The sequence below is a fragment of the Monodelphis domestica genome, chromosome 8 (genome assembly GCF_027887165.1).
Source record: "Monodelphis domestica isolate mMonDom1 chromosome 8, mMonDom1.pri, whole genome shotgun sequence".
In the NCBI taxonomy this organism is placed as follows: Eukaryota; Metazoa; Chordata; class Mammalia; order Didelphimorphia; family Didelphidae; genus Monodelphis; species Monodelphis domestica.
In genome coordinates, this window is record NC_077234.1 from 216325613 (window position 1) to 216384852 (window position 59240).

The 59240-nt window shown below is 34.5% G+C and overlaps 1 protein-coding gene across 1 annotated transcript; it reads left to right on the forward strand.

Moving 5' to 3' along the window:
- Nucleotides 1–368: 368 nt before the first annotated feature.
- LOC100010038 (arylsulfatase H) lies at nt 369–58957 on the forward strand. Its single transcript, XM_056808521.1, has 11 exons — nt 369–522; nt 905–945; nt 15434–15603; nt 25757–25878; nt 29495–29620; nt 31430–31853; nt 33771–33907; nt 51362–51496; nt 53877–54039; nt 55339–55460; nt 58402–58957. Exons 1-11 carry the CDS (start codon nt 369–371, stop codon nt 58767–58769), a joined length of 1962 nt encoding a protein of 653 aa, XP_056664499.1. The 3' UTR covers nt 58770–58957.
- The last annotated feature ends 283 nt before the right edge of the window (nt 58958–59240 follow it).

Here is a 59240-nt window from a genome sequence, read left to right on the forward strand (position 1 = left end):
TCAAGCTGACTTTGTTGATCCTGTGTGGTAACTCTTAGGCAGTGACACTGAAAATAGCTATCAGCAATGAGGAGTTCCAACTGTCAGTTTGTGACAGTTGGTCACTAACAGTTTTTCTATAATGGGGATCCTTATGAAACTCTGGGGTGCCAAGATGTAATAGAGGGTTAGTCTGATGGTAAAGAGAGAGGGAGAAAGAGTAGAGACCTCCCCTCTCAAAGCAGGGTTCAGGAGAAACAGCTGCTGTTTAACTTGGCCAAGGTAAAGGAGAGGGGGAGTGAGTAGTTCCCCCCTTCAGACTCCCCTCCCTTCTCAAGTTGGGGAACCCAGGCCTTGGCAGCCTTGGGCCCTGAGAGATTCAGGCTTGGATGGCCCTGGTCTTGATTCCCCCTAGGCACCGTCCAGATCCAGAGCACCAGGAGCTCTCAGGTGATCTTGTCAGCTGCTTGATGTCTTCTCAAACTGGCCACTTCAGTTGGGAATTGGTGGGGGAGAAGGGTGTCCAATCACCAGGAGAAAGATGTAAGTCTTTCCTCAGGAGTAAAGTCTTGACCAGGCCTTTCCTTAGGCTGTCTCAGGATTAAGAGAGAGCTAACTGCCATTCTGACAGAAAACTCTTGCTCTCCCACTCCCAAGATTCCAGAACATCTCCTGGAGCCCCCACCTCCCAACCGTGGCTGAGACTCCAGCAATTTCCCAGACTGTGACTCCAGTTCTAGAGTTTGAAGCCTCTATCACAATGGAAAAAGAATTTTACATTTCTATTTGCCCCAGAGAAAGCATGCCAGGGAACAATGGAAGACAGCTTTAGTCTTGATGTAAAGAATTTTCCATCACTTATCAAAATTAGAATAGTCTACCATCCTCAGAAAGTAGTATGTTTCCACTCATTGAATGTTTCTAGGTAAATCACTTCTTGAAGATGCAAATGGAGTTCTTGCTCAGGTATAGATAATACTAGAGAGAATAGATGATAGTCAGATTTGACTAAAATAAAGAATTCATGAAGGGAAATAGAATGGGATAGGACTTGAAAGTTAGTCAAAGTAAACTGTGGAGGGCTTTGAATTACAGAGCAAATAACTAGGCTGGTGATTTTGGAACCACAAAACCAGTCAGTTGATATTAGTTTAGCAAAACACATGTCTAAATAATTTTGTCATTTTATACTAATCATATCTCAAACCTTATATGGAGTTATTCATTATGGAGCCATTATATTCAATTAAAGAAATAATAACAATGATAATGATCAATATTTACATAGTGCTTGTGATATATCAGGTACTGTGTTAAGCAATTCACAATCATATCACTTCACATGATACTCATAACAGCTCTGGGAGGTGGGTGCTAATCCTATCATCTCTATAAATTAGGAGACCAAAGCAATCAGAGGTAAAGTTAATTATTTAAGATCACACAGCATTTTCTCACATTTCCCAGAGGCTTTTCAGTTTCAACCCTGGGGAAAAAGAGAGGGAAAGACTCCTAGCAATGGCCTGTCATTCTCATCCTTTTACTTTTCAGTTCAAGAGGTTTCAAAAGATTGGGATATGTCATTAGAATGGTTTTTTAGGGGCAAAATGCTATATTTTAAAATCATATGCCAGACTATCTAAGGAGTAATATTTATTCAAATTCATTCAAAAATATTTATTACAAAATTGTAAATGACCCCAATTAACTGCAATACCTTTACCTTTTTTGTTTTCTAAGAACTTACAAATATCTAATTTCTTTCTAATATTTTTTGTTAACTTCTTTTGAATTACCTAAACAATTAATTTCATCATATGACACTTTAAAAATTCAACTTAAGGCTTCCCAAAATATACCCATAATTCCTGATCACCTCTTCTCCTCTAGTCATTACAAATATATCCCCATTACCCAGAACAGGATCTGGGTCCAGGAGATGGCAGGGGTGGTATTGGTGGTTCCACTTGGCTGAGGATGAAGGTTTAACATCTCTCTTTCTTAAAAAAATCTCCCTTTCTATACCACAATTAAATTTAACTGATTTTTAAGTTGCTCTTTGATTTAAACAAGTTTTTGTCTTTAGATGGTCAAGAAGAGGTTAATAAGAGGCAGTTCTTAAGCAGCAGATGAATTTTAGCTGCAAACCACCATGGTTTTTTTCCCCTACTGAAACGGGAGAAATGCTTAAACTTAATCTACCCACCTTGGATATCTATTAATATTTGCTAGTAGTTACCATGATTTGGAAATCTACAGTAAAGCTATTATATTTCAGCTACAAATTCAGTTTCTAATTAATTTATTTTTCTGAAAACTTATACTGTTAACTTGCAAAAAAAAACACAACTATTAAAGAGTCAGAAAAACCAAGTCTTTAATCAGGAAAGGTTTAGTGCTCTATATTTAGGTCTCCACACAGAGTCACATGCCCCAAACCACACAGAACCAAAAGCCCTGGCACTCTGGTGTGATGTGGGGAAGGAGAATGGTGGAAGAAAAATTGAATAAACAAGGGTCTTTATTAAAAAAAAAAAATTATCTTCACTCTGGCAAGCTCCTCTATTTTTCTCCTCTCCACTCTCCAGGACGGGCTTCAAATCCATAGACCAATCCTACGCCAGAAAGAGGGGGGGGGGGGTAGAATCCCTCCCCAGCATGGGATTGGTAATCCCATCCCAGGAAGTAAGGGGGCGGGAACCCTGTGGCATCCTGGGGGATGTAGTTCTAGCATACAGTCTTTTTCTTTCAAAACCCACATTGACTACAGTATTCCTGGGAGTTATGGATCTCTCCCAGGAATATTGTAGCCAGAGTGCCAGGGCCCTCGGCTCTATGTGGTTGGGCGTAGGCCTAAATATTGTACCGTATCCCTCTCCTGATTAAAGACTTGATTTTTCTGACTATTTAATAGTTCTGTCTTTTTCCCCCAGTTTAACACTACAAAGCTGGAAAAATGTTTTCCTTTCTTTTATTATGTATCTATTTCTGTAAGCTCAACCTAACCATGGTTGAAATGATAGAGGGTATCTGGCACGAATTTTTTTTTTCGTCCTTTTAACCTTATCTCCTGCTAATCCAATCTAATCTAATCTAATTGCCTCTCTAAAGAGGAAATAGTTTTATTTACACAGACAAGGAGTTTAGCATCATATAACAGAAAGCTGGAAGACCTGCTTAAGTATGAAACTTTATTAATCTTCCCTAACATACTAAACTCTTTGGCTACAGCTTTTTAGCAGTTTTTCTGGATGGCTGCATTTACCCCTTAGAAATGTTTCAAGGTAGTAGAATCTACAAACAGCACCAGATGTAAGGAGACAAAAATTTTTCTGAGCATTTTACAAAGGAACAGAAACACATACCAAAAAAAGAGAAACACACTTTGATAGCTTCCTTATCTCTTAATCCTATCTTCAGGCTAAATTTGGGATCCAATTGTAATTTTCATATATTTTAGCATAATTTGAGAACCCTTTCAGTCATCCCAGCCACCTTTATATGTTAGGATACATCTTACCTTGACTCAGAAAAGTTAAAATGAGAGAGAATCCAATCTCTGGGGCAGTCTTCCTTTGAAGAAGTTTTTCCATTAAAAAAAAAAATCTGCCTAAGGGCTCATAGAGTTTTTCTACAAGGTTTGTACTGGGATCTGAAGTCCTATCTCAATCTGACTGGCTATCAATGAGATATAAACAGGATATAAATCATATAACCTGATTTCTAATTAGAAGAAAGATTAGGGACTTTCATAGTTGGCAGCTTAGTTAGCTTCAGGAGCTAGGAGGGGAAAAAGAAAACAAGTAGATTTTCCCAGATATGAAACAGGATCTCACTCAATTTCCATAATTAACAAATAGGTGGATTTTATGAGCAAGTGAAACTTAAATCATAACATGGAGTCAGTTTTATAAAACGGAGTCTGTTTGGTTCATGCAATTCCAATAATTCTCACAAAGGGATAATCAGACAGAAAGTTTATTGTCCAGATAATAATATGCAGTTAGATGGACAACGCACAGAGCTCATCTTTTAGTGTATATATCTTTATTGCAATTGTAGATGGATGATAAGCTGGTCTCAGAAATGAATAGGAGAGGGTGCTAGATTAGCTTTTGAAAATTATCTTGTGCATCAAGGACAAACCAATTGGAGGAGAATTCCAGGGAGAAGGGAAGTCACCTGAACCTTTGATCAGGTTATAAAAAAGTATAAAAGAGGCTCAAGATTATTGAACAATAATGGTTGAGGACCTGAAAACTTTTTGCAAAGTGTCTTTTGCTCATTAGAGGCACTATTATTATAACATTGGCACTGACTTGCTATTGTTGATTTCAATAGCAGTTCATTCTTGTTTTCTGGAAGCCACTAAGGTAAACAATGTAACTTTTTTTTTTTAAATTTCCTATCCTGGGAGAGGGAAATAAAACAGATAAACTTGAATTCTTTAGCACCTGAATTCCTTTTGGAATTCAGAGTATCTTAAAGAACAAAGGAAAGAGGAAAGTTGAACAAAGTAAAAGAACATAGGGTGTTGATTAGGAAAATAGACCACTGCTAGAGAGTGCTGGCCTAATTAGGTATATGGTTTCAAGATTTGCTTCAATATTCTAATACACAAGGTGGCCAGAAATTATTAGTATGGTTTTAAGTTTTAATTTAAGCTTTAAATTATTGTCTTAAAACTACACTAAGACATCTGGAACATCCTGCATATGACCTTAAGTTTAGGACTTCCTAGTACTTAGTACTTTCATCAAATAAATGAGGTTCATAATTCTTAGCCACTTCAGAGCTATGTGGTGAGGCTAAATTGTGTAATATTTATAAGATGTTGAGATCAAAAGATGCTATAAAATACAAAGTATTATTAGACATGCTTTTCTACTGTTCTCTTCCTGAGTATAGTGATGAGATTTTTAAAAAAATCTATTGCATTGATTTCTGTTAATTATAGTTCTGTTTTAGATAGTGATGGGGATAGTATTGATGAGTAGTCATTCATTTCCTAAATAGCTCAGTAACTACCTTTAAAGCCTATTTTTAATAATAAAAGTAATTAATAGGCAGCCTAATACCATGTTCTGCAAGGTAGTCTGGTGTTCTGTTAAGATTTAATAAATGTTAACTAAAAATAATAACTATCTAAGTATGATCATCAGAGTTGCAAGAACATTGGGAGTGCTTGCTACTTTCACAAATGTAGGAGTCAGAGACACTAACTGCTGCAGGTAAGTCAGAGGTGTTGTATCTAACTTTTAAAACAAAATATGATGTATTTCTGTTACATTATGAAGGGATTAGTGCTATTCATGACTGACCTAGGAAGTGAGTCCAGGATCTCTAAATTTCTAAATTCATTATGTAATAATTGATATGATGGATCTTTTGTGACATATCTGAAAAGTGGTTATTTTAAATAAATCTGATATATAGGTAATAATATTACAGGGTGTCACTGGGTTATTCTTAATAATATTAATTCATATCAATGCATTTCATTGCTTGGTGATCTGGAATAATAGAATCTAAGGCAAATATCTCTGTCAGGAGTAAAAAGATAAAAATATGAAAGTTCCCTTGAATAGATATATAAAAGATGCTTAAGAAGGGGGGAAGGAAATGAAGGTGGCAGGTGACTGATAGAATTAAAAAGCATATATGTACAAAATTGATCACTTCTAAGAGAGAGTGGTTATCTATTTTGCTTATGTTTTGAAGACTTAGGCAATAAAATAAAATTGAGTAAAAATTTGAAATATGTAGAATTAAAAGACAATTTTGTTGCTATGAGGGCTAGTTTTCCTACCTGTTTTAGTAGATGTTTCAGAAGGTTCTGACTATAACAGCAAATGAGGATGGAAAATCAATGGACTTTATTTTGGAGTCTTTCAGCAAAAGAAAAGAAGGAACATCTTACTTGTAACTGTCTTTTATTTTAGGGATCCAAAAGATTATTGTATTTCAACCTGGTCTTCTTGAGTTTTCATTGTATAGATAAACAAGATAATAAATATCAATTGATTTCTCTAGATATGGGTAAAGTTTGAGATAAGACATGATCTTGGAAATTAAGTAGATTTTTCTAGGAAAATTGTAACCTAAGATCATCCAGGAAAAATCTAAGCAGTCACCATAAATTCCCTTAAGACTGGTATCAGAGCTCTCAATAAAATCCTGAAAAATCAAATGGAGTTCTAATTTAATCAGAAATTCATCTAAGTAATTTATAAATACAGTATGAATCTAGATGTTTTTCCATGAGATTTTTCAAGTTTGTGGTCAGAATCTTGACTTTTTATTATTCACCAGACATCCAAGATAACTTAGAATTTATAAATGCCGTTTACCTATTATCTTCAATGATTCTATAAGCTTTCTCTTATGGGTTGTTATAGCATCCTCATGATCAAAGTATTCTGTCTACATTTTGCATAAGACCAGAATAGAGGCATGACAAATATTTCTTATCAAAATGACACAAGCAAATTACTATCTAAGGTGTCCAAAATTATTTCCAATATTTATTTGATATCATGTATCTCATGACTTAAACTAGTTTTGTTTCTGAAAAGTGACTAAGAAGGCAAGAAAGCTAGCTACCCCTCCTAATTGAGCTGCTGGATTCTCCCAAGTATATATCATGTTTGATCGTGAATGCAAACACACACACACACACACACACACACACACACACACACACACACACACACACACACAAACCAAACAAAAAAGGATTAAAACCAAAAGGAGACTCACAGTCTTGAAACCTATATTCTGGAAGTTTGGCTTCTCCCTATTTTGAGCAAATAATAAGCTTTCTGAACTTGAAGAAGATAGGAGAACATTTACCATTAATAAATCACAGTCTTTTCAAAATAGCTTATTTTTAATTACTGGGTGGAGTGTACCTGAATATGTTAGGTAACCTTGAACAAGTCATCTAACTTCTGTTACTCATTTTTTCCTATAAAAAAGTGGAAATAATAACATTGTCAAATACTTCCTCATTCAGATGCAATAAGGTTTAATGAGATAGTAATGTACCACTTTAATGAAAGGCCTTCAAAAATAAATTCATATTATTCTTCATGGGTTAAGAAATGCATTCTCTTCCTATTATGGTTTCAGCAGTACTGGGGCATTGGCCTAAAGTTTTGTTAAGATCATTATCATGTGTTGCTTCTTTTAGGTAAGCTTCCCTTTTAAGATTATAAAGAAATACAAATGCAATGGAGGGAGGGGAATTATGTTGAAGAATAATAACCTTTAGAAAGGGATAAGAAAAAGGGGTTTGGATCTGGGATTTTATCAGTGCAGGCAACTACCCACCACTTCCCACTAAGATTAATACCTTCCCTGTAACTTATACTCGAGAATTACCTGGAGAAATGAGAGAGTGAGGGACTTGGCAAGGGTTATATAATCAATATATGTAGTAGGCAGGACCTATATGATCAAATGAGTAAATAGGGCATTCTGAAATATTTAGTGCCAATATTCCAAAAGACTCCAGGCAGCTTTAAGCTTTAATAACTTAGCATTACATTCTTTTAAAATAATTAATCAATAAGGACTTATTATGTGCTACTCTATGATAGCCACTCTAAGTGATAGGGGGAAAAATACATTACTTGCTTTCAAGGAGCTTACATAATCAAGGTGAAAAGATGATGATGTATATATATAAAATTATATATTTTTTACTTATATATTTGAAATATTTTAAAATATTCAAATAACATTAATTATATAATTATGTATAAATATAAAAGATCATATATATGCATGTATTCATTTAAATGTTTACCTACTTTTATATGTACACAATATGACTCTACATTAGAGGGAATCTACTGTGTCTCAAGGAGTTCATTTAACATTTGAATAGCTTTAGTTGTTAGAAAGCTTTTTTTCTTATAACAAATCTAAAGAGACAGACACTATGTATAGTACCTTACAAAGCACATGAGATTTGATGTAAGATGAAATTAGTTCCAGTTCAGAGCCTGTCACATACCATGTGTAATCCTGGACAAGTCAGTTTTCAGGACCCTAGTGTTTACATCTACAAATTGAGGAAGTTGGATTTTAGTTTATCTGCCCAATACGTATTATTTTAAAGAATATATTTCTTAGCTAATATTTTGTCAGCCTACTATATATGTTCTTATTTGATCTCAACCTGGTAAACAATAGAATTAATCTGCAATCATGCTAGGTGGTGAGACAGGTATGTAGGTGATGTCTATTCTAGTACCATGCTAACAGATCCATATGAAGACATTGGCCTCAATAACCTCAGTCAGATGAATAATTACGGCAACATACTTTACAGATGAACTTATTTGATCTTGTTTCCCTAGGTAAACTAACAGGAAGTCATGCACCTCCCATCCAGTGACTGGTAAGTAGGGGAATTCATGCTTCCATGTTTGTTTATGCACCCAATAATAGATGTAGAATAGGGGAGAGAGGGCTGGAATAGAGTTCATCTTTGATCTTCCTACTTATTACCTATAATTTTGAACAATTCACACAGCTACTATGATTTTCAGTTTCTTTGTCTATAAGTAGAGATAATAATATGGTGTATCATAGAGTTTTTTGAGGATCAAGTGAGATAAAATATGGAATGATTAGTGAACCTTTAAACACTATATAAATGCCTATTACTACTACCACCATCATTGTTAACCTCATTTTATTTTTCTAGATAATTTATATAGAAGTTTTCTCAGGATAAATTGATATTAGGAATAGGGGCTGCTAGGTGGCTCAATGGATAGAGTGATGGGTCTCAAGTCAAGAAGACATCTTCCTGAGTTCAAATTGGATCTCAGAAATTTAATATCTTGGTGACCCTGGGCAAGTCATTTAAACCCTATTTGCCTCAGTTCCTCATCTGCAAAATGAGCTGGAGAAGGAAATGATAAATCAGTCCAGTATCTTTCCCAAGAAAACTCAAAAGGAGTCATGAAAAGCCAAGTATGACTGAAATGATTGAACAACTTAAAAATTAGGGATAATTATTGCAACTAATATAGGGAATTTCCAGATGAGGATACTGCCTCTAACAATATAAATGGGCAACTTTTCTACAGTTATAATCTTAGAGCTCTGCCAAGAATGGTGAAATATAAAGGTACTTTCCTAGGTTTATATAGTCAGTATATGTTGCTGGCTTCATCTTCAGTTCTCTTTTCATTACACCATAGTATAGCTCTGTCCTATTATTATTATTTTTATCTGATGTTGCTATCTATCTTTTTTTTCTTTTGGTTTTCATGAAGTGTAATGTCTCATGACTCAGGTTTAGTTTTGTCTTCTTTTAACTTATGGGGCAACAAAAATGTCTTCAGGTCAAACTAAAAAAAGTCTAAGGAACAAGATTAGATTTTAAAAAGACATTTTTGGTTTCATGTATAGGTTTGGAGAAATTTAAATAACAAAATCGTTAAGTTAGAATAATTTATCCAGTTGAACCTCCCACCAAACAGAATTTATTTTACTGTATCCCTGAAAAATTGCCATTTAGCCTCAGTTTGAATACTTGTAAAATTTGGGAACATCATGAAACAGTTATTTCTACTATTTCTTAGATATAATTGGCAAAGTTTTCTTTGTATTGAGTCAAAGTTACTTTGCCCTCTAGTTATATTCATCACTTATAGTTACACAGAAAAAGCATTTCTTTTTTCTCACATGCCAGATCTTAAAATATTTGAAGAAATTGATCATTCATCTCTTCTAAAACTTTTCTTCTCCAGAGTTGTGTTCCTAGTTCCTATAACGAATCCCTTCTTCATTTAAAATGTCTTCCATGCTTTCAACATGTCTCCCTCCTCGAAATACATTTGAGTATACTTATGTCCTTCTGAAAATGCATCAAAATTTCCAGACTATTCTGACTGTTTTAGAGTAAGATGATATTATTATATTCCCCCATCATAAATGCTTTGCCAAATAACAAAATAAAGACTTTTGCATGGATATTCTATTTTCTTTTAAAATATGTTTTTATTTTTGTCTTTTTTTATGCCACCACTATTTTTCCCAGAGTTCCTTCTCCTTTTTTTCCCCCTTCCTACTCTCAGAGAGCAGGGCTACAGGACAAATAGTATTTCAAAGACAAAAAATGTGAAAGAGAATGAAAATCAGCTTAACTGATCAATATATTTAAAAGTTTAAAAATAAATGCAATGTACAATTTATAGTCTGAGTTCAGGAAGTGCTCTTCTTCCTTCATTTCTGCATCCTCATTTCTTTTAATATTCTAGATCTTTAATTTTTGAATAGTATTGTTGTAATTTTTGTCAATTTCTGTAAAGTTTCTCCAATAATTTGATTGAAGTAAAATTAAAAATTTAAGTTAACTTTGATAGTATAACATAGAGGAAAATCACATTAAAAATTTTTTTTATATCTAAGAATAAATAAATACTGGTCTCAGTTTGAATTCTAACATTGGTTACATTGAATTGTAATTGGTTGTGGTTTAAGTCAATTAGTAGTTTTTCTCATTTTTTTTACACATGAATATATTTTCTTTGTAATTTATTTATCCTGGTACAGTACATAGACTACCTTGACACCAGCTTTAACTGAAAATCAATTTCTAATTCAGTGTTGGCATTATATCTGAGAAACTGATAAATATTACAAATCAGGAGTTGATTTATTATTTTATTAATTCGTTAAACCAGAAAGTGTTAATGAAGTTTAAAATTAAAGGTGCATCATGCATTTAGGGGAAAAATGGGTTGTTAAACATTTAACAGCACACTGGGTAGTAGAATAGGGGGCTGTTAGGCCAACCACCACCTGGTCTGGGTACCCAGAGGGTAGCTTAATTTTCTTTAGGTATATAAGGGTAATTTTGAGGGGCAGAGATATTCTTTAGTATTATCACATAAAAGCCCCTGTTGAGTGTGTTTTCCTGGATGTCAGTCTTTAGTTAACAACTCCCTAATATCCACCAACCAATTAGATTTTACAAAGTAATATTTACTGAGAAAGGAAAGGACAGCATTACCAAAAAACAAACAAACAGAAAAATAAACAAACAAAACAAAACCATAAAACCCCCAAACCACAATATTCTCCTACCCTCTAACAAGGTACCCTGTTACTCTATCTATCATGTCAGTAGAGAGTGAATCTAAATTTGATGTGGTGATTCTCATACATTCAATTCCATAAAATTTAATTTCTAGATTTAGCATCCTATTGATTGAGTTGCTTCTTTGCTTGCTAGACTTCATATCATGGCTTCTGGGTTAAGTCATTGTGGGGCTGGATCAAATGGTTTACTTCTCAAATCTGCTTCCTTATCAGTATTAACTTTTGCAGCTATAGGCAGATTCTGCTATGGACTCCACTTTTAGCTCTTTTGACATTTTACCATTAAGATGATCTGAACAGAATGTATTCTGTTTCTAATACTTAGTCCCTCAAGATCATTAAAGAATCAATCAATCAATAAAATGTCATTAAGTGCCTGCTATGCACTAGCAACTGTTAAATGCTAGGGAAGCAAAAAGAAAGACAAAAGGAGTCTCTTCAAGTTACTTACAGTCTAATGAGTGAGACAATATGCAAATAAATATATACAAAGCAATCTTCGTGCAGAATAAAGAGAAGATAATTAACAGAAATATGACACGAGATTTAAGAAGGTTTAGAAAAAAATAATAATCCCTTGGATTCATGGCCATAAGGCGACTGAAATGGGAGAAGACACCCCACCCTTCATTGAGAAATTCACACCATATCTAATCTTACCTCCTAGGAAAAGAGAAATTCAGTTTCCAATTAAAGGCTTTTTTTGTTCTTATATAGTAACCCAACAAGAGACATAAAAGATATCTTTACATATTCTGAATCAGGGAAGAAAAATGACCCCTTCATCAGGAATTTCTGGAAGCAGGTTTATTTAAGACTTCATGCTAGTTGTTGAAGTTGCCTTTTTACATGAACACTTAGTCTTTTTATTTTACTTTGAATGTGTTGATGTAAGCTGAGGAAGTCATTTCTAGAATTTTTCTCTTTCGACTCTGGTAGTTTTCCTTTTCCCCATGCTTCCATCATTTTGTATACAGTGAGTGGGAAAAAACCAAAACTGGTAAAACCAGATCTGAACCACATCAGGTATGGAAGGGTAGCCCTGGAGTTATGAATAGATGTGAAAGATAACACTATGAGTTAAGTTTGTTTTTTTTTTTAACATTTCATCTCAAATCCACTAAATATTTTTAGGCTGAATTTTGCAAATAAAAGTTGTTGTTTTTTTTTTTAACAGCTCTCTGTCATTTTACCCCAAGTGCTATTTGCTATTCTGTGACTTATCACATCCCCATCTGTCCCTTTCCCTCCATTCACATAGCCACCACCCTTTTTATTATTCTCTTTGATTATTGTAATCACCTCTAATTTTTCTGCTTCCCTATCAAATCTACTTTCAACATGCTGCCAGAATAATTTCCCTAAGACACAGTTATGAACATTTAACTCCTCTGAGCAAAAACATTGTTATTTTTTTGCCTTGAGCATGAAATACAAACTCTTTAGTCTAATACTTAAGATCCTCCAAAACCTGGTTCTTATCTTCCTTTCCAACCTGATCAATATTGGTTCATGCACGCTGCATTTTATCTAAGAAACAGTTAATTTGTCACTTGAATTTGTGTGAATCATTATAACCTAATTTTTTATGTTGCCAGAAATTTTTTATGTTTCTCTTCTTATGACCACCTTGAATATTCCTTTCAATGTGTCATACTCTCTGTTCCCATATCTAATCCATTGCCAGGGCCTGTCAGTTTCACTTTTGCAAGGTCTTATATAAATGTCTCCTTTTTTTCTTCTAATACTTCTATCTCTCTGGTGCAGGCCCTCATCATTTCATAATTGGTCTTATTACAATAGCCTAATGTTTGATTTTCCTGAGTCAAGTTTTGTTTCCCACTCCAAGTGACACTGCCCTCCTTGTAGTTCCCCAAATAAGACCCTCCGTTTCTGGGGTCCAGAGATTTTTTCCAGTGGTCTGTAATGTCTAGAATGCTCTCCCTCCACATTTATATCTATTTTTTTTTAAAGTTCAAAATAAATTTCCTTAAGGAAGACTTTTCCAATCCCTCTTGATTCTAGTGCCTTTACTCTTTAATTATTTCCAACTTACCCTCTATAAGTTATGTAAATAATTGTTGTACAAAATTGTCTTTATACAAAATTGTCCACAAGATTTTGTATATAATTGTTTGCTTATTATCTCTTCATTAGACTGGGTGGTCTTTGAAGTCAGGGACTCATTTTCTGGCCTTTTTGTAACCAGAACATTCAGCAGAGTGTCAATACATATTAGGTGCTTAATAAATATTTAATGACTGCCCTAAAATAGAGGAATTTTCCACTTAAATGCTGTCAGTAATTTTAATGAATTTCCTTCCTTGTTTTAATTTTGATATCTATTCTAGATCCATGAAAAAATAAGTGGTGTTAAAACACTAAAAACATGCAGAAACATTTCCCTTGTGGCAAAATAACCTTTGCCACAGATGATATCTGGAATGCTTCCTTCAGATAATATAATTAGTATTAGGATATAATATTATTAATATGAGGATATCTTACTTCAAGGTGATCATATAATATTGTAATGAACATTATATTCTATTATACACAGGCTTTTGTTATAAACTATCCACTATCGTCACACAGGTATAATCTCTTTATCATTTGGAAATCATCAGAATACTACACAACCTCTTTAAAAATTCTCTGAAAATTAAATTCCTTATAAGGTAATCAACTTATAGTAAAATTAATCATTTAATATTCCTGTTCTGTGAAAAGCAAGACTAAATTACCCCAATTTAGAACTTAGCCAGAATCAGCACAGTGAAGCAGGGCTTTATGGAAGATACTTATTGTGGAAGGAAAGAGAAAGCCTCAACATTCCACTGCATTTTCAGGAGACTATGGCATCAAATAGTAAGCAGTTAGGACAATCAGTCTGGAATGTCTGATAGTCAGTAAATAGATACTCAGATACCCAGATATTGTTTGGAGGCAGAGTTTCAGTCTCAAAAATGACTGGCACTAGGACAGACATTTAATGAGAGGGATCCAGCTAATAACACTTATAACAAAAATAGTAATTAGAATTAATATATTACTTTAAAGTTTCCAAAGTGCTTTCCATGTCTGATCTCAGTTGATCCTCAGAATAACCTCCTAGGTAAGGAGTATTCTTTTTCCTTGTTTTTTTTTAACCCTTACTTTCTGTCTTAGAAATAATACTAAGTGTCTGAGTTTGTTTAGGACTAGGCAATTGGGGTTAAGTAATTTTCCTAGATCACACATTCTGAAGATTCTGAAGAATCAGAGACCAGATTTGAACCCTAATCCTCCTTGTCTCCAGGCCTGGCTTTCTATCCACTGAGGCACCTTACCTCCCCTTCAAGCACTATTGTTATCTCCATTTTACAGATGAGGAAACTGAACCTGGGAATGGGGAAGTGATTTACCTAGGGTCACACACCTAGTCAAGTGTCTAAGGTAGGATTTGAACTCTGGGCTTCCTAATATTAAGACTAGTGCTGTATCCACTATGATAGCTATTATAAATGAGTTACAAAGTGGAGGGAGTGAAGGAAGTTTTCCAAAGTTGAAAAGGCAAAACCTCAGCTTTTAGGACTGTGGTTGGAGACATCAGAATAAGCCAGAAGAGCACCTGGATGGTGCTCTTCAGTAGAAGAAATACCTTCTACTGGTCATTAGATGTCGCATGCCTGGAGGGCAATGGCCCTAGCACCTGCACAGGGCACAGTCAAGAAGAATTCAAGGAAACCCATTTAAGACAGAGATAAACTAGTTATCATGGGGCTACTATTTGGAAACAAGCATTTCAAAATATTTCTTTGTGTCTTGTGTTTCCTCATTTATAAAAATGAGAGTTATATCCTTAATGCTAGGGTTGCTTATTTATAGTTAGCTCTCTTAGATTCATCATATAACATTTTCTATTCTATATTGTTTGATATGAAGGCAGGAGGCTTTACAACTACTTCATGAATAAAACTGAAGAACTGGTTGCCAGAGGCAAATTATTCATTCCAAGTTAGCCAGTTTTCTAGTGATGAATTTCTCCAAACTTAGTTCAGAAATCAAGTGTGGTCCTTTTCCAGAAGGCCTTAACCTTGCCTATCTTGGTAGAAACAGCAAGAACTATTCTCTAATGGAATAGTCAAGAGTCCAAGGTTACTTCAAGATCACAAGCTTTAATGTTAGGACATCTTTCATTGCATACAGTGCGGTTTATTTTAGCTTTACATTTTTAAAAATTGCAAACAATGAAATGAAGACAAAGGACAATATAATTGACTTTTAAAAATTCTTTTTAAAGTTGTCTGAAACTAATGCAGAAGGAAAAACTCAGTTCATAATCTAACAGTTTTTGTTTGTTTATTTCAGGAGCTATTCGTCTTTAATATCATTTTGTTGCTTGTTTTGGAGAGTGAGTGGATCAAACCCATCACTGAATTCTAGGCCTAATATTGTACTCTTCATGGCAGATGACCTTGGTATTGGAGATTTAGGTTGCTATGGTAATAATACAATGAGGTAAAGATTAAGCCCTGTTTTCTTTTTTTTTATAACACAACAAATAATTCAAGTGATGAGTATCTTGGGGGGTTGGTAATCCCTGTAAATCAACATTGATAAATAATGCAGTCAGGTTAGCCCTAGGTAAACTTGAATAGTAATACAATTTTCTCAGTGACTTCTACTTTTTTTAACCTACCCTATCCTCACCTCAAAATTTCTTCTCATTTTCTCCAAGACACTTCCTTCTACTTTCCCATCTCTCTCTTAGGAAAGGATTTATCAGTATTTGCACTTTGCTGTGAATTTAATTGTGTTACTATTATAAGGAATATTTACATTTAAAAACCTTTCTCATTGTGGAAAGAAGAGCTTTGTCCTGGGTTAATGTAGTGTCAAGCAAACTTAAGCATGAGGTTTTTTTTTTTTTGGTTGTTGTTTGTTTTTTTAAGGAATTTTCTCCCTACTGCTAGAATCCCAACATTTAGGCAGTCACACACTTTGCCCTCATTAAACACCACTTTTGTGCAATACACAGAATCCTGATAATGCAGTCACTGGGGATAGATGGGGGTGGGTGGAAAGAACAGAGTTAGTAATAAGGACACCTGTGTTCTCACAATTTCTTGTTGAGCAAGGCTATAATTAGGGCAGATAATGAATCATGTAAACTTTTGCATGTATTCAAAGATATCTGATTTATGGCTATAATTATGTAAAATATGGGAAATGGTTCCAGCCCAATGGAAAGATGCAGTGGAAATTTTAAAATAAATCTTCAAAAGATTTATTATTCACATCAATTGGTATCTAGCTGCATAGTAGAATAGTTGAACTCATGAGATATTATATAACTTTTCCTTGGGAATTACTTTGTATCCTTGATATTTTCTAGTTATCTAAAAGATTGGAAAAATGGAGGTAGTTTATTCCAGCAACATTTTGGATTAACTAGTTGGAAATATAAAGGTAACTTATTGCTGGGGTATTCAAGACGTCTTGAATTCCCATTTCTCTTAGAGTTAGAAGGAATCTCAGCAATCGAATATTCACATATATACACCCAAATAATACCAATCTAAAAATCTTGACCATCTACTCTAATGGAAGACCTCTAATACAACTAAACTTCCTACCATCCAACATGGTCCATTAGACATATAGATAACTACAGTAATTTTCCTGACACTAAATTCAAACATATATCTTCAAAACTTGTACTCATTACTTCTGGTTCTAATCCTTATGGCCAAGCAAAACAAGTTCAATCCCTTTTGAAAACTGCAATCATGTCTCCCATAAGTCTTCTAATCTAGTTCCTTCAACTGAATCTTTCACAATATGCACTCAAGGCTCTTTATATTCCTGATTTGTTCTCCTCTGGTCATTGAAAGGAAAATTATTTTATATTGCTTTTATATTATTAATTAAAAGCCCAGTAATTACATATAATCCTTTAGATAAATAAATTCAACTATGATTTTTTAGAAAAACAGTTATACCCAGTTAGTAAACTGAATATAATGCCAATTATAATAATAGAATATTAACTATAGTATTAAAAAGGATATAGTTTGGTATATTAGAATATTATAGCAATTAACTATATTAAGAGCTTCTGTTGGAGGAATAAAAATTTAGATCTCTGTAGTTATCTAGGGAAGCTGAAAACCATGCAGAAAGAACTGGGTTTATTGGTAATATTAAGTGTTCAGCTAGTCCGATGAGAATACGTGAAAACAACCGTGGCTTGTTCAGGTGTTGTTTGATTCTTTGAAGACTTTTGCCAACTATAGACTCCCCAAAGTATTATGGACAAGAAAGGTTATGTTGATCAAAGTAGAATTGATTAATTAAAATTTATCCATATGATTTTATATCAAAAGTTCCAAACCCTTGTTACCAAACACCATTGCACATTTCTTCACATTCCATGTACCTTCTCTTGTGTTAATGACTTATGTTAATTAGTTGTCTATAAAACACACTGATGAACTTCTAAATAGGGTTCTTGACACAGGCTGGGCATGGTGAGACCTCCAGCTTTAATTTACCACATTTAAAGTTTAGATCTTCAGCTATAAATGAAGGGCCAGAGATTCTTTATTCCTAATAGTGTTCCTCATCTTATATCAATAAACTTCTTAATATGTGGTGCTGAGATCTAAGTAAAATACTTCCAATGTATTATTCCATAGATTAACATCATAGTTTAAATTTTTTATGTATTATTTATTTATTTATTTATTATTTATTATTGATCCCTATATCATTTTAAAACAAATTACTAGCTAATGATGTCCCCCATCCTGTTTTTGAATTAAATTTCTTCCGTCCATGGAAGACACTGCATTTATTTCCATTAAAATTCATTTTCTTAGTCTTTTTTTTCCAATACTGACTCCATCATTGAATGTATTCTCTATCTTTCCCTTGTCTTTGATAGGAAGATCAAATTGTACTTTGGAGCATAAAAGGGGAAAAATGTGGCAGGCACTCTGCTTACAAATATTATCTCATTTAATTCTCATAACTCTGTGAGAAAGGTGTTATTTTTTTGTCTCCATTTTATAATTGAAGAAACATAGACAGAAGGAGGTTAAGAGATTTGTTCAGAGTAACATTTCTAGTAAATGTCTGCGGTCAAATTTGAATTTAGGTTTCCTTAACTCCAGGACTAGAGTCCTATATATTCCATCTCGCTGCCTTCTTGGTTTTATCAGGACTAAGGACAGATATCTGAAGTATATTACTTCTTTTTAAGTTAATATCAAAACATTTAAGTATTTCCAAATGCTATAAAACTATTGCTTAACCCAAATCTATTCACCTCACCTCCACACAAATAGCATGAGATACCCTTTCCAACACTGTTAAAATCTAGTTAAACTATTTACAACATTCTCGTGATTTTTTTTTCTTAATAAGTTTAGGAACTTTCTCTCGAAATAAAATAAGTTTATCCTGGCATGATCTATTCTTGATGAAACTATGCAATCTTGTTGTGTCCATGACTTCCTTTTCTATATGTTCAGAAGTATCTCTTTACTAATTCTAGAATTTTCCAGGAATGAAAGTAAACTGACCTATCATTTACAGATGCTCTCTCTCTCAACCATCTCTCTCTCTCTTTCTCTCTCTCTCTCCCTCTCTCTCTGTTTGCGTGTATCTGTTTCTTTCTGTCTCTGTCTTTGTCTCGCTACAACCCTCCTCTCTTTCTCTCTACGTCATTCTGCAAATGAAAACATTTTCATTACTCCCATTCAGTTATAACTCTCCAGTTCTCCATGGTCTATCAAATATTACTGACAATGGGTAAGAAATCACATTCTATAGTTCTTCATGGGGGTAGTTGTTCTGTGTATATGACTTACATTCATAATGGACATCTAGGAGCTCTCTTAATATCTGTCAATTATTTCAATCTATCGGTTGCTGTTATATCCTTTCTTTTTCCCCCTAAATTTTTCAAGCATGTATGTATTTTTTTCTTCCCACCTTCTCTCTATTTCCCCTTTCCAATAAAAAAAAAATGAAACCCTTAAAACTTAGTCAAGTAAAACAAATGTCTACATTGGCCAAGTTCAAAAATATGTCTCATTTTATGTTAATCCTCAATTTTATTGTAAGAAAATGGAAGACATCATCTGCCCTCTGCAATCAAGATTGCTGATTGCACTGTTAAATGTTAAGTCTTTCAGAATTATTATTTTTGATATTAACATCATAATATAATTGTTATTTTTGTTCTATTCACTTCATCTTATAGCAATTCTCATCAATTTTCCCAGGTTCCTTTGAATAATCTTTCTTCATTTCTTCAACACCATTACTGACCTTATATGACATTATATGTCATAATTTTTCAGTTATTTACCAATTGCCACTACTAAAAGATCTGTTATATTTTTGAATAGATATGATATTTTCATCTTCCTTTCCTCTTTTTGGATTTTAGATATAGTAGTGATATCTTTGGGTCAGAGGGAATGTGTAGGTTAGGAACTTTTTGCACAAAATTTCAAATTGCTTTCCAGAATGACTAAAACCAATTGATAACTCCACTAAGAGTTAATCAATGTGTTTCTTTTCTGGAAGTTCTTCTATTTACATTGAGATCTCAATGTTTTAAGATTTGTCTTAAGATTTGAGTTTTCATATGTTTTGGCCACTTATCAATTGGGGAATGTTTCTTATTCTTATAAATTTGAATCTGCTCTTCATACATCTTGAAATCAGGATCGCTATCAGATAAACTTGTTGTTTCCCCTTTAATCTTATCTGACCCAATTTGATAATGCAAAAACTTTTAAATAATTAAGTAATCAAAGTAGCTGAAGAATCAGATAGCTTTGTCTTCTCTACATTTCAAGTTATCATCACTAAGCAGTGGTAACATATTTTTTTGATCCCTTCCAGAAATGATTTTGAAAAAAGAAAACATTTTCCTTCAGTCTTTCTTATCAGATTTGTCTCATTCTGAGCTTGTGTATTACTTAAACTATTGTGATTCATTTGCTGTCAGTATTAATTACCAGTTACTTGCCTTTTATATTATCATTTTACATATTTTTAAAAAAATCTAAGTTGATCAATGTATTTACATTTGTCTTTCCAAATAATTCCTGTTTCTACTTCTCCTTGGAATTACAATATTTTATTTTGAGTTTTCATAATATCATATCAGAATTTCTCATTATCTCATTCTGGCTTCCTCTGTAGAATTTTAGTCCATCATATCCTACAAGGCCTTTCTCTGACTTCTTTGAAGTCTGCCTAATCCAAACTAAAATGCACATCAGTCTTTGAGTGGTTTTCCTTTCCTCTTTAATCCCATACTCTGGAAGGGAGTACTCACCACCATTCCCTACCTTTTCCTCCTACCAAGATTCTCATATTTCCACCACAATTAAGTCTTTTCTTATTATCAAAGATGAGATCCAAAAGAGAATCTCCCTTTTTGTTTCCTTCATCTTTTAAAGAATGATGTTATGATTAATTCTAATAAAGAAGTTAATTGCTTTTCTTTTCTTTTTGTTTTCAGAAATAGAACTCCAGCAGTTATCTCTAAAATTCTTATCTCCTCACTATGGCTATATCATGCTTCTGTGCCAGACTTTTGATCTCTTTCTTGAGCTTATTTATTTCCTCTTTCTAGCCAAGTTTATTGTAGTATATACTATAATTACTGCAAAGGTTAGTTTTCCTTCATGAAGCATGGGTCACCCACTCTCTCTGAGCTGATTAACTTGCCACAACTTGTCTTCATATAGGTAAATCTGAGTTCCCAGAGAAAGACCATCATCACAAAGCTACAATTCAAATTTTATCAGGGCTCTGTCAATGACTCTTTGTAGAGGATTCTGCTTTCCCAATTTGTCACCCAAGCTCAGGACCCCTAATCAGTATGCTTTCCATTTCTTCAAAATCAAACAATCTTAATGATTGTTTATTAACTATTAAACATGAAACATTTACCTATAAACATAAAATATTAACCTATAAAAGCCAATAATAATTAAAAAATCACAGTACTCATATAGGGGAAATGCAGAAATAATTAATATATCATTTGCCACAAAAAATATTTAAGACCTACCCTCTCTCTAATGCACATAGCATCAGCAGGGGAGAATAGGAATATATGTACAGAAACCTAACAAAAGAGAAGGAGGTAGCTTAGATGGCTCCACAGATAGAGCAATAGCCCTGCAGTTACAAAGACTTAGTTCAAATCTGACCTTAGACACTTATTAGCTGTGTGAGTGTGAGTAAATCACTCCATCATCTTTGCCAAGAAAACTCCATGAACAGCATGGTCATGAGGATTCAGAAATCACTGAACAGCAAGCATAGAGACACATTTGTAGAATGATCCATTTACTTGGGGGCAACTCAAAATTGTGAACTACAGATTGGAAGTTCTTGGTCCCTTTAAGAAAAACCCATACCACACAAAATTACCTCTCTACTATAGTTTCGTTTCAAATCTCCGTTGCTCTTTTGCTGAGCAAATTTGCTCCTCTTCTAGAGTTGAAATGACACAACAATAATGAAATCTTTTAGTTCATTATTACCATGAAAAAGCACAGAATAGTATGCTACTGTGATGCTAAACGGTTTCATTAAATCAACAAATTGCAAAGCTCCTTGGTTGGTTCTCTAGGCAATGAAGACAAGTTGAAAGAGCTAGTTACTCAATAGCATGCTGATTCATCTAATGAGTTTCATCTCATACAGTATAGCAGTTGCAGAGGTCATCTTCTTCCTCCTCTACCCCAATTCTTTTTCCTCTAAAACTCTAAAGGAAACCAGAGAGAAACAAGCTATTTCTGAGTGGTTTTGCCTCTTTACCTTTTAGTTTATCCTTTAGATAGCTCTGAATGGTGATAACTCTCCTGCAGGCAATAAGGCTCAGACTTCTTTTCTTTTTCAGGCCACTAATGGCTTAATTTCCATCAGCAGCATCCCAAATATACCTTCTGTCACCTTTTGTTTGACTGACTAATTCTGCTATCATTCTCTCACTTCCTGCTGCCTTCTTAACTCCCCTGTCCTGGCTCCTGCTGTATTCATCAACATTCTTAATGGTTTAGAACAGAGCATCTTGGTACTTAGTGCTTCATCTTTCCTTTGTAAACCTTAAAATTTCTCAGGCTTATGAATGTTAGGGGTTTCCCCCATTGGGGAATCTTCTACTTAAAAAAATTCCCTAGCAGATGTTGAGAACTCTACTTGAGTGTGGGGGCTCCTAGCTATGGGAGTGTCCCTGCTCCACCGTACTTAAGACTGCTTTAGGACAGAAAACTGTTTGCTAAATAATGAAAGTACTTTGATCCATGCTTATGGAAGGGACAGGAAGTCTTTTGAGTCATGACTGTTTTAGAACTGATACAATGGGATACTAAGTACCTATAAAGGTGGGGCAACTTGTAAACTACTTAAACCTAAAAGGGTGATAACTTATTCAGAGGTTTTTTCTAATGAAATTTGTCGACACAGCAGCATTTTTTCCTGACTTACTAAAGAGATTAAAACTACTCAGCTGTGAATTCAAAATGGGCGGTCCTTTAGAAACATCTACAGTGATTGGTAGATGTAAGGACTTAGGGGAGGTGACAGAGGAGATTTTGCCCTTAAAAATAAGAGCTCAGAGAAGAGCAAGAGGATCACAATTTCTGATTCTCATTCTGGAGGATCTCATTCTGAAGGAGAGCTCCTTGAGGAGCTCCTCTGAGGGGCTCTGTCCCTCTGGGGTAGGAGTTCTGGAGGCTCTTGAGAGAGGCCCCTTGAAACAATCTCTGGCTGGAAGACTCTTTGAGGAAGGACGCTGGCCTGGTGTCACTAGTATCCTTGTTTAGTCAGACCTTGTGGTGAGTGCTAAAAAACTGACTGATTTCTCTTTTAAGACTCAGGTCTAGGCCATATTGGCTTGAGGCCTTTCATACTTATTCCTTTCTTACTCTCTCTTTCTTCTATTACTCATTATATTGTTAATTAAAATCTCTATAAAACCCAATTGATTTGGGTATTTGAATAATTGGGAATATTTCCCTGGCGACCACCTTATATTTGATTTTAAAACCCAAGACACTGTAGTGAAACATATTTCTGCAGTAAAATTTACTCACTCTCTCTTATATCTATCACAATTTATATCTTCCACTATTTTAATCACTACAATTTAAGACCTCAACCATTTTAAATCTCACACCTTTATGAGTTAAATTAAAAAAATCAGCACCACCATAAGTTATTCAACCAATAGTTCTCATTTCATCATTCTAAATATAGTCTCTGCAAAGTTATTTATTATTATGTGAGACATAAAATGTAAAAAACAGTTACATGCAAATGAAGTGAGGGAACACAATGACCTACAACCTCAATCGTTTAATTTTTTTCATAAAGTTCCTCCTCTCAGATCTCTACTTGGTCCTCCTACCAGTACATGCTTCATATTTTAACAGAAAAACTATTTCTTTGTGCTTCTTTACTATGACAGATCTCATGATAGTGGCAGGTTATGAAATTGAACAGACAGCTTCCAAATGAGTCTCTTTTTCTTCAACCCTCCAAGCACTAAGACTTCCAGTGAGGAAATGGGAATTAGATTCTGTGACCTCTAATGCAAGGAGGCTCCTCAAGTGGATAAGCTGGCATCTGGGGTCTTCCTTGCCTTTCTTATTTTGTGTTGTTCCTTCCCTTTCCTTCTTTCTTAGATAAAAAAGTGCCTTTCCCTAGATGGATTTGGTGGAGTTGACCTTGTGAATTCAAGATGTCCAAAAATTCTAGTCATATGGGAGATCAGGGTGGAGAAGAAGAAGCATTTATTCATTTGTCAAATGTCTACTACTGTGCCAGGGGTTGTGCCAATTGCTTTCACAAAGGAAGGAGTCCCCAGCAATTACTCTAGGGTCTTTGGAGAAAGTGACCAATAGCAAGAAGATAGGACCAAATCTGATCTGTTTTACCAGAAGACATGAACTGGGACTTGAATTTGGACAATGAGATGAATTGTAAACTATCTTATCAGCAGTACCACAAACTTCTTTACATTTAGACTGATTTATGTATCAAATGACTGAGTATAATTGTAATTAGTCCAGTCTTTTATTAATTTATATGATAAATGTGTATTGTCTATGTGTATTTGTAATAGTCTTTTGTGTTTTAGTATTTCCTTTATTTATATGAAACAAATAAATACCCATTCCATGTGTGTAAAAACAAAAACAAAAAAGAATTTTTACATGAGTTTCAATAGTTTTCATGCACAAAATTTCTAGTCCCTTGTTTCAACCAAGCTCTTAACATATAAAAAGACAGAAACATATATTTAACAAGTTAATTATTGTTTACATAAAATTTCACTTTTTGCTCCCAAAGTACATTTTTCTTCCCTTTTCTTAAAAACAAAACAAAAACAAAAACAAAACAAAGCCCAAAACTATTAGCTTCCATCTTGGAATCAATACCATGTATTGGTTCTGAGTGGTAATATTTAGGCAATGAGGGTTAAATGACTTGCTCGGGGTCATAATAGGAAGTATCTGAGACCAGATATGAATGCAGGATCCCCCATCTTCAAGCATGGGTCTCAATCTACTGGGTACCTTACTTAACAAGGACCAGTACCTTATAGTCTTTTGATAAAATTGCTTGTATTTCTTCTTCTAATCACATTCATGCAAATGCTTGTCACCTACCTGTATAAACCTGAATGCATTATATAATATCGACATTTCTTAAACTACTTTTCAACTCTTATCTACAACACCCTATAATTTCTATCCTGACAAATGAATATTTTGTAGTTAGGAAAAATATAAACATAAGGAAAAGAAGTAGAAATGGATGACAGCATTAAAATAGAGTATTTCAAATGTTTTTTTTAAAAAAACAAAATTTAGTTACAGATAAGTCTAATATGTTCTATAGAAAGTCTTTAAAATTTCTATCTAAGCAGCCCACACACCATCACTTCAGGTTCTAATTAATATAATCAATATTATTTAAATTTTTAACTGTTTTGTCAATAGAAATATAACTCCTCTAATTATGGATAGAATTTCATAGTTATATAGTTGTTTGATAATTGTTATTTAAATAAATATTTGTCAATATTTCATCAATTATCTATGCTGTTGGTAGTGAATACTGAAATTTTCACTTTAGAACTCAACCCAGCTACCCTGTGGTAAATGGTTTTCATATTCATCACTTTCTGGCCAATGTAAACCTCATCCTTCCCTGCTTCCAGTAAGAATGATCCTTGAACAACACACTTGTTGTATATTATTTGACCCATACTTGGAACTGAATTAAGTTCAGTAGGAATTTCAATAAATTGTAGTTAATTGACAAAAGATGAGCTTAAAGGCTATCTTTGCTTTGAACTACCCATTGAACCTTGGTCGAATCACCTAATCTCTCTTAGCTGCAGTTTCGTTATCTATAAAATGAAAGGGATGGATTAGATGACCCTGAAGTTCCTTCTAGCTATAAAACTATAACACTAAGATTCTTACTACAAATATATGATAATATATTCAGAAGATTTGTTAGAACTGGACCAAAATTTTTTTTTCTGAGCTGGTATTCATTTAATACTAGTCCATTTTATTGGAATTAAAATCTCAATGTCTTGTAATCTTTCTTTGGATTTTAGCACTCCTAATATTGACAGCCTTGCGAGAGAAGGTGTACAACTCACTCAGCATCTAGCAGCAGCTTCAATGTGCAGTCCAAGCAGGGCTGCTTTCCTGACTGGCAGATACCCCATCAGATCAGGTTTGAAAAATTTTAAATATTGAAATATTTTCTGATAGCAAAGCACTATCTGTGTAAATAATTTGTAAGTCTACAAAATGTCTGAAAGAAAGTTTTGCAAGACACTAAGCATTTATGTTTCATTTAAAATTATTCATAATAGATATAAAATAGATATATAAAAATAGATATAAAAATAAAATAGATATTTAAAAAAGAATTTAATAGGAGAGTTGTAGGAACTAGACCTAAAATATCATTAATATAATGAATTTCCAGGTAAGGAAAGTCCTTCTACTTAGGTAGGTTGAAACTTTTTCTGCAACTTATTGATTTACATAGTTACGTAGAGGACTGAAAGGTTGAATGATTTGTCTAAGATGGCACTGTCACAGGTGTCACTGTGTCACTGGTAGGACTTGAACTCAGGTTTCCTGACTCCAAAATCAAATCTCTATTTCTTACAACCCATTCTAATACTAAGAAAAGCTTTTAAAAAATTGATATAGCTACATGGCTCAGGGAATAGAGAGCCAGGTCTGGAGATGGCCTCAAATACTTCCTGGCTGGGCAAGTCATTTGACCTTATTTTCCTAGCCCTAAATACTCTTCTACCTTGAAACCAATACTCCATGTTAATACTAATACAGAAGGTAAGAGTTTAAAAATACTGAAAATGCGGCAAGACTTATTAAAAGAACCAAAGAAACATATACCATTTCCTTCTCCACTTTTATATAGGCTGGGGTTACATGACTTTCCCAAAGTCACACAGTGTCTGAAGTCTGATTTGAAGTGTTGTCTTTCTGACTCCAGTCCTAGTGCTCTACCCCATGGTTGCTTTTATTGTTCATTTGTTTTTCTTCACTCTTTCATCTACTTTTTGAGTTTTTTCTGTTTCCTTTCTTGACCAGCTATCACTTTCTACAGCTGTCTGTGAACTTCTGGCAGCAACTCCACCTTTGCTACTTCTGATCTGCACCTCAAAATCTGTTTGGATGTGACTCATGTCATTGGTGGACACTGATTATGAATTCCTTCATGCCTGTCTAAGGGGCAGAATTGATAAGTTTGAGAGAAGAGAGATCCTCATCTTCCTGTTTCCAGATTTGGTAGTAGACACTCTCCTCAGGCCTCTGAAGGTCAAGAGAGGCTCTGGGAACAAGCTGACATGTTGAGGAGCTGATACCTTAATCAGGTCCCTGTCCTTAGCTTACTGGTTATTGAGACTTTTCCCTATTCCCATCTGTATACTTTCTCTGATTTTTGTTTCTTCTTTATTTGGATAAATGAGTTGACTTGCTATTCTTATTCTCTATGTGTATTTACCAAAGAACTAGCATTTAGTTGGAAGAGATTCAGGACTTGTATATGTAGCTTGATGCATTCCTTTTCTTGTTAAGGCATAGCAATCAGTGTCCCACTTAAACCTAAAAATTATTTGTCTTAAATTAACAATGTTTCAGGGGAAGATAGAGTTCTGATTCAGTATCTTTCTCTTTCTGATGAGAGAAGAGCATCCAGACTCTAAGCTTAACCTCCTGCCTTCCCCTCTGGACAGAAATCAAAGGGACCCTTGCAGAAGTGTAGGAGAAAGAAGATATTCACTGAGAATTCACTAAGCACTACACACCTGTCCACCGTAAAATCAAATGCTAATTTAGCCAGTCTCCAGTTTATAGATGGAAGATATTACAAAAGTTCAATTGCAAATCAGGTCTTTCAAGTATAACACATTTTCCCAAAGAAATGAATATAAATGATATTTATGTTCCCAGGCTAGGAAAAAAATGTCTGCTTGATTCACACTATAGCTATACCATATGGTATTAAAGAGTCTTGACCATTTTTATAGCATTGTCAATATGGTTCCAACTTGAGATGCAAGGAATATATCTCCTTCTATCCCATTAAACTGGGAGGTTCTTGAGATCAGCCATTGTTTTTTGCCATCATTTATGACCTGAGCGTTTGACACAAGTCCTGGAAGATAGACACTTAAATTCTTTTTGATCAACTGACTCACCTTGACACAGGTGTCAATCCTTGTTGTGACAAGGCATTTTACAATTTCTTTATGGTTAAATGAGAATCTGATGAAATAAGGAACTCCGTAGTATTTAAGAAGTAGAAGCTTACCCTTTTATGTTGCCCATGAGCTTTGATTAAAATCAAGTATAGCAAGTGGGGAGGAACATTGTACTTTGAGTCAGATCTGGATTTGAACCTTAGTTTTGATATTACATTGCAGACCTTGAACAACCTTCACAATCTCTTTGAGTCTTGGGTTCTTGATTTGTGACATGACAAGTTGGGATTAGATGATATCTAAACTTTCTTCCAACTTGCATTCTATGATGTTCTTCTTCCAGGAATATATTCTTATCCAGAGATATATTCTTTTTTTCTTTTGTCACTGGGAAAAATGTAAAGGCTGTCACCGAGTTGAATAATGTTATTTTTTTAATGCCTTAAAAGGAAATTTATTTTCACACTATGTAGGATTTTTAAAAGCATTTCATCTGCTTATCAAATTTTTTTGGGGGAGGGAATCTGTTGCTTGCTATAGAAAGCATCATTGCATAGTACATAAGCAGCTGGCTTGAGTGTCAGTAAGAACTGAGTTCAAATTCCATTTCTGGTACATGCTGACACTGGACAAACTTCTTAATCTCAGAATGCCTCAGACACCTAAATATCTAAGACTTTAAGTTCAGGAAAAGTGTTGATCTGTATTTTAGGGGGGGGGGGGAGTTCCTTATACTAATGAAACTACAGTCACTGTACATTGCTTTTTTTACAAATATGATGTGTGATGATCAAGACAGGGGTTTCATGCCTTTCATGTATGTGTAACCAGATCCTTAAAGCATGTTCCATATACTTTCCAAAGCCACAAAATGGTAGGTCTGGGATTCATAGAAATGGCACAGGAATATCTAGAACATGGTAAGCTAAAATAGATATAGCACTGAGTTTATTGAATCTTTTCTGTCATTTTCTGGATCAACATATAAATTATAAACCCCAGAGATGTAGCAAGAAATTCTTTGTTCTAACTATAAATATACTTTATAGACAGATGTAATCTCCCCAGCATCATGTCATGGGAAAAAAGTCATTCTCCAACCATTTAGGACTTATTTCCACACTATGGAATGAATTGCAGAAACAATATATGTAAGGACTAGAGTTCTGGGTATAGACTTAGAAAGATATACTTTTCCATCTGATATTTTTCATTCATGTAAATGCCTCAAGAATCCCCCTGTAATTTATTTCCCAATATATAGATAGGTTTTGATTTATGGTTGTGATATTTCCAGACCAAGCATTCTCCTATACTGATGCAATCATGAATTCCCTCAAATTTATATCCACACAATATTAATTTCAAGTATTTATTATATATTCAGACATTAATTTGGGTTATATAACAAAAATCCCTCACTTAAAAATGAAGCCAAAAATCTGACATTTTGTAAAAAAAATAAAACAAAAATAGTTAAAATGAATTCCCAGTGACTGGCCTTTAGTTTGTGGCAAAAAGCCAGTTTTAACTAGAACTTTTATGATTTTCATGGGAAATCTGGGCCAGTTAAGAAATACAACATGCTTTCTTTACAATATATTTCAGGTATGAGTTCCTCTTTTAATATGAATCGTGACCTTCTTTGGCTTGGTGGCTCAGGAGGCCTTCCAACTAATGAAACCACATTTGCCAAGCTACTTCAGCAACGCGGTTATAAGACTGGATTAATAGGTAATAGCACACATTTTCCAAAGCAATTCAGCATTTCCATAGTACATCTCAGAATTGTGCCATGAAAACAAAATAGAAGTAGGGCAGTTTAAGTAATGATAAAGGTGATATTTAATAGTAAAACAGAATATGATGGTAGGTAAAAATATACTTATTTGTGACACCATCCATATTGTAAAAACCAAAAAGTGTGTTTGACAAAACCTCTTGCAACTTATGAATTCAATACATGGCAAAATGATGTAATTGGTGCAGATGTAAGCTATGTGAAAGAATAACAAAAAGGTAATCACATGGGTAAAATGGGTATGATGGTAAATGTTTAATAACTAACTTTCTGAAAAAATGTAGGAATGACAGACACAAGTTATAATCATTAAGATGTTTTCTCCATGACTTTATTAAATCTAGATCATCAAAAAATAATAACTCCAACTTTGATTTTTAGCATTTGCCAATTTCTAAGGTGTGAACAACCTCACTGAAAATTTAACAATTTTTCTTAATGGTATAAACTGAGTAGTGATAAAGTTTGTATTATTAAAAATTATTTGGGAGAGGAAAATTCTTTGGAGATTAACCACAAGAATTCAGCTTCCAGGGGGGCATAGAAATGACTCAGTACATTGAGAACAAGGTCTAGAGATGGAAAGTCCTGGGTTCAGATATGGCCTCTGATGCTTTCTAGCTGTGTGTCTTCCTGGGCAAGTCACTTAACCCACATTGCCCAGCCTTTACTGCTCTTTTGCTTTGGAAGTAATACATGATATTGATTCTAAGAGAGAAGATAAGGGTATTTAAAAAAATTCTATTTCTATAAATCAGTTTGATTTCTGTTTATTTTGACTTTTAAAAGTCCAGAAAATGGCTAGGAAGCAAAGGACTCTTCAAATCCAATAGTTACTAAGTCATACTCATTGATGGCAACCCCAAAGTATCTAACTTGGCAATTGAAATGTTAGTACTTCATATATTGTATCATAATTGATAGAGAGCTAGCCTTATAGTTGGAAGAACCTGATTTTACCTTTGATACGTAGAAGCTAAAAAATTATTTGGGTAAATCATATAACCTCTCAATTGAATGCCTTAGGAACCTCTATAAGATGATAAATTATAGAGACATTGCTGGTGTGTATTATAGAGAGATTCAACACTTGTTATTAACCAAAGCAATTAAGTAAAAAAAAATCTAGACTCCAATCTCTAGAGAATATCTTTCCAGCTTTTTGAATTTATGATTGTCAATCTTCTCTTACATATATGAGGAAATGTCTGAGTCCATATTTGAATTCAGGAACATGAGTATTTCTGACTCTAGACTTGGCATGCTATCTACTATACCACCTAGCTGCTCTTATACTCCATTTTCTTAGCCATGACCTCAATCCAAAGTACTTGATGATATCAAAGAGAAGAAATATCAATGAAAGTGATAGTTTAAATTTTGATTTTGACCATTTCTGGCTATGTGACCGTGGGCTACTCACTTCTTCTTATATCATAGAAACCACTGCCCTTAAAGTCAGGAGATCTGATCTTACATTCAATAGCTGACATTTATTGACTTTATGATTTTATCTAACTTCTCTGAAATTCAGATGTGTTAGTTTTATTTTAGAAATTAGGTACCATTAGGAATACTTTCACTTAAAGTTGAATGACATGGTTTTTATGAATAAAATGTTTTGTAAAATATAAACTATGATTTTATTGTAAATTGCTATTACAAATAATAATTTATATTTGACCAAAGAAGCATAATAATTTCCTATTATAACTATTTATTCCTATGTGTTTTTTTTCCAGGAAAATGGCATCAAGGTTTAAGCTGTGCCTCTAGAAATGACCACTGTTATCATCCATTAAATCATGGGTTTGATTATTTTTTTGGGATGCCTTTTTCTCTCTTAAATGAATGCCAAGCAACAAAAACTCCAGAGATGCACAGAGCCTTGAGAATTAAACTCTGGATTTCCAGTGTAGCTCTTGGCATTGTCCCTATCTTACTCCTCATTCCTATATTTGCTGGATGGTTCAAAATCCCATGGACTGTTGTTATCATCACTGCTCTTGTGGCCATCTTGTTTTTTGCCTCCTGGTATTCTAGTTATGGATTCATTCGTCACTGGAATTGTATTCTTATGAGAAACCATGAGATTATTCAACAACCCATGAAGGAAGAAAAAGTGAATTCTCTGATTTTGAAAGAGGCACTTTCATTTGTTGAAAAGTAAAGAATATTTTCATCTTCTAATTCCTCATAGTTTGAAAATTAATATCAATTTCAGAGTATGCCAATCTCCTTGGTCAATCTTTTCTGACATATTTGAGTCACATTTGACATTAAAGTCAAAATAAAATAATATTTCATAGAAGGCAGCATAATATAGTAGAAAAGGATCACTGTTTGTGGAATTAGAGGACTTGGGTTCAAATGTCCACATCTGACACAACCTGGCTTTAAAATATGATTTAATATCCCTGATTATGAGGATGTGGCCTTGATGACATTTAAGGAACTTTCCAGAGCTATGATCCAAGGCAAAAAATATATTGCCCATGTTTGAAATGTGTGTTTCGTTATGTGCCTGTTGTCCATTACCATTTCAACATGATTTTCTCTGAAGCAATAACTGGTGATTGCATCAAAGTCATGGAGTCTTTCAAGCTGGTTTTCTTTATATCATTGTACTTATCATGTAAATTGTCCTCTTTTGCATGTTTATATTGCTCTAAATCATTTCATGTACGTCTCCCCAAGTTACTCTTATATCTTTATATTTTTTTTTTACTTCATGTTATTCCATTGTTTAATACTTAACTTTAATGATATTGATGCACCACATTTCTTTCAGCCATTCTATCAAAGGAATTCACCTCCAGTTTTTCATTATTGCAAAATGTGCTTATATATGTATATATGGGTGACCTTTGCCTGAGTATTTAATTGCTCTAGGATATATAACTGACAAATGATATGGCTTGGTCAAGGAATACTTCCTTTTTAAATGTAATTTTGAAATGTCTATTCAGATTAGGATACACCTCATGTGTATCAAGTCTAATTAAGTCTAACCTTAAGAATTGTCATTTTAAAAAAAATAATTGAATTACTTTCCCCAGATGTCATAATTAGAACCAGTGGATGAAAGTCACAAGGAGTCATATTTTTGCTCATTGTAAGAAAGAATGTCCTAAGACCTAGTTTTTAAAAATATAAGCTTTAATTATCTATTTCCCCATAATTTCAAGTTTTAAGTGGCAGCTGGATTGTGATTTTTTTAATGGATACTATATAGATAATTAATGTTTCATATAGTAATTTGGACATTATTACTTTAAAGTTCTTTTCTCAATTTAGGATATCATGATTTAGGATAGTGTCAACATTTTTCAGTTTTAAAAGAGACTATAAACTAATATAAAAAGAATAGTTGACACTTATGTAGTACTTTAAATACCTAGTCTCATTTTAGTTGTTCAACAACAATGCTGTGAGGTGGGTACTATTGATGAGGCAGTGAACAATAAATTTGGGGATCAGGCCTTTTTCTAGTATCAAATCTTTATATAATATATATATATATATATATGCACACACATATACATATATATACGCATAGCAGTATATCGTTTTTTGGCTTGTTATTGTCCTGAAAATATGGTGCTAGAATTGAACAATCTTTTAGTTGAGAAATAGTGTGTTTTTTCAATCAAGCATTCCATTTGGAGTCAGCAAGATCTGGCTTTAACACTCAATAGTCATGTGACAATAGGAAAGTAATTTAACAAGTCTTATTTACTTTATCTGCAAAGTGTGGATTTAAAAAAAAAAAACACTTATAGTACCCACCTCATAAAATTGTTTTTGGAGGACAAAAATGTTTAAAGCTTGTTTAAAGCACTATTCAAGTCTGGCTATTATTATAATACTAGTCTATGATTCTTTTGAAAACTCCATATGTTTATGTGTATCTTTCAGAATAATATTCTTTCCATGTTTATTTGAAAATGTATCCATTGCTTCAGTCAACCTTCACTAAAACTTTCAGTGAACATTCTATGATTTTCCATTTCACTTCAGCCTTTTTAGATGCCAAATATGCTTTTCCAGGGAGTGAAGTGAAATAATTTTTTTCTTTATTAGGTACAAACGTGGGCCCTTTCTTCTCTTTATGTCCTTTCTTCATGTGCACACTCCACTTGTCACTAAAGAGAAGTTTGTTGGACGTAGTAAATATGGATTATATGGGGACAATGTAGAAGAAATGGATTGGATGGTAGGTAAGTACCATTTTCTAAAGTAGTATGTTAATTGTAGATATTATTTGACTACTCACTGAAATGGGTACTCCATCTAGACAGGCAAATCACATCCATTCTTTGCCTCTTCATGCTAACTGACTTTGCCATAAGGTCCTCCCCTAAATCACAAAATGTTTCTCTTGGAATATTCTGGGAATATTCATTAAGTTCTTCTAATGTGGTAGAGATACCAGGGGAACATATTATCCTGTTAACAAACAAACTTTAGGAAAGAATAATTTGGTTTAACAAATATTGATAATGAATCTACATGTATGAAATGATGCATTTTATATGTAAGACAGTTAGGCTCCCCACTGTCTCAAAAATACTATTTATACTCAGGCAAATTTCTTAAACTCTTAAGGGCTATCCAGACAATTGAAAAATTTTTACTGTGAGCATTTATACCTCAGAAACTAACAAATACTAAAATATAGACCTTTATTTATTATTTTATTGACTTTCTTAGCTTTAAAAAGTGATGAAAAAATGTTAATATTGTATATTAGAGGAATAAAATGTGTATAGTCCATGTGTATTTATATATATATATATAACACAGTTTATTGTTAAATATTTACTAGTACACCACTATGTATATACATATGTGTATATGCAGTATATATATATATGTATACACAAAGCTATTTATATATTCATATACTTATATACATAAGTGTATGTTAATATATGGACAGAGACAGAGGCAGAGATGAAATGATTCTTAAGAAAACACAATAAGCATCTGAGATAGAGAGAACTCAATGTCTTTTTGGACAACTTTCTTTTTTTTTTTAGTTTTTAAAACATTATTTTATTTGGTCATTTTCATACATTGTTCATTGGAAACAGATAATTTTCGTTTCCTCTCCCCCACTCCCCCGTGTGACAAGGAAATCACTTTAAAAGACTGATATATATTAATTTAAGGTCGCCAAGGAATTCAGCTATGTAATTCCTAAATGAAAACTCAAGTCAGCAGTCAACTTTTTATGGAGTTTAATTACAAACAGGAGGAAGAAAGGTATTAGAGAGAGAGAGAGAGAGAGAGAGAGAGAGAGAGAGAGAGAGACAGAGAGAGAGAGAGAGAGAGAAAGGGGAGAGAAGGGAATAGGGCTTAAATACCCCTTCTGTTTAGGCTAGGCCAAAGGGCCCAAGTCCTTAGATAGCTGAGGCAAAGAAAAGAGATCAGTCCCTATCACTCACGTGACCAAAATGGAGAAACAGTCTCAGGGGCCTCCACCTCCAGCTTCCTTCAGAGCAAGCTTCTCAGAGCACCACCTCTCAGAGCAAAACCTCTCCAACCAACCACCCTCAGTCCTCAGACCCCCCCTATCTTTAAGGAAACCATCCAAGTTCCCTCCCCTCAGTTCTCACATCTACCAATCACTGTCCATGTCTTCCCTGTGCCAATGGTGGCTCTACCTTAACCCAGGACCACCCAGAGATCTGTGGCTTTGCACATGTCTGTTGAAGGTCATATTCTCAAATAATTAAATCTTGATCCTTTGCTGCAGCCCTTCCTAAATCCTGTTACCCTGAGCAGGGTGGAGATTGGAAGTTCCAAGACCTGGTTCTGTCATTCCAAGTATCTCTATTGTATCAATTCTAAAATCAATCATGACTCAAAGAACTTCCTTTACTATGCTTAAGCATAGGTCAAAGGCCTTTCCACTGTTCAGCAAAAAGGTTTCTGTCCTAAAGTAATCTTAAGAAGGGAGGAGGAGGAACCTCCCATGCCAATGGGGTTCACATTCCAATAGACTATCAGTAAGAAATTTTCCAAATATGAAATTTCCCAATGGTGAAATTTCCAACATTTATAAGTCTAAGAAATTTTAAGGTTTACACCCGCCACCCCTTCTGTAGCCAATGGGCGATTTGTCTGGGTATCACATGTGTCCTTCCTCTGAACCCATTTCCTTGTTGTTGGTATTTGCATTAGGGTGCTCATTTAGTGTCTCTCTTCGATCATGTCCCCTCAACCTCTGGAGTCAAGCAATTTTTTTTCCTCCGTGTTTAATCCCTCAGTTTGTCCTCTGCTTGAGGATATTTTTTTTTTTCTTGTAGATCGCTGCAGGTTGTTCAGGGACATTGTAAAGCTATTACTGGAGAAGTCCATTACTTTCTCTTGTACCACAATGTGTCAGTCTCTGTGTACAATGTTCTCCTGGTTCTGCTTCTCTCACTCTGCATCACTTCCTGGAGGTTGTTCCAGTCTCCATGGAATTCTTCCACATTGTTATTCCTTTTAGCACAATAGTATTCCATCACCAACATATACCACAATTTGTTCAGCCATTCTCCAATTGAAGGGCATCCCCTCATTTTCTAATTTTTTGCCACCACAAAGAGCACAGCTATGAATATTTTTGTACAAGTCTTTTTGTCCATTATCTCTTTGGGGTACAGACCCAGCAGTGCTATGGCTGGATCAAAGGGTAGATATTCTTTTGTCGCCCTTTGGGCATAGTTCCAAATTGCCCTCCAGAATGGTTGAATCAATTCACAACTCCACCAGCAATGCATTAATGTCCCTACTTTGCCACACCCCCTTCAGCATTCATTACTTTCCTTTGCTGTCATGTTGAACAATCTGCTAGGTGTGAGGTGATACCTCAGAGTCGTTTTGATTTGCATCTCTCTGATTATAAGAGATCTAGAACACTTTTCCATGTGCTTATTAATAGTCTTGATTTCTTAAACTGAAAATTGCCTATTCATGTCCCTTGCCCATTTTTCAATTGGAGAATGGCTTGATTTTTTTGTACAACTGGTTTAACTCTTTATAGATTTGAGTAATTAGACCTTTGTCAGAGGTTTTTGTTATGAAGATTGTTTCCCAATTTGTTGCTTGCATTCTAATTTTAGTTACATTGGTTTTGTTTGCACAAAAACTTTTAAATTTGATGTAGTCAAAATTATTTATTTTGCATTTTGTGACTCTTTCTAAGTCTTGCTTGATTTTAAAATCTTTCCCTTCCCAAAGTTCTGACATGTATACTATTCTATGTTCACCTAATTTACTTATAGTTTCCTTCTTTATGTTCAAGTCCTTCACCCATTCTGAATTTATCTTGGTGTAGGGTGTGAGGTGTTGATCCAAACCTAATCTCTCCCACACTGTCTTCCAATTTTCCCAGCAGTTTTTATCAAATACTGGATTTTTGTCCCAAAAATCTGGGTCTTTGGGTTTGTCAAAGACTGGGGTCTTTGGGTTTGTCAAAGACTGTCTTGCTGAGGTCTTTTACCCCAAGTCTATTCCACTGATCCTCCTTTCTGTCTCTTAGCCAGTACCAAATTGTTTTGATGACCACTGTTTTGTAATATAGTTCGAGATCTGGGACTGCAAGGCCCCTTTCCTTTGTATTTTTTTTCCATTATTTCCCTGGATATCCTTGATCCTTTATTCTTCCAAATGAACTTTGTTATCATTTTCTCTAATTCAGTAAAATAGTTTTTTGGTAGTTCAATGGGTATGGCACTAAATAGATATATAAGTTTGGGTAGGATGGTCATTTTTATTATGTTAGCTCGTCCCACCCATGAGCAATCAATGTTTTTCCAATTGTTTAGATCTAGTTTTAATTGTGTGGAGAGTGTTTTGTAGTTGTGTTCATATAGTTCCTGTGTTTGTTTTGGGAGGTAGATTCCTAGGTATTTTATTTTGTCTAAGGTGATTTTGAATGGGATTTCTCTTTCTAGTTCTTGCTGCTGAGCTGTGTTGGAGATATATAGAAAAGTTGATGATTTATGTGGGTTTATTTTGTATCCTGCAACTTTGCTAAAGTTGTTGATTATTTCAATTAGTTTTTTGGTTGATTCCATAGGATTCTTTAAGTAAATCATCAAAGTAAATCTGCAAAGAGTGACAGCTTGGTCTCCTCATTGTCAATTTTAATACCTTCAATTTCTTTTTCTTCTTTAATTGCTACTACTAGTGTTTATAGTACAATATTAAATAATAAAGGTAATAATGGGCATCCTTGTTTGACTCCTGATCTTATTGGGAAGGCTTTGAGTTTTTCCCTATTGCAGATGAAGTTTGCTGATGGTTTTAGGTATATGCTGTTTATTATTTTTAGGAAAGGCCCTTCTATTCCTATACTTTCTAGTGTTTTCAATAGGAATGGGTGTTGTATTTTGTCAAAGGCTTTTTCTGCATCTATTGAGATAATCATGTGGTTCTTGTTGGTTTGCTTGTTGATATGGCCAATTATGTGGATGCTTTTCCTAATATTGAACCATTCTTGCATTCCTGGTATGAATCCTACTTGATCGTAGTGGATAACCCTTGTGATGACTTGCTGGAGTATTTTTGCTAGTATCTTATTTAATATTTTTTCATCTATATTCATTAGAGATATTGGCCTATAGTTTTCTTTCTCTGTTTTTAACCTGCCTGGCTTTGGGATCAGTACCATGTTTGTGTTGTAAAAAAGAATTTGGTAGAACCCCTTCTTGGCTTATTCTGTCAAATAGTTTGTATAGTATTGGGGTTAGCTGTTCTTTGAATGTTTGATAGAATTCATTTGTGAAACCATCTGGACATGGGGATTTTTTTCTTACGGAGTTCTTTGATGGCTTGTTCAATTTCTTTTTCTGATATGGGGTTGTTTAGGTAATTTATTTCTTCTTCTTTTAGTCTAGGAAATTTATATTTTTGTAAGTATTCATCCATATCACATAGATTGCCATATTTTTTGCCATATAATTGGGCATAGTAGTTTTTAATGATTGCCTTGATTTCCTCTTCATTAGAAGTGAGGTCTCCCTTTTCATCTTGGATACTGTCAATTTGGTTTTTTTCTTTCCTTTTTTTAATTAGACTGACTAGTTCTTTGTCAATTTTATTTGTTTTTTTTCAAAGTACCAGCTTCTAGTCTTATTTATTAAATCAATAGTTCTTTGACTTTCAATTTTATTAATTTCTCCTTTGATTTTTAGGATCTCTAATTTAGTCTTCATCTGAGGGTTTTTAATTTGTTCACCTTCTAGTTTTTTAATTTGCATGCCCAATTCATTGACCTTTGCCCTTCTTAATTTGTTTATATATGAACTCAAGGATATAAATTTCCCCCTGAGTACTGCTTTGGCTGCATCCCATAAGTTTTGAAAGGATGTCTCACCATTGTAATTTTCTTCAATGAAGTTATTAATTGTTTCCACCATTTGTTCTTTAACTAGCTGGTTTTGGAGAATCATATTGTTTAATTTCCAATTGATTTTTGATTTATCTATCCATGTACCCTTACTAATTATTATTTTTATTGCATTGTGGTCTGAGAAGGTTGCATTTATTATTTCTGCACTTTTGCACTTGTTTGCAATGATTTTGTGCCCTAGTACATGGTCAATTTTTGTGAATGTACCATGTAGTGCTGAAAAGAAGGTGTATTCCTTTTTGTCCCCATTTATTTTTCTCCATATGTCTAATAACTCTAATTTTTCTAACATTTCATTTGCTTCTCTCACCTCTTTCTTATTTATTTTTTGATTTGATTTATCTAGTTCGGATAGGGGAAGGTTCAGATGTCCCACTAGTATAGTTTTTCTATCTATTTCATCCTTGAGCTCCTCTAGTTTCTCCTTTAAAAATTTGGATGCTCTGCCACTTGTTGCATACATATTGAGTACAGATATTTCCTCATTGTCTATACTGCCTTTTATCAGGATGTAATTATCTTCCCTATCTCTTTTAACTAGATTTATTTTTACTTTTGCTTTTTCCGATATCATGATTGCTACTCCTGCCTTCTTTTTATCATTTGATGCCTAATAGATTTGCCTCCATCCTCTTATTTTCACCCTATTCCTATTTACCTTCCTCATGTGTGTTTCTTGCAGACAGCATATGGTAGGGTTTTGGATTCTAATCCACTCTGCTATTTGCTTGCGTTTTATGGGTGAGTTCATTCCATTCATATTCAGAGTTATGATTACTAGCTCTGTATTTCTCAGCATTTTGATTTCTACCCCTGGTCCTGCCTTTTCTTCTTTCACTATTTCCTTCTATACCAATGTTTGTTTATAGTCACTCCCCCTAGTTCCCCACCTTACTTTACTTCCCTTTCTACCCCCTCCCTTCTTATTCCCTCCCTTATTTTCCCCTGTAGTGTTTTTAAAATTCACCCCCCCCTCCCTGCCTTGTATTGCTTCCCTCCCCATCAGTCCGTTTTTTACCCTTCTATTCCCCTATTGGGTGCAAATCTATTCTCTTCCCCAATGGATTGGATTGTTTTTCCCTCTTTTGGTCAGTTTCAAAGTATGTAAGAGTTGAGTATTTCCTATCTTCAGCCTCTTTACTCTTCCAGTGTATTGATGTTCTCCCCCCTCCCGTCATGAGCTTCTTTGTGACATATAAATCTATCCCCATTTGTTTCTTTCCCCATTTCTTTTAGTCATAACCTCTTTTTTTTAGCTCTAGTCATGTATATATATACATACACATGTATATGTATTTATGCATGCATATATCTATATACCTGTTTATGTCTTGTCCTTTCATCCTATACAGTTTGTCACTGTTCCCTCTGAGTGTAGTTCTTCTAGCTGCTCAGGTGATAGCAACAGTTTTTAAGAGTTACCAATGACATCTTTTCTTATAGGGATACATATCATTTTAACTTCTTGAGTCTCTTAAAATATTTTTGTTGTTGTTGTTCCCCCCCCCTCTTTTTTAATAACCTTTTCATGATTCTCTTGAGTTTTGTGGTTGGACTTCGAATTTTCTGTTCAGGTCTGGTCTTTTATTTATGAATGCTTGGAACTCTTCTGTTGTATTGAATGACCATACTTTCCCCTATAAGAATATAGTCAGTTTTGATGGGTATTTTATTCTTGGTTGTAGACTTAGTTCCCTTGCTTTCTGGAATATCGTATTCCATGCCTTTTGGTCCTTCAGTGTGGATGCAGCCAGATCCTGTGTTAACCTCACCGTGTTTCCATGGTATCTGAATGGCTTTTTCTTGGCAGCTTGTAATATCTTTTCTTTCATCTGATTGTTTTTGAATTTGGCTATAACATTTCTTGGTGTTGTCAGTTGGGGATTAAGTACAGGGGGTGATCTGTGGATTCTTTCACTCTCCACTTTCCCCTCTTGTTCTAGGATCTCAGGACAGTTTTCCTGGATAATTTCCTCTAGTATTATGTCCAGTCTTTTTCTTTTGTTGGGGTCTTCTGGTAGTCCAATTATTTTTAAATTGTCTCTTCTTGAACGATTTTCTAAATCGTCTGTTTTGTGAATGAGATGCTTCACATTTTCCTCAATTTTTTCCTTTTTTTTGTTTTGCTTTATAGTGTCCTGCAGCCTTCTGAGGTCACTTGATTCTAGTTGTTTTATTCTGGTTCTTAAAGATTGGATTTCATCTCTGGCTTTTTGGTCATCCTTTTCCTTCTGGTCTGATTTTCTTTGAAGATCATCCTTCATCATCTTTACTTCATCTTTCATCTCATTTGCCTCATCTTTCATCTCCTTTGCCTCATTTTCCAGCTGGTTGATTTTGTCTTTCAAGACACTATTTTCTCATTTTAGTTCAAGTGCCTCTGTTTCCAGATGACTTATCTTAATTTTTAAGCCCTTTTCCAATGGTCTTCAGCCTCTCTTAGATGTGTTTTGAGTTCTTCCACAGCCTGTATCCAATTTGCTGGGATTTCTGGTTTATCGATTGCTGATCTCTCCCCCTCTGTTCCATTTGTAGTTTCTTTCTTCTTTCTGTGTTGTAGTTTCTTTCTTCTTTTTCTGTTGTTTGCTCAAATTTACCCCTTCTTTACTCCCTGTATTTGTCTGTGCTGTTGTCCCTCTCATTTTTTTTTATTTTTTGGGGACTTCTATGAGTCTCCCCTATTGGAGCTTTAACAGAAGATCTCTTGGTGTAGTCTCTGGGGGAGGGTTGTTGGGGGTTTGAGCTTCCCTGTCCTCTGGAGGCTTTTGATTGGCTTAAAGTCCAGCAGTCAATGAGAATGGGTGGGGAGCCTGGGCTTCCCTGTGTTCTGGAGACTTTTGATGGGATTAAGTTCAGCTTGGTTGGGCTGGGTTTACTCTGAGTTTTAAACTTCCTGGATGGCTGGAGCAAATATGGAGGATCTCCAAAGTTGTGGCATGGCTGCCAGGTCTATGCTCCTTCTAGGCTGCCATCTTGACTCTGCCTCTAGGTTTCTGTTTTTTCAGAAGACCCTGCTCTCTAAGGGGGGAGGGGTCATGGCCTCCCTGGGCTCTGAGGGCTCCTGATGGGATTAGGTTCAGCTGGTTTGGACTGAATGAGCCCTGAAGCAAAAAACCTCCTCCTCCTCAATCTGTGTTGAATGCCCGGAGACTGGCCCAGGTTGCTTTCAAGGTAAGCCCTTTGCCAGCCCTGAGGTTTCTGTTCTTTCAGAAGCTCTGAGGGCTCCTGATGGGATTTGCTTCAGCTCATGTGGGCCTAATGATCCTGAACCAAAAAAACAAAAACAAAAACAAAAAAAAAACCCTCCTCCTCCATAGTCTGTGTTGAATGTCTGGAGACTGGCCCAGGTTACTTTTAAGGTAAGCTCTTTGCAGCAACCCCTTTGCCAGCCCTGAGGTTTCTGTCCTTTCAGTACCTCTGAGGGCTCCTGATGGGATTGGGTTCAGCTGGTGCCCTAAAGCTGGGACCTTTTGTGAGACTCTGATGGAAGGATCCAGCCTGGGGGCTATAGGTTCCTTCCCATCTCTCTCTGTTTCCCTGCTATCTGTGTTGGGTGCCCCCTCGACTGAGTCAGGTTGTTTTCAGGAAGCGGCCTTCAGAATAGCCGGCCATGAGGCCCTTTTGCAGACTCTGACATTCCAGCTGCTGCCATGGGCTCAGCACTCTGGGTTGGGGGGTATGGGTCCTGGGACCTTCCTTCTGCCTAACCCTTAGATCTGAGTGATTTAGGGTTCTGGCTTTTGGTGGGCCATACCTTTTGATCCAGGTCCAGGAGGAGGGTTCCCCAGGTCTATCCTGTTGTTCACCTTGAATTTAGGTGTCCTAGGAGCACTCAGTTTACAATCGGTAAGGAAGGGTTTCCGAGGTCTGAACTTTCGCTGCTTCTACTCCGCCATCTTGACCAGAAGTCCTGATTACTTGGACAACTTTCATTGGCAAATATCTAACCACTGGATCATGACATTTAAAGTTTCTAGGCACATTTCAGATCATCTTCATCTTCTCCAATGCCTTCACCTTACAAATGAGGAAGCAGGTCAAAGAAGGGCTTTGACTTTTTCTACTACTCCAAGATGCTGATTTTTCCACTTTACTATCACCGACAGTATAATTTTTATATTTTAAAGTTTATAAAGTACTTAAGTGACTATTTTCTGTTAGTTCTTCTGTCTGGAATTAAACATTTTGACTAGATATAGGTGTTCACCATTGGGAGGGTGCCATGTTTGTGGCGTCATGGTTTGAAGAGATGTTAAGAAAATTGTTAAGAAAATCTACACATATATTTTTGGTTATGTTTACATAAAAGAAGTTTGTATTAGATTAGTGAATTGTAGCAAAATTAAAGAAGATGCATTTAGGAAGAAAAAGGGAGCATTTAGGTATAATTTTATACCCTTTTCATGTATTAACTATAATAATTTATTTAAAACTGCATAATTAGTGTGATAAAAATATTATAAATGTAACAAATACAGTTTGCCTCAATTTAGACTCAGAAGGCAGACTTTTCAATCTTTTGTGGTTCTATATGGTATTAGAAGTCATAGGACTTCCGGTTAAGATGGCGGCTTAGAGAAAGCTAAAGCTCAGATCTCCGGAAAACCCTTCCCGACCGATCTCAAAATATAAGCTCCTAAGGCGCCGAAATTCAAAACGATCAACAGCACAGACCCTGGGAACCCTCCTCCTGGACCTGGACCCGGTTCAAAAGGTACGGCTCCCCTCAAAAGCCAGAACCCGAGATCACTCGGCCCTAAGGGGTAGGAGTGCAGAGTCCAAGGCTCCCGGAAGCCGCAGCCCGGCCAGGCTCAGAGAGCAGAACCCTCAGGGCCTTCTACAGTCCCGGTGAAAGTTACTGCCTGGGGCTTCCGCTGCAGAGAGCTGGTCGAAACAACAGCAACCCTCAGGGCGGGCAAGACAGCCTCACGGGCTGGATCCTGCTATCCAAGTCGCAGTGAAAGTCCTTGCCCTAGAGCTTGGGAAAGCTGCAGCCCATCCCCCCGCAGGCCGACGAAACAGCCTCACGGCCAGCGATTCTGAAGGCAACTTCCTGAAAGAGAGCTGGGGGGAGAGTGTGGCCTTGTGGTCCGACCCTTCCATTCCAGCTCCAGTGAGGCATATTCAGTTTAACCCAGGGAAAGCTCTTAGAACCAACATCTGCCCAGGACTAAAGCCTCGGATCACCAGAGATAAGAAAAGCTAATCCTCCACATTCAGAGATGACAAACTCCACAGAAGCACAGAAGCCCCAAAATACCAAGAAAAATAAGAAGAAAGGGGCGACTTTGGACACATTCTATGGAGCCAAAATACAAAATACAGAGCAGATAGAAGAAGATATACAAGAAAATTCTCCAAAATCTTCCAAAGGAAATAGAAACTCTCCACAAACCCATGAAGAATTTGAATCAGAAATGACCAAAAAGATGGAAGCCCTCTGGGAGGAAAAGTGGGAAATAATGCAAAAGAAATTCATGCATCTACAAAACCAGTTTGACCAAACTGTAAAAGAAAACCAGGCTTTAAAGCAAGAACTAATAAAGCAAAGCCAAAACACCAAGAAATTAGAAGAGAACATAAAATATCTCACCGACAAGGTGATAGATCTGGAAAATAGAGGGAGAAGAGAAAATTTAAGAATAATTGGACTCCCAGAAAAGCCAGAAATAAACACCAAACTGGACATGGTGATACAAGATATAATCAAAGAAAATTGCCCAGAGATTCTAGAACAAGGGGGCAATACAGCCACTGACAGAGCTCACAGAACACCTTCTACACTAAACCCCCAAAAGACAACTCCCAGGAATGTAATTGCCAAATTCCAAAGCTATCAAACAAAAGAAAAAATCCTACAGGAAGCCAGAAAAAGACAATTTAGATATAAAGGAATGCCAATCAGGGTCACACAAGACCTTGCAAGTTCTACTCTGAATGATCGTAAGGCATGGAACATGATCTTCAGAAAGGCAAGAGAGCTGGGTCTCCAACCAAGAATCAGCTACCCAGCAAAACTGACTATATACTTCCAGGGGAAAGTATGGGCATTCAACAAAATAGAAGACTTCCAACTTTTTGCAAAGAAAAGACCAGAGCTCTGTGGAAAGTTTGATACCGAAAATCAAAGAGCAAGGAATACCTGAAAAGGTAAATATTAAGGAAAGGGGAAAAATGTTATCTTCTTCTTTTACTCAAACTCTCTTCTATAAGGACCACATTTATATCAATCTATGTATGCTAATATGTGGGGAAAATGTAATGTATAAATAGGGGGTAAAGAAAGAACAAATAGAATAATGGTTCTCACACAAAGATTCACATGGGAAGGGGAGGGGAAGAAAACTCCTATAAGAAGGAGAGGAAGAGAGGGGGGGGGTTACTTAAACCTCAATCTCAGGGAAATCAACTCTGAGAGGGAAAAACATCCAGATCCATTGGGATCTTGAATTCTATCTTACCCAACAAGGGTAAGGAGAAGGGAAAACCAAGGGGGGGGAGGGGGAGAGGGAGAACAAAAAGGGAGGGAAAGAGAGGGGGGAGGGGGAGGGAACAAAAAGGGAGGGACTAAAAAGGGAAACATCAAGGGAGGGGACAAGGGGTACTGATTCAAAGTAAATCACTGGACTAAAAGGTAGAGCCGAAGAAGAAAAGGTTAGAATTAGGGAAGGCAATCAAAATGCCAGGGAGTCCACAAATGACAATCATAACTTTGAACGTGAATGGGATGAACTCACCCATAAAACGTAGACGAATAGCAGAATGGATTAGAATCCAAAACCCTACCATATGTTGTCTTCAAGAAACACACATGAGGCGGGTTGACACCCACAAGGTCAGAATTAAAGGATGGAGTAAGACCTTCTGGGCCTCAACTGATAGAAAGAAGGCAGGAGTGGTAATCATGATATCTGATAAAGCCAATGCAAAAATAGACCTGATCAAAAGGGATAGGGAAGGTAATTATATTTTGTTAAAAGGGACTCTAGACAACGAGGAAATATCATTAATCAACATGTATGCACCAAATAATATAGCACCCAAATTTCTAATGGAGAAACTAGGCGAATTGAAGGAAGAAATAGACAACAAAACCATACTAGTGGGAGACTTAAACCAACCATTATCAAATTTAGATAAATCAAATCAAAAAATAAATAAGAAAGAGGTAAAAGAAGTGAATGAAATCTTAGAAAAATTAGAATTAATAGACATATGGAGAAAAATAAATAGGGATAAAAAGGAATACACCTTCTTCTCAGCACCACATGGCACATTCACAAAAATTGACCATACATTAGGTCACAGAAACATAGCACACAAATGCAAAAAAGCAGAAATAATGAATGCAGCCTTCTCAGATCACAAGGCAATAAAAATAATGATTAGTAATGGTACATGGAAAACCAAATCTAAAACCAATTGGAAATTAAACAATATGATACTCCAAAACCGTTTAGTTAAAGAAGAAATCATAGAAACAATTAATAATTTCATCAAGGAAAATGACAATGGCGAAACATCCTTTCAAACCTTTTGGGATGCAGCCAAAGCGGTAATCAGAGGCAAATTCATATCCCTGAAAGCTTATATTAACAAACAAGGGAGAGCAGAGATCAATCAATTGGAAATGCAATTGAAAAAACTCGAAAGCGATCAAATTAAAAACCCCCAGCAGAAAACCAAATTAGAAATCCTAAAAATTAAGGGAGAAATTAATAAAATCGAAAGTGATAGAACTATTGATTTAATAAATACGACAAGAAGCTGGTACTTTGAAAAAACAAACAAAATAGACAAAGTACTGGTCAATCTAATTAAAAAAAGGAAGGAAGAAAAGCAAATTCACAGCATTAAAGATGAAAAGGGGGACAGCACCTCCAATGAGGAGGAAATTAAGGCAATCATTAGAAATTACTTTGCCCAATTATATGGCAACAAATACACCAATTTAGGAGAAATGGATGAATATATACAAAAATACAAACTGCCTAGACTAACAGAAGAGGAAATAGAATTCTTAAATAATCCCATATCAGAAATTGAAATCCATCAAGCCATCAAAGAACTTCCTAAGAAAAAATCCCCAGGGCCTGATGGATTCACCTGTGAATTCTATCAAACATTCAGAGAACAGTTAACCCCAATACTATACAAACTATTTGACATAATAAGCAAAGAGGGAGTTCTACCAAACTCCTTTTACGACACAAACATGGTACTGATTCCAAAACCAGGCAGGTTAAAAACAGAGAAAGAAAACTATAGGCCAATCTCCCTAATGAATATAGATGCAAAAATCTTAAATAGGATACTAGCAAAAAGACTCCAGCAAGTGATCAGAAGGATCATTCACCATGATCAAGTAGGATTCATACCAGGGATGCAGGGCTGGTTCAACATTAGGAAAACCATCCACATAATTGACCACATCAACAAGCAAACTAGCAAGAACCACATGATTATCTCAATAGATGCAGAAAAAGCCTTTGATAAAATACAACACCCATTCCTATTAAAAACACTAGAAAGCATAGGAATAGAAGGGTCATTCCTAAAAATAATAAACAGTATATATCTAAAACCAACAGCTAATATCATCTGCAATGGGGATAAACTAGATGCATTCCCAATAAGATCAGGAGTGAAACAAGGATGCCCATTATCACCCCTACTATTTGACATTGTACTAGAAACACTAGCAGTAGCAATTAGAGAAGATAAAGAAATTGAAGGCATCAAAATAGGCAAGGAGGAGACCAAGTTATCACTCTTTGCGGATGACATGATGGTCTACTTAAAGAATCCTAGAGATTCAACCAAAAAGCTAATTGAAATAATCAACAACTTTAGCAAAGTTGCAGGATACAAAATAAACCCACATAAATCATCAGCTTTTCTATATATCTCCAACACAGCTCAGCAGCAAGAACTAGAAAGAGAAATCCCATTCAAAATCACCTTAGACAAAATAAAATACCTAGGAATCTATCTCCCAAGACAAACACAGGAACTATATGAACACAACTACAAAACACTCGCCACACAACTAAAACTAGACCTGAACAAATGGAAAAACATTAACTGCTCATGGATAGGACGAGCCAATATAATAAAAATGACCATCTTACCCAAACTTATTTATCTATTTAGTGCCATACCCATTGAACTACCAAAATACTTCTTCACTGATTTAGAAAAAACCATAACAAAGTTCATTTGGAAGAACAAAAGATCAAGGATATCCAGGGAAATAATGAAAAAAAAACACATACGATGGGTGCCTTGCAGTCCCTGACCTAAAACTATATTACAAAACAGCAGTCATCAAAACAATTTGGTACTGGCTAAGAAACAGAAAGGAAGATCAGTGGAATAGACTGGGGGAAAGCGACCTCAGCAAGACAGTATACGATAATCCCAAAGATCCCAGCTTTTGGGACAAAAATCCACTATTCGATAAAAACTGCTGGGAAAATTGGCAGACAGTGTGGGAGAGACTAGGAATAGATCAACACCTCACACCCTACACCAAGATAAATTCAAAATGGGTGAGTGACTTAAACATAAAGAAGGAAACCATAAGTAAATTGGGTAAACACAGAATAGTATACATGTCAGACCTTTGGGAGGGGAAAGGCTTTAAAACCAAGCAAGATATAGAAAGAATCACAAAATGTAAAATAAATAATTTTGACTACATCAAACTAAAAAGCTTTTGTACAAACAAAACCAATATAACTAAAATCAGAAGGGAAACAACAAATTGGGAAAAAATCTTCATAGAAACCTCTGACAAAGGTTTAATTACTCATATTTATAATGAGCTAAATCAATTGTACAAAAAATCAAGCCATTCTCCAATTGATAAATGGGCAAGGGACATGGATAGGCAGTTCTCAGATAAAGAAATCAAAACTATTAACAAGCACATGAAGAAGTGCTCTACATCTCTTATAATCAGAGAGATGCAAATCAAAACAACTCTGAGGTATCACCTCACACCTAGCAGATTGGCTAACATTACAGCAAAGGAAAGTAATGAATGCTGGAGGGGATGTGGCAAAGTAGGGACATTGATTCATTGCTGGTGGAGTTGTGAATTGATCCAACCATTCTGGAGGGCAATTTCGAGCTATGCCCAAAGGGCAACAAAAGAATATCTACCCTTTGACCCAGCCATAGCACTGCTGGGTCTGTACCCCAAAGAGACAATGGACAAAAAGACTTGTACAAAAATATTCATAGCTGCGCTCTTTGTGGTGGCCCAAAACTGGAAAACGAGGGGATGCCCATCAATTGGGGAATGGCTGAACAAACTGTGGTATATGTTGGTGATGGAATACTATTGTGCTAAAAGGAATAATAAAGTGGAGAAGTTCCATGGAGACTGGAACAACCTCCAGGAAGTGATGCAGAGCGAGAGGAGCAGAACCAGGAGAACATTGTACACAGAGACTAATACACTGTGGTATAATCGAACGTAATGGACTTCTCCATTAGTGGCGGTGTAATGTCCGTGAACAACTTGCAGGGATCCAGGAGAAAAAAACACCATTCATAAGCAAAGGATAAACTATGGGAGTGGAAACACCGAGGAAAAGCAACTGCCTGAATACAGAGGTTGAGGGGACATGACAGAGGACAGACTCTAAATGAACACTCTAGTGCAAATACTATCAACAAAGCAATGGGTTCAAATCAAGAAAACATCTAATGCCCAGTGGACTTACGCGTCGGCTATGGGGGGTGAGGGGGAGGAAAATAAAATGATCTTTAACGAATAATGCTTGGAAATGATCAAATAAAATATATTTAAAAAAAAAAAAAGAAGTCATAACATTTCTTTTCTTTTCTTTTTTCTGTAGTCAGCAACTTTAGCTCACTTAGCAAAGGCATACTTCATGCCCAAACTCTTTACGATAATCAGGAAAAAGTCTTCATTTTTTCTCAACTTTCTACTTCCTTTTATATGGCAAAGGAAGAAAAGAAAGGAACAGGTTAAGCATGTTGACACTTGATTTATGTAATACCCTATAACCTCTGTTCGCAGTTGGTTTATCATCTACTTTAACTTGTTATTTTTACTCCTTTCTGATTAATGGCATATCTAGGTAGACATATTGGCAATAGGGCATGGTAGAAGTCTACTCTATTTGGAGTCAGAGAACTATAATTCTAATCCTCCTTTTTACTATTCATGTGATTTTGGAAAAATTAGTATCTTTTTCTTGGTTATTGGGTTATGGAATATAGCTAGAAGGAACCTTTAATGTCTTCTAATTGAGATCCTCATTTTATACCCAATGAAAGTGAGGGTTCCAGTTTTCTCATCTACAAAATTAGGGGATTGGATTACATAGTTGCTAAGACTTCTTCTGTTGTCCATTGTTTTTTAACCTGGGTTTTATTGCCATTTAAAGTTGTCTTCATTTTTTATAGTTGGAGTTATTGTGTTGGCAACTGTCTAAGACTATAAGTTGCAGAGTAATTACAGATTTGCATGCATTAGGGAGATTCTTCATTGAAATTTCCCTAGCATGATGAAATCACAGGTTCCATCAAAATAATAAAAAATAAATCAACATGAATACTGTTCATTTGTTTCCAGGTACATTATTTTCTCTTTTTGTGCCAGTCTTCAAAATTTATTGAGAAATTTTAAAAGGCTTTGAAACAAATATCAATATTATTTCAGTCTATCTAATCAATTTGTTTAGTAGAATCCTTCATTTCTTTAACAATGGAAATTTATTTTAATGTTTTCTGTTATCTGGTGAGTATGTGGCAGTCATATAATTGCAATTAGTTGGAATGGATATGCATATTTATATTTATTTGTTATCAAATTTGTTACTAATCTCTATGCTTGTTGACCTTGAGAACTAACAACTCTTTAAAACATTTTTGTTTTACTATGGAGACTAGCAAATCAGACACTTAGCTAGTACACATAAAGTATATTATGTATATGGAATATAGTAGACTATAAATAATTGCTGCTTTGCCTTGACATGAGTGCCACAAATTTATATTTGTAGAAATTTTACCTTCCCTAGAGTGAATTTGGGAATTATTTTGTTTCTAGTTCTGTTAAGTGAGTTTCTATTAAACAAGGCAAATTTAACTATCTTGGACTTGAAAAAAATACGTATACTTGCCTGATCTATTGACCTTCTTTTTGGACTTTATTTTTTTTATGAGATTGAGTTGTTTTATTGAAAAAAGAATTTACATTATCTTGATTCATCTGTCCTTATTATAGGAAAAATTCTTGATGTCATCAACAAGGAATATTTGAGAAATAGCACGCTTGTATATTTTACTTCTGACCATGGAGGTCGTTTGGAGTCTCAAGAAGGAGAATCCAAGCTGGGTGGTTGGAATGGACTGTATAAAGGTGGTAATAATGTTTCATTGAAATGCTTTCTTTTCAAAATTGAAATCCTTAATTTTTATTCATAAACATATAAATACCCCAAAGTATTAGTCATTTCATTGGAAAGATTTAAAAAGGGAAAATGTGAAGGTAAAATATTTTATATGTTAAATGTATCTCTAAAGAAATATGAATATATATATATATTTATTAAATAGTCCCCAAATTTTCTAGTCCTCACAATAACTTGAGGCACGAATTATAGAAACATATAAACTCTTCTCTCAATATTGAATACTTACATTGAAAAGCCACATAGCAAGGCTGATAAATGACTGACCTCATAAATCAAGAGCACCTTGATTTAAATCTTTTCTCTAATACCTATTGGCTTTGTCACCATGGAGTAATCACTTAAAATTGTATATGTTATATACAATTATATGTACAAAATTAATGTACAAAGGGCTATAAGTAATTTTTAGAGTTAAATATTGTTTTCGTCATTGAGAGAGAGGCTTTCATACCAGTGATTCTAACAATGATAAAATGGCAAATCTCGATTTTTTTTCTTTAAGGATTTATAAAGCAGAGAATATAATGAAATATAACTGCAGAATATCATTTTTTCCCTAAATAAAACATATAATCATTTTTCTAACTGTTTTACTGTAGTACCTATTAGAGTCCTCATCTTGGAACGGCCTTCAGGGACCAGCAGCATATTTTTTATAGTGCCCTAGTAGTAAAACATAATTTAGAGATCATATTGATAAAGAAGATGGGAGTATTATTTTGTTTTGAAAAAAAGATAGCACTCTAAAATAACAAAACACTCTTGTGTGTAACTCTTCAGCTAGTTGTGAGTGTAATTCTCATGAAAAAAGAATTCCAATCATATTCTATGAAAGGCAGAATAGATAGAATGAGCAGGTAGCCTCCTCAGCTGCCAGTCTTGAAGTGGCCAGCGCTTAGTTGGATATATCAGTTCTTTATTCATTATTTAAAAAATCAATTCTGCTACTTTTGTTGCACATCATATGGATATTGGTAATATATATACAGTATATGATTAAACAATAATCCAGAGCAACTTTCCCTGGAATATTTAAAGTGAGGAAATTTTTGTTGTTCTGTTACTCTCTACTGGTATATACACACACACACACACACACACATATATATATATATATATAAATGTATATCATATTATAATATATATTGGCATCAACACATAAATATGTATGTATATATTCTCCTTCTCTTCATCCTCTTTCTATCTTTTTCCATATATACATATACACAAACATACAATTTGCATGCATTTGTGTGAATAGATATAACACACAGTATACATTATGTACACACATGTACATACACATATTCAATATATATTTATATATGACTAAGGTGGAATAGAGTGATTTATATAAAAGTGTATTGATACAAATAGCTACTCTAAGGGTCTTCTGATTTTAGAAAACTATCTTCAAGTCTGGAGTCTTCTGTCTGTACTGCAAAATTTAGTGCTTTTATTCTAATAAAATTATTCCAATAAATAATACTTTAAATATTTAGTAATTTTTCAGTTATTATTTTGGGTATTTGGGTATGTGTCTTCTCTCTCCAATTAAATATTAAGCCCTTTTACTTAGATAATTTCTTATAGTATTTTTAATATAGAATATTCCACTAGATGCTAGAAACAGAATAGATATTCAACAAATTATCATTTATTACTGTTTATATTTATTATGTGTATGTATACAAAATATAAATGTAAATACATACATAATCTTTGATTAGAAAAATCCAATTGTATTTACAAATTTCCTAGTAAGAATTTGTTTTGAGATGTGGCTATTTCATTTGGCAGAAGAACAAATTATATTTTACAAGGATGATTTTCTAATTATATCTTCCTGAATTAATATATGGACTCAGATACTTCCTAGTTATGTAACCCTGGACATGTCATTTAATCCTGTTTGCCTCTTGTCTCTAAAAGGAGGTGGAGAAGGAAATGGCAAACCATTCTAGCATCTTGATCAAGAAATCCCCAAATGACATCATGAAGAGTCAGACACAACTGATAGGCAACTGCACAAAAAACCCTATGGCAACTTCAGTTGATTGTGCTATTCATTAAATACCATTTCTTTTAAATTCCCTGTTGTATATACATCCACTTGCCAACTAGACAATAAGGTTCTTGAGAATATATATATATATATATATATTTCATTTTATTCTTCACCCTTCCCAGAAAATGCTAATATACTAGAGTATATAATACATATTATATACTATTAAGAAATATCTTGACTTGCCTTTTGCTTAAATAAATCTATATACATCAGATCATGTCTGATTATTTTTACTATTGTTTATGAAACTCTAGGAGGCAAAGGAATGGGAGGCTGGGAAGGAGGAATTCGGGTACCAGGAATATTTCGATGGCCAACAATTATCCCACCTGGTAGAGTGATTAAAGACCCTACAAGTCTCATGGATATTTACCCAACACTCTCTTATGTTGCTGGAGCAATGTTGCCACAGGATAGGTACATAAATTTATGATAATTTACTATTTAAATGTGTATTTTCTGCTTATATATTTAGGTGATATTTAAGAACGTATTTATAAAAATGGGTTGGTGCAAGCATATATTTTATGCATATGAATTCTTTCTTAGATACTGATGACTATTTTTATTTTATACTTTAACAGCATCTATGCTTTGCAAATAAATGATAAGATTTAAATATCTTGTTTTTTCTTGTACCTACAGGGTTTACCTATATCTGTTTTGTTTCTAACCTAATAATTACAAAGTAACATGCCTTTTAAAAACCAAAACATATAATTATTTCTATAACCACTTTACTGTAGTACATATAAGACTCTTCATATTGGAATTGCCTTCAAGGCAAATAAATCTATATGCTTATTTTTGAATAAAGAAAAACAAAATATTTTGTCATTCCAAATACTGAGCTTGTGAAAATAGTTTTGGTAGAGGTGAGAGTATTATTTTCTAATTTTCACTATTTTCAAAGCTCAAAAAGCTGTTGACTTTAAAGTTACTTGAATTACTTTTAGGTTGCCCAAATTATATAGGTAAGATTGAGCCAATAGACAAACATTAACATTCAAAAGAGGAATAGAGTATACTTCATGTGTAATATAAATTATGAAATAACTTTTTTTGTAGGGTAAAGAAGGATTAGAGTAGAAAAAAAAATCTTCTTATCCCCAGCTGATAATTTGCATTCTTTTTTCATATGTATACTCCAATATTGAGTTTCCCATCCTTAAAGTGGGAACTTTATGACATTCAGGTATAGATTGGACTAAGTCTCTCTGGTCCCTTTAAATTCTAAGTCTACTTATCTTGCTTAGATATATTAAATTACATTAAACACATAATAATGATTTTATTAAAATATTTAATGTGAGAAAATGTATGACTCTTCTTTCATTTTGGGTGTGATGGTCACTGAATTTACCACGCATCATCTAGTATGGTAATGGCAAACCTTTTAGAGACTAAGTACCCAAACTACACCCTCATGCCACATGTGAGCCCTTACTCCAGACAGAGGAGGGAAGAAGTGCTCCTATTGGACTTCTGGGCAGAGGGGCGGGTAATGTGAAAAATGGTGATTACTATTATTTGGGTGATTTGCCAATCCACTATGCAATGGTTATTTTTAATGCATCTCACAAAGATCATAGCTGTCTTCCCTGACAAGAAGATATTAGGCACAGTAGAGAGGGGGAGAGGAGCAAACATGCCATGGCCTTGCCAACACGGATTAGGATATTTTTGATTTTCATTCTCTTCTTTTGTTTCTCTCAGAGTGATTGATGGCAAGAATCTGATGCCTTTACTAGAAGGTAGAGTTTCCCACTCAGGACATGAATTCCTCTTCCATTACTGTGGAATATATTTACATGCAGTACGGTGGCATCAAAAAGACTGTGAGTATTTTTAAAAATCCAAAAATATATAATAAATAATATATACTAACACAAATAAAACATGAAACAACATATAAAGGAGTCAGTGTTGATCCAATTGTTTTTTCAATTCTCAAATCAAACCAACCCCATTTTGTAACTAAATTTTGCTCTGTTTCTTGAAGAGTAATCTCTTTTAGGTCATTGGATGAATGAAGATGTATCAATATACTATATTCTACAATCTGGATTTTTTATATAATAGGAAATTACAGGACTCGCTCCCATGTGTAACAGTTAAAATTTAGGAATATGGGGAGACTGAGGCAGGTAGAAATTAGTTTCTCTCTGCAAGGAGTATTATATTTTTTAGAGGTTTATTAAAGTTAAGGATTAAAGAAAATACAGGATAAGAAAAAACACGTGTCTAGGCCAGAGGCCTAGACCTCACCTACATTATGGAAAGAGCCATGTCTGCTCCAAAACGGAAGTCCAAAAAGAGCCAAAAAAACCTCAAAAGCCTTTGAATCAGCTTAAATGCCTTCTCGATCTTGGCCCAGGTGAGATTACAAGGCATCCTGGGGAAGTGGAGCAAAGGCTCAATGGGGATTGTAGTCCTGTATTCGAGTCTATTTTTTACACATGTAATTAGTTTATTGTTGTGTGGGATATCCATCTCATCTGTGTAGAAAGTGTTTCTCAGAGCCAAAGCTTGTCTGTATCAATACATTTCGCTGATATGAAGGGGAAAGTGCTCAGAAAGTACTGTCCATAGAAGAGCAAAAATACTTAGGTCTCTTTTCAGTGATGGTGAATTTGTTTTTTCTGTTTATTTCATTTTTATTAACCAGAAGGGAGAATATATTTCCAGTGTGGAATGAGTTTTCTTTGCTATTATCTTGGCTTACTTTGATAAAATTGAGTTCTGCCCAAGTATCAGAAGTTAGCTAAAAATTATTTATTTCCTTTGGGAAACAGTCTTAAGATTTCTTTAGTAAAGGTGGGAGTTGGTGGTGGAATCTCACAACAATTAAATGGGATGAAGAATTAGATTTTTGATTCTCATTGGGTCACCTTGGTGATTACTATTATTTGGGCAATTTGACAATCCACTATGCAATGGTTATTTTTAATGCATTTCACAAAGATCATAGCTATCTTCCCTGATAAGAAGACGTTGGGCTAATTTACAACATATAGGAATGAAACTTTACCAACATAATCTATTTCCTCCTTGACTCTCCTTCCTGATAGTGTAGGTGGACTTGACTGTGTCCTTATTTCTTTCTGTATATAGCATTGTTTGAGAACTATTTCATAACTGCCACATCTATGAACTACTTTATGACACAATTGTAATATTTTCTATCTCTCACTCAGGAATAACAATAGCCAGTGTTTGTGTGAAAAAGAAAAGAACTGTGAATAACCTTTCCATATCATATTTATATCATCTTCAAACATGGCAGTTGGAAAAAAATTGTTTTTGGGAAAAAATTTACTTATCAGTACATGAAGTTAATAGAATATTTTAATTTCCATGAGAACAGAATATTAGTTAGGAAGTATTGTCTTAAAGTCTGTATCTTGACAGATACTGTAAACTCTAAAGGTTATGTGCTGTATAACTCAGGTTAGATACTAAAGTTTTTTTTTTCTTAGTGACAATGAAATTTTATTGTTGACATTTGTTGTTTTTTTTTACAAAATTCTAGTTGATATCTTTTGCTTTTATATTACTTAAATATCCCTGTATGTTTTTCTCTATTTCTAATCACTTTTTAAAAATAATTTATTTCAAACAAGAAGAGGAAAAATTGATGATTATAAAATGACTAAAAATCTGACATTATATTAAAAGCTCTATAACTATGCCTGACTAACCCACAATTTCTAACTCTGCAATGGAGTAGAGAGGGCTTTCTTCTCTTTTCTTCTTGTGGGATTAGTTTGTTCTCTGCAATATTCATTTTTAATGTTTTAAGATGGTCACTCTTTCTATGTGATTTGTTGAGATAATTTATTGTTTTATTGGCTCTTCTTACTTCACTTCATATCAGTTCACATAAGTTTTTTTTCTTTTTTTGCTTTATTCTTCACTTCTTTCTCCATTGTAATATTCCATTCTATTCATGCGCTACAATGTATTTGGAATTTACCAATTGACAGATGACTACAACATCTACTATAATATTTCTAGCACTACACCTATGACTAGTAGCAGTAATAATAAACAACTAGCATTTATGTAGTACTCTATTTGCAAAGTGATTTACAAATATCACTTTTTATCATCAAAACAACCCTTCAAATTTTTTCCAATGCTATTTTTACACCCATTTTACAAATGAGGAACCTGGCACATCTTATGTGATTTGCTCAGAATAATATAGTCTCTGAGTCTAGATTTGAACTCATTTTCTTGACTCCAGGTCAAGATCCTTATTGATTGTGCCACCTAATTATTTTCTGTGAAAAGTGCTGCTATAAATATTTTGTTTCATATGAAACCATTCTTTTTAACAATTATTTCCTGGGAAATATATTCCTAGCAATCAAATCTTTAAAGTATAACCATTTTAGAAACTTCTCTAAATTACTTTCCACAATGGTTTACTAACACACAACTCAACTAACATTAATGTGGCAGTCTTTCCAAGGTCATTCTAAAATCAACTGATTTAATCAAGCATTATCTTTGCCAGCTTTCTGGGATCTTAAATAAAATCTTAGTGTGGTTTTTATTTTTATCTTAAAATTAGTGATTTAAATACTTCTTTCATCATTTTGTATGCATATAATAGAGTTTATAGGTTCTTTTTCACTTTATTGAGCTGAGGAATAGGAAAGAATATTGATAAATGTTATCTGAAAAAAATTTCTTTGATTTGAAATAATTTTGAAATATGTAGTTAACTTACATTTATTCCTATTTCTTAATAATTGAGTTATTCTTTTTTAGGTGATACAGTATGGAAGGTTCATTATGTGACTCCAAAATTTCAGCCAGAGGAAGGTAGAGCTTGCTACTGGAGTGGACTTTGTCCATGTTCAGGGGATGTCAACTACCATGATCCTCCTTTGCTGTTTGATATTTCAAGAGACCCTTCTGAAGATCATCTTCTTACTCCTGATAATGAGGGGCTCTATGAAGCTGTGATAAAGAGAATAGAAACAGCAGTGAAAGAGCACCGGCAAACATTGATGCCAGTGCCACAGCAATTCTCAGTATTCAACACCATCTGGAAACCATGGCTCCAACCTTGCTGTGGGACTTTCCCATTTTGTGGCTGTGATAAAGAAGATGACACTTTACCTACTGGACTATAAGGATAACAAACTGATGGCTACTGTGATCTGTTGTACATATTATCTGAGAGTAAAAATAAGCATGCATGGAACAAATCAGTTTATTTTCATTTTGGAATATGAAGAAATGACTTTTAAGAGACCTTTTCTTTTGGTATCAGGTTTTTCCCTTCTTTTTTCTGGTGTTCAATAAATTAAATATTGTTCAGTATGATTATGAAGCCTAATTGAAAACATTTCCTTAAGTTCTAACTTATATGTAACCTATATAATAGATATAGTATCATATATCTGACCTGAGGAGAATTGCTGTTTAAAGATGATCCTTTGAGAACATCCTCTAATTCTATAAATATTCCTTATAGTTTTAACATCTCAATTTTTAAAATTTAAAAATATTTTCTCTGGCAGCTCTTCATTCCAGTTTAAAACATGGTCTGTTTTGTATGATCAAGGATATCTTCTCAAGTTAGTGATAAATAATGATCAGAG

Bases quoted from the DNA above. Each gene is read 5' to 3' on its own strand.
- LOC100010038 (XM_056808521.1), top strand. From the start codon at position 369: ATGGCCCTGGTCTTGATTCCCCCTAGGCACCGTCCAGATCCAGAGCAC. The intron at 15,604-25,756 runs GTAAAGATTAAG...TTTGGATTTTAG, and splicing joins TATGGTAATAATACAATGAG to CACTCCTAATATTGACAGCC. The intron at 51,497-53,876 runs GTGGTAATAATG...ATGAAACTCTAG, and splicing joins TTGGAATGGACTGTATAAAG to GAGGCAAAGGAATGGGAGGC.